The following is a 67619-nucleotide window of genomic DNA, read 5'->3' on the forward strand; positions in this document are numbered from 1 at the left end:
ACTTCCACTTGACGCAGTTCCTGTCTGGTCATGGCTGCTTCAGGAAGTACCTGCATCGGTTCGGACACACAACGTCACCCTTCTGTCCGGAGTGTGGGAATGTGGAAGAATCACCAGAGCACGTGGTTTTCGAATGTCCTAGATTTGATGATGTGCGAGAGGATATGCTCGCCCTTAGCACGGAGAATGTCGTCGAAGAAATGTGTCGAGAGGAGGGCACCTTTAACGCCGTCAGCAGAGCAGTAACGCAGATCATGTCAGCGCTGCAGCGAAAATGGCGGGAAGACCAACTAGAAAGTAGTAATGTGCTCACACAAGTGCGAACTGAAAGCCGAAGCCGGGAGAACTCTCCGTCAGAGTAGGCTGTATCCACCACCAGGGATAACCGAGTAGAACGTGACGCTGGGAGATAAATGGCTCACAAATTGGAGAGACGATCAGCGAACTGGAAGCGCCAATTAGCTGAGGTAAAGTGAGGTGCGTAATGCACGGCCCCCTCCGAAGTAATACGACAAGTGGTTCCGGGGGAAAAGGGCAAGGCGTCTAAGGAGGTTTTAGTGCGGTAAGAATCCCACACACCGTGTCACCGCGACTGTGCGCCCAGTCGTCAAGCGGTGGCACGATGGCCTTTTTGAAGGTTTCCTCCTTGCCAAAAAAAAAAAAAAAAAAAAAAAAAAAAAAAAAAAAAAAAACACACACACACACACACACACACACACACACACACACACACACACACACACATACACACACACACACACACACACACACACAAACGTGTATGTGCCGCTTTAAAAACGAGCAAGGCCGGGCACATTCAGTTAGAATCATATAAGAGCAAATTCTGCTATAATAGGTGCACTAAGCTGTGTACCTATTATAGCAGAATTTGTTCTTATATGATTCTAACTGAATGTGGCCGGCCTTGCTCGTTTTTTTTTATCGTATCGTACGCACACTACGTCACGTACACGTTTGTGTGTGTGTGTGTGTGTGTGTGTGTGTGTGTGTGTGTGTGTGTGTGTGTGTGTGTGTGTGTGTGTGGTAAGCTCCCCGAGGTGTCTGAGAACGATGTACAATAAAGTTGCGATTATATTTAAAAATTATTTTACCCTTAGGGTGGCGATCTTGCCCCGTCCAATACCCATACAATTTGTTCCAAGGAAATTTCGGATAGAGTAATGCTACGTTCTCAATGCTTTCGTCATTATCGTTACATATATATTATTGTGTACACGCAGAGAAAATTCATCAAACATTTTGTTGACTCACTTCTCACAATAATTTATTACTGATTCTTAAATATATCATAATTGTATCGATACTATATATTTTTGATTAAAAAAAAAGTTTGTTTGATTCTACAACCGTTTTGTTGTTCCAACTATTGTATTTGTTGAAATAATCATTACATATTATTGAATTAATGAAATAAAATGTAATAAATCGTAAGTCAACAATATTTTTGTTGAATTTAAAATTCATTTCTAAGCGTGTAGCGTACTGTTTTAAAATACAAATCAGTTTCAAAAAAACCTTTCCTTTCACAATGCCTTCGATCCGGTAAATTACACCGGCTGAATGAGTGCACTGACGAATGCAACCACTGTTTAGTATGCTAGCGTCAAACTTTCCTTTCCTTCTTCACTGTAACTTCATAATATGCTGACTGACCATGTTTGGATAAACTTTTTTACTCGATGTTAATAAAAACCGGTTAGATGTGTATGTATGATTGATTAATTTGCTCAAATGCTGTTTGCTTAGTAAATTTCTTAACGAGTAATTAAGAAGTGATTGGGATAGCCAACGCGTTGAAAATAACATTTTTTTAGCAGGGGACGTTGTATTAGAGTAAGCGAAACTCGTTTTCGTTTACACAGAAAACAATTTAGGCAGGTATAGGCAGGTAAAGAATGAAATTATTATTTTTAAACCAAGATGATTACTTTCCTAATTGTGTTCCAATATGACCTCTGAACTATGTAATAGGACATACATTGATTGCAATATTTATCATCTTAGCTATTTTTTTTCAATTGAATCTGTAAGTAAAAATTAATTGATTTTTGGACTTAAGTTCGGAAAAAAAATTTGGGAAGACCAAGCCAACCTTCGAAACAAAGAAGTATGTGGAAAATCAAGAAATGACTAGCGATAGCATCGAAGACGAAAATGCACGAAATGTTAGTGAACTTTTCCTAGATCGTTATGTATAAAATTGTTTTAACTGTTGGTTCTTAGTTTAGTAAGTTTTTCACGAAATGATATCAATTTTGTTGCATTCATTGCTACTGATAAAAAAATGGTTAAATCTTTTACACGAAGATTTCTACTCATTTTAGCCAAGGCTCTCCACGCAGGTGGTGTTCAGACTCTGTCCTTTGATTAGGGTCTTGAACTGCTCTGGGATGGGTTGTTCAGTCTGGAAGAGCAAAGAATATATTATCCCTTTGATTTCCGATATGCATCTCACTTCTAAATATTATGTACCTACTCATATTTAGGTAAATCAAAAAATACAATAGAATAACACTTACATAATCTCCGCTGTTTCCCTTGGGAATCATAACATTCATTTCGGAGGACTTGGAACTAACAATTTCAACGTCCAGCGAATCCGCAGACAGATACATTTGGCACCCATCAGTTTTGTCAATGGAAATTGTTGGAACTTTGCCAAGAACCTGAAAAAATTAGGAATACACCATACTTATCTATTGAACGTTTTCAAAAGGAAATGCTTTCAAAACACACCTGCATCTGTACACTTTGGCAGTTGACGAACTCAGCGGACGCCACCAGCGCATCGAATACGAGTGAGCACTTCTTGCACGAATCCATCACGACGCTATTGATTTTGCCCTTGATCTGCAGGGTAGAATTCTCACATCTGAACATGTACACCACGTTGTTCATTTCAGCGTCCTCAACCACCAGGTTGCTGTTCCCCTTCTGGTATTCAATCAGCCATTTCTTGCCATCACGGACAAAGGATGGTGCCTTTACAACAGCCGCAGCGGGTGCGCTGACCGATTTGGTGCCGTTTGTAATGCCACATGGTGCTTTATATGGAGCAGGTCCGGATCGGAGGGAAGGATTTTTGTGCGTCTGCATCTCCGAGGTGACCTTCTTGAGTCCTGTCAACGGGAGAAAATAAAAAAGCGATAAAATAAAAGCAACGTCTCATAGCGAAAATCAGCAAGCCGAGAAAACCGTATTTTATGTTGGATTCGTGTTGTTGCTTTTTATGTGATTTTACAACCAATTTGGCTGTCTTTCCAAACTTTTTCAGAACAAAGTTGTTGAGCTCATCCAATATTATGAAATTATGGGTGATTACCCGGAAAAAAATAACCATACAATTACCATAAAATAAAATACAGTTCTATTGTCAACAACCTATCTTATTTTACGTATATTGTACAATAAATTTTAACATATTGTTATTAAAATAGATGTAAAATACGTCCCATATTGTAAGGATTTTCGGTAAATGGCTCAAGTTTGTTCGGAAAAAAGTGATTTTTCGTATGGTTAAGATACATAACAACCCCCTTGTTCTATTGTGGATTTCCCCATTTACCATAGATTCTATTGTGGAAATAATAAATTCTATGGTTATTTTATTGTTGTAGACAGTACGATTTATTGTGAATACAATAAATTCTATTGTATGGTTACAATACATTTCATTGTACCTCTAAGGTACTTTTTTTACGGGTAGCTACCATTTGCATTGAAAAAATAAATTTTACTAAAACGACTATGGGATCGGCTTGCGAAGAACAACAGAACAGATCAGTTGGTATTGAATAACTAATTCGCTATTAATCCTCTCATTTTAGCACAGGTATCGTCAACTTTCCAGTCTGTCTACCATTAAATATTATTCTAATCCATGTGTTCTTGAGAATTCAACTGAGCAACTATTGAAAAACAATTAAAATACCATTGATTTCAAACAAAATCTTTTTTTTACAGATTCGATCTTTTTAGGCTATGTGGAACTTCTTTCGTTCTAGCATTTTTTACTCCCCCCACACTTTGTCATACTTAGATCATTCTCGCCTGGTTAAAAAACACTAATATACTGTTGTGTTCGATAAAATAGCAGCGCATGCCGATTTTCATTGGGTTATCTTTAAGATGGCTACGTTTTATGGGCTCCCGTCAGTTGGGCTGTAGCCCACCTAAATCGAAAAGAAACGTCATTCCCGACCAGTGTTGGAAAAGTTCACCAAAACTGACTATGACTCGCGAACTTTTCCCTTGGTGAACATGGATGCACAAATTGGAAAGTTGCTAAAATATTTCGATGATAATAAGCAATTGGAGTATCCCTCAACAATTTTCAGCTTGACAGCTCAGCCCAACTAACGAAAACCGGATTATGGGGTTAGACCAACGAGCGAAGGTTGACTGATTTAAACGGAAATTACTAATCCTTCTCTCTTTCTTTATACAAGTATTCCACTATACATTCGTAAGGAATCTGAAGACCTCATCACGGCCCTTTACGGCACTGGTCAAATAGTTGCTAGAGAGTTTATCGTAGTAGTAGAAGAAAGCATTGTCTTTATCGTTGGTTGCTTTATGTGTTTGGATTCGCTGCGTCTGAGACAAAGTTGTAGGAAGAAATATAGTCGGGAATCCTTATTCCCGGATGGTTTTTTGACCGTATTCCTTCATCCGGATTCCTAGATGCTTGAGTTTTGGCAGTAAGAATACTGACCGGATATGCTATCCTCGCTCAAACGGCGTCCAAGTATGGGTTTAAGTTTCACTTTTATTGCAGATTACGAATATGCATTTACCTAAATACCCTCAAAGAACCCAATTGATTTTCACGAAAAACATGCACAGTAAAAAAATTAAGTTATTTTGGATAAACCTAAGGGAAGGGAATGGCCAAAATTGCAGAGAAACCGCTTGAACTGGTGGAATATCCGCGTCGAAGAAACGAGAAAACAAACCGAGAGTTTCATCATATATATTATATTAACAATATGATCCACTTTTTCGCTTTGCTGGCTAACCGATTTTTTAGCGATGAAAGCGCCGCTGTGGCCAAAAAGGCTACCAACATAGAGGTAACTCTAAGACCAGAAGGTCCCAAAGAAACATGTTCAGCTCTGGTACTATCTTCGGTCCCAAGCTAATCGATGCACCCCTCGAAACATAGGAAAACCTACGATCCCCTCATTTTATCTGTCAAACTTTCATAGCGAATCAAAACAAACATAGCGTAGTACTAGAATTTTGACTAGAATGGGGCACGTTAATCGATTTGCTTGGGACCAATAGGCTAGTCAAGTAGCGAGCCAATTTTAAATCGTTAGTTGCCATCGGTTGCTACCAATGCATTAGTTTATCTTCACGAGGGGTAAACCCAATGAAAATTTGTATAAAATTTGAAATTAATGTATTTCAGTATATTATTTTATTTGATGACAACAATGGCACGTCAGACAAATTTTAATGTAATATACGAAATGTAATTAATGAAAATCATTTGACTTTTACTTTTGTAATAAATGCCTATATTCGCGCCCCTCGATTGTAATTGGGTTCTTTAAATGTATTGAGGTAAATGCATATTCGTAATCTGCATTAAAAATGGAACCCAAACCCAAAATTTCATCAACTTTGGTACACTGGAACTATTTTAAATAAGTACGATTACATTTGCAAAAATCACCTTATTAGCGCCCCTCGGTGTCACTTTGTATGGGAGCGAGCTGTCAGTTTAGTTTCAAACAGTGAAGTTATTATTTTGCTTTAAATTTTGATTTAAAATCGAGATGAAAGTGTGTGGGTTCGAAAAAATATCGCTCTGCTCTGAAAACGAAGCTCTTTCAGATGATATATAAAAACCGATATATTTTTCAAAATTAAGGTTCTACAAAGGGTCATTATTTTGTTATTTTGTTTGGGTTGATGGCAGCAGTGCACGTAGCCTGTTATACACTTTCCCGCTCAGGGGTGTAAACAAACTTGCATACAGCGCAGTCTGGCAGTGCTTATGTTTTGTCTGCTACATTCTTATCCACTAGATAGTGTGACATCACATTTGCTGTTGTATTGAAACGAAGGAAGAAAAGAGATGGTTAAGTTTTCCTCACCAGACCAGTTGATATTTATGAAAAATTGGCAGTTTTGGCGTGGGGACATGCACTTCCAATGAATTTTACCAATACATTTAGAAAATGATGATCGAAGAATATTTAAAAAAGAAGAAGTAAACAAAATAATGACCCTTTGTAGAACCTTAAAGAACCTAATTGCTATAAGCTAAACCTTTGTCTGTGCAAAAACTTTATTATCACACACAAACAGACATAACGTATTGCACATTTTTCACTATAAAACATCGTCTCTAAAACACTTCCGCCATCTGTTGAGTACACTGTGGTGGGTAGTACCATAGAGGTAACTCTAAGACTAGAAGGTCCCGAAATAACGTGCTCAACTTGTTGACTCAGCTCTGGTACTCTCTTCGGTCCCAAGCTAATCGATTCACCCCTCGAAACATAGGAAAAAACAATAACCCCTCATTTTATCTGGCAAACTTTCATAGCGAATCAAAACAAACATTGCGTAGTACTAGAATTTCGACTAGAATGGGGAACGTTAATCGTTTGCTTGGGACCAATAGGCTAGTCAAGTAGTGAGCCAATTTAAAATCAGTAGTTTCGTATTGATTGTTGGTAGTACGCTGAACAGATGGCAGTAGTGTGTAAACGTCAAACGAAAGGGCATTGAAGAATATGCGCGCCACAAGGGGCGGTACTACCAACCTAAGAGGAACAGAAGATAATACGGGGGCGAAAATTAACCACTTTTCTGTCAAACGCGAATCAGCTCGTGATTGGCCGATTTGAAGTGCGTAAGATAGAGATAGATATAGATAGATATAGATATAAAAGAGTAATAAGCCAGTTGTCTCCTCTTCCTCTTAGCTGCCAACCAAGAAAAAAAATAATAACCCAAATCTAAAATTTTAACTCAATCCCATCTTTGTTTGTGATTTCTCAAAATTCCGCTGAAATAGGGCTTGGGCGCGGGTAAGAACTCCACACTCTGAATGAGCGAAGCTTGCCCACGGTCGTGTAAATTGAGCATCTAGCAACAGGTGTACAATAAATCTGAATGTATAATTTATCGAATTCAATTGCAAAAAACTATTCAGTAAATTGACTACGGGTTCCTTATTTTGAACGTTCGATGTACAATCTCGCGCGTGAACACTTTTTATGAAAAAAAAAATACTTCTACACGAGAGAAGCTTATGAACTTGTTTATATCAAATTAAAATGAAGGGAACTCGCAGCCACACCTTACAGAGTCGCAACTTTACAGATTGATTGACCCTTCTGACCAACTTAAACGTCTTATCCAGTTGCTAAAAGCCAAAACTGTGTTTTTCTTGCACGAAGTCATGTTTGTAACAGTATTAACCCTCTCCTTGCCATGGTAGCACAGGGGATCCACAACTGTTTAGTCCGTTTTTTGTTTGTCAATCGACCATTATACAGTCAGTACTTATTTAAGCTTCTCCGTTTGCTTGTGCATATGTATTCTTGAGAATTCAAGTGTGCAATTATTGAAAAACAATTAAAATACTATTGATTATATTGACTGATGCGATCATTTTAGACTGACTGCATGGGACATCTTTTGTTCTAGAACCTTTTTTTTTTCAAAAATAGCTATTTATGCAACAAGTTGGAAAAAGAAGATTTTTTTCAGCACAAATCTTAGTTTATCCTACGAGGCTTGCCGAGTTAGAAAATTACGAAGAGTTCTGACAAAATCGAATTTTGCAACGAGATGCATACAACATTGTTTGCACTCAAAAGAGTGTCGAAAAGTAGAATAACACAGACAGCGTTGAGCTTGAGTTCCAATTTCTTCAGCGCGCGTTCATTTAACACGTGTGTTGTCTTTCGAACTAAATAATGTGCACTCTGCACATCGAACGTGATACCTCGTACCTGTACGCAAGTGTGAACATCGAGACTTGCTATGTTGAAATGGAAAGGGCAGACGATTGATGGAGTGCACGCGTGAACACAGAGTGAATGCTTATGTAAGTTCAAAAGCCTGCTTGCACATCGGTGCTAGGCTGTACCGTGAAGACTGCTGAAAAGTAGTACTTTTCGACACTGTTTTTTTTTTATTAGGAAAAGTAGGCCATTATGTTATTCAAAACAGTGTCGAAAAGTGATACTATTCAGAACTGAGTGCCAAAAACACATTTTTGCATCTCAAAACAACGAAAAATCTTCTGGGAAGGAAAGGGTTAAGGGGCAAAACAAGAAAAGTTGTACCATTTTTCCAATTTTCTAATCAGCAAGCCACAAAAAAAAAACAAAAGATAGGTTTCTAGGTTAATTTTCGGTAAAGTTGAAGTTAAATTATCAATTTTTATATCATTTTTTGGTGAAACATTTACCTAAGCGTTTTAACATAGGCGCTAAGCGGCAACAATTTTTCACCGTTTTGCATTGTCTCGATTTTGTTTTATTTACGTTTTTCATACATAACGTAGAGAGACTATTTTTGTTGTGTTTCAAAGTTTAAATATGCCCAATTATTATTGTAAAAAAAATATAAGTTTATTAAACTGTTCAGCATACGGAACTGTTAACAATATGATGCACGGTATCTTATAAAGTATCTGGTAAAATTTCTGATTTTAGATCTAGACTCGCAAGAAAATTTAAATATTTAAAATTGGTATGATAAGGTAACTTTATTTATATTTTTGTTAGACAACATCAACAGGCTTGACTGTAGAGAGTGCAGTTGCGAACGTCTTTGGATACGGTTGTGCTTTAAGTTTGTTCTCTGTTTTGTGCGTGCGTTCGCGTTCATAGTTTTCGGCTGCATTTGCCGGATTAGCGCTGGCGCTCTGCCTCCCGGACGTTTATACGTGTGTGATTGGTAGTTTTCTCGCTTTCCGGGAAGTTTTAGAATAGAGAAAGAAAACGTGATTCAACATGTTTGCAAGCATCAGAAGAGATGTCGCAATCTGCGTTATTTGATTTTCTCCCGGACCAGAAATTTGTGGCATCGCGAGTGATAATTTTCAATTTCAGTTTATTTACGCGCTGCAAGGTGCGTGAAAGAGTTCGGCAAAATCGGTGTTGATGTTGGCTCGCTTGCAACTTTTTTTTTGTGTTTTCGAAAGAAATAGATCGAAAGTGTACCAAAAGTGCTTCTGAACGTGTTTCGCAGTTGGGAGTGGTGAAATTCGTAAATTCGCGGTTTATGTTCAGTGAAAATTCCGTATCACAAAATTGCTCACCGAGTTCCTTTTTTTGCCGTTCAACGACGACGGGCATGCGAGAGAAAAATAAGCATCGGGAATGTGCTCCCGGATGTATTGATTTGGTGAGTACGTTCCAGTTGAGGATTGTTCTTATACATATCTCGATTGCATTTTCGAGGGGACGTCCGGAGAGCTGTGAGCTTTAGACGTTGTTGCTTTTGCGGGCAGGCAAGTTGGTCGCCGGTAAGGGCCAGTAAGTGCTGCCAGCATATGAATCAAGAGGTATTCGAAACAAAATTGGTAAGAAATGTCCATTCAAATCGATTTAATACAGTTGAACAAATTTCAAAACTATATACGTGCAAGATTTGGAAATAATATTTTTTGAATCTGGAAGTGTGTTTATGATACCATTATCCATTTGATAAAGGTAGAGTGAACATGCGGGGCTTATTGTAAGTAAAAGTGACCTCGGAGTGGTCGTGAATTACCAGGCATTCTGAAATGGGTCACTGGAGCTGCAATAGATCTAACACCTTCTAACTCCCGGACTAAACCTGCTTTAATTTAAGGGTAATAAAAAGCAGTTTTCTCCCATAATAACACTGCCGGATACCCCCAATGCTGGTTTGGAAAGGCTAATCATCATTGGGGTTGCAATGTTGATATTGACAAACAAATAAATTAATAAATGTACTAGCTGACCCATCTTGCCCCACCTTACCCCACATATATGACGTAGGATTTGAGATGGAAGGGGGTGTTTTAGAAGTTGTGCCTGACTTAAAAGTTACAAAAATCCAACACAGAATCACTTTAAATCCGATTGATGACACTTACCCTTTGTAATATCTGCTCCTTTATTGATATCCGCAAACAGGGCGCTCCGCTCGTCGCCGGTTTCGCTCACATCACCGAGAGGCATCATCGGTGGTGGTGGTGGAAGCCCACATGGGGGTGGTGGAGGTGGAACCCCAGCTCCGGCTGTAACGGGTTTGTTTTTGCCCGCCCAAACCAGTCCGGTAGTGTGATGTTGCTTGATGTATTGCTGCAGTTCAGTCAAGGTTTGAATCCATGCACGAGCCCACTCGACGTGGGTGGTATTCTTCTCCTTCCAGTCTTTGAGTACACGATTCGTGTAGAACTGACCTGCATCGTTCATCTCTTTGACGTATGGGCCAGGCGTTGGCGCCTTGTTTAGGGAAAAGTAGGTAAGAAATTCATTACTGTAACAATCGACTCTGGTTGTCGTTCTAGGTAAGTTGTTAGTGAATGCTACAGTGAAAACATTCATTCTCGGAAAATGGAGGTGAAAGGATTTTGCGAAGATATAAATCATGTACTTACCACACAGACCCATCCGAGAGCAGAGATGCTTTCACTAATCGCCGAAAGATGATTGAAGAATTGTGAAGTACGATGTTTTTCCCGGAAGCTTTGAATGGCGGCAATTTGATCCGATGTTGGCTTGAGTAGATTCTGTAAATCGTTGTTCGACGGAGCACTCGATTCGGAGGCAATCCGCACGAAGGTAAACTGAACGCTATTGAAGAAGAAGCAGACATTTTGATCTGGAAACTGAAGGGGATTTATAGTGCCACTTACTCGAATGCTTTCTTAACCAACTCGGCCTGTGCGTCAACATCTCCACCGATTTTGTTCGACAGAGCTAGGAAGTTGGCAAAGGTGCCCAAAATGATGTCCTCGTACGCGTTCACACTCATACTGTCTGTTGGGGGTGGTTGGCTTGCACTGCAGAATACGTCCGGCGGTGGATAGTCAGCAATTTCTAATACTGAATTTTGCTCTTGATCGTTACTGTTATTACTACTAATTGAATTATCTAATACTACTTGCGAAATTACTGTTGGTAGAGTATCTAACGGTCGATCTACTTGCGGCTGATCCTTGGCAGCGGTTGTTTCGACGGAGTTAAGCTCAGGAAAGAGAGTCGCTTCGAGACTGTCCAGCTGTTGATGCAGATAGGATGCTGAAGGTGGTGGCGTCGAAGGGAGAACCGTAGGAAGATCACTATTCGAATTTGAATCCAATAACTTGTCGTCTTCTTCAGTTCCTGTGTTTTCGTCAGTTACCGATACTACTGCTTTTCCGGCGTCACAAACACCTTTCAATATACGGCGCGTTTCTTCCAATTCACGTGCCGAAACGGTTCGCTCTAAACGGTCTACTATTCGATCGAGGCGATCTATAAGGTGCTCTAATTCGCGGGCTGACGATGGTTTTAGATCTGGGTCACAATCTAGAAAATGAAAATGAAAAGCAAACATTAGATTATCTTCCAGAAAATACCATTTCAGTTAGCATGAAATACAACATTTAAGTTGGGTGTAGGTCTATCCAAACATGTTATTAAAGACCGAAATCGTTTCGGGATCTTCTATAAACGATTTTCCAGTATGAAACAAAAGTTGTCGTACAAAAGTGTAGTGCGAAACAATTTGTACTGGAGCTTCGCAACGGAGCTAAAATCAAAACGAAATCAAATACTTCATCAAGGTGGAAATACTCAGCCTCAATTTACAAAGCCATACTTTCCGGTTTATTCTGCATATTCTAGTGGGAAAAGAGCAAGTATGTAGGTAGTACATTTTTCCGTCTTATTCTATTGCTTCTTCGATATTTAATCATCCTAGTCCAAAGCATAATTTCACCGATACAACTTTTTTTTCACGACGTGAGAAATTCTGTACCAGCGGATTGAAACAACTTCGTCATGATGCTATAGACCATAATGGAAAACGCAAGCACTCATTGGGAAAATTATGCATGAAAATCACTTCAGTGGGTACAACAGGGCACAACTAGGAAGCTACACAATCCGGTATAAATCTATTTAGTATAGAAATATGTTCATTGCTAATTTGAATCAAAAGAAGCACCATTTCTGAGCTCAAACTGATTATCTATCTATGAAAGATTGAATAGACTTGAATGATAAATTTTGAAGTTTCCTTAAAACATATTCTGGAAAATAATCTTGTAAGTTCTTTACGGTTACGGCAAATGTTAGAAAGGCACTAGCAAAATCAAGCTCATTCGTCGAGCAGTTGCAAGCCGGTCACTGGTATCACCACAATCCACACGTCGTGGCCATTTAAAGCCGGCAAGTATGAGTAAACAGATTACATGAACCGCACAAACAGAGGAAGGAAAATATGTTTGTAGTTCTTGTTTTTTTTCCTAGTGCTTCGTAAACCTTTTTTCAGTTCTTCATAATGATCCGAACCATCACCAACAAGAGCGCATTCGATAGCATGTCCAATGTGAAAACGTAAAACACACAACCAATACAAAACTACACAGACTGTAAGACGATATTTGACCATTTTTTCCATCATATTGGTACACACACTGAGAATCTTCGAACGATGGAAATAGCTTTCTACGGATGGATATTTTTCGCTTTTCCTTCTTCATCCATCAGGACCCGGGCACTATCGTCCACTACTTCCGACTGTAAACTAATATATCACCCAAGCGTTAAGATGGGAAATGACACCGATCCGCTTATCACGAATTACCTGGATTGGAACAGTTTTTCACATCATATATGACTAACGTTCGCCCAAAACAGACACTCAGCAAATGACCCATCCGGTGGCCCTCTCGCGTTTCGACACTTGGCTACGACAACACCAAAACGCAAACACACATTCATAGATCAGACGTACGAGATTCTCCCTTTACGGGGTGGGGTTGAAAAAATTTACACTGTTTTTCCGAAAAAGAAATGAAAATTCCCTTCTTGGAGCGACACCTAACATTGCAAAGCGCTGTCGTAGAAATTCATGTGGGCTGTGACTAGCGCGCAGATTTACTACAGTCGCAAAGGAGATTTTTTTGAATGAGTATAATTTATGTTAACTAGAACTGCACCCAACGGCGTCGCACACTATTCTTGGGATGAGCTAAGTATACTCGCAAACTGTGCACACATGCAAAAAATACCCGGAAAGTTTATGTTTGAGTACGTATGGCCCGATTGGTGTGAGATATCAAAATATAGAATATGACTGCTTTCTGGACAACGTTTCCGGCGAGATAGGAACAGACCAAACAAGCAGCCCAGAAATAATAAACATTACAAATAACATAAGTCTGTACAGCAAGTGACAACCAGGCATTAGCATGAATGGAAAGGTAACTACTTTCAGGGTTGTTACAGAAATCCTTATTTTGAATCCGCACGATCCGCGCCACAACATTTGGTCATCTGCGCCAGGATGCCAAATCCACGTCATAAAATAAATATTGCATTTACAACTAAAATACCCACAAACTATTAGGAATACACACAACAAGTTTTAAAACCTTTAAACATTTATTATATCGAACCTCTAAAGCAATGAGTCATTGGCACTGGCACAGAGAAAGTCTACATGTAGTTGACGAAATACGCGTATCAGTCAAAATATAGGTAATTATAACGGAACTAAAAGGTATTTACTCAACTCCAAAATCTTTTCAGTCTGAAACTGTGAGAAGAATTCTGAGATTTTTTTCAAAGTCAGAAATGTGATTTTTTTTTAAGTTGTAGAATTACGAAAATTTTAATGTCCCCCAAATTTATGATAAGTACCAGATCGTGAGCTACAAGTTTGGAATGTTTAAATGTTTTCGTAGAACGGGACAGAATTTTGAAATGTCAGCCTTGGATCCTTAAATTTGTTCCAAGCCTGAGATTGCATCACAATTCTTAATAAGTAGCATTTTTTTTTAAACTTTAAAATAATTGATTTTCGTTTCGTGTAGATGGTATGATCATATCAGGCATAACATTTGATAACGGCACAAAAGCATTTGTAAACAAACTTTCTAAGGCCCTTTACACGCGAACCAAAGTACGCCCACGCAAACCAATACCACTTTCGGAAAGGTGACAGTTGCCCCTATCCGATGATGTTGTTGGTTTGCGTGGAAAGGGCCTTAGAATGTTTGTTTACAAATGCTTTTGTGCCGTTATCAAATGTTATGCCTGATATGTTTAAATTGTAAGATACATGGTAAGAAAAAAGTACCCAAAAGTATGTTCTTTTCACTTACCTCGGTACTATACACGAAACGAAAATCAATTATTTTATTCATGTGTTTCACTTATACATTTTTGCCAAAACATCATCCTTATACATTCCATAAGACAAACCACATAGGTCATATAAGAATGCATAAAAGGTTATGTGTGACCACTTATACATTTCATTTGACACATGATATTCATTAACTTTTTGCAAGGCGTCTGCTTATTAGTTGACTTATACATTTTATGAATAATCAGCAATAGAAATTTGCCAAAAGGTATAAGGAGATTACTATCCGTGTAGAGCAGAAAGTTTAAAGTAGTTAAAGCGGATCAAAGTAGTTTACATGTGTGCAATTCGTATGAAGTTTTCCATTCGCTTTCTACCCAAAAAGCAAGTTAGTTGTACCCAAAAGTAGGTAAATATGATTCTACTCAACGTTGGGTTCCCACACTTTACAACCCCTGTTGGGTGGTTTTGCTCCTCCGTTTTTGACTACATTAGTAGGAGAAAAGTAGACAAACTAGTTAAAAATAGGTAAAAGTGAACTTTTTTCTTACCGTGTACTAGAAGTGGATGCATAGTATATGTTTAACACATAAGATCTACTTTGACTATATGTTTAGTATTACTTCTGCGTGAAGTCAACGATTTACATAGTTGAAGATGCTAATTTCAAATAACAGACTGAAGTGGTAATTTTTATACGCTAGATGAGAAGATGAAAGTATAGAATTGATAGTTCCGTTTGGAGTACGGCAGTGTGAAAATTGCATATAGAGAGTAGAAAGCGAGCTAGACAAATTTTAGGAAGGTACAAGTCAGTTTTATCACCATCCCTCTCCAAAGGGGGAGTTTGGTAAAGAGAAATGATAAAACTGATTTGTACCTTCCTAAAAGTTGTCTAGCTCGCTTTCTACTTTCTATATGCAATTTTTACACTGCCGTACTCTAAACGGAACTATCAATTCTACACTAATAGAATTCCACAAATTTTTATTGACGAATTTCCATGTAAAATTCCACACAATTTTCATGTGACCACACATAACCAGAATCCACCCAGAAACACACATGAAATTTATGAGTCAAATGAATAGTATGTGTGGTTACACATGGCTTTTATGTGTACACATATTAAGTATGTGTCCGACACATAGATATCATTTGTTGATCACATTGCAAAAACTCATGTGTGGGACACATAAAAACAATCTGTAAACAATATAAATATAATATAAACATAAAATCGCTGATTGTTACTTTTAGGATTGACTGGTTTTTAGTGTCAAACATATACTTTGTAAACTTTTCTTGTAACTTACCAGTAAAACATGTGATCATAACATCTTTTGATTTAATTATTCCAAAAAATATTTATGTGAAATGAACATTTGCAATCTTGCTTTTAATGTTGATCTAGAACTTCTATTTATTATATATTCATATCACAATCCCAAATTAATGCTAATATCACAACTATAAGTGATCTCGAACCAATAGTGGAACTCAAGGTCAGCTTGTGGAATTCACGGTAATGCTTCAATTTCGGGTACACCAGAAAACACCAGTAGCTCTGAAGATAACTGAAGATAATCCACGAGAATTATTACTATATTAATCACTACCTAACGTAACATTTGAAGGGCCTATCATCTTGTGTAAACAAAACTTGTATAGCCCTTTTCGTGCTAACCGAAGTAGGACGAATTGCAAACCTTAACTAATTCTAGTTTTTATCACAAGGCTAACTCTTTCGACTGAAGTGTAATGTTTGAACTTCCGAAAACATTTCAAATCTAGAGAAAATTCATGAAGTCTCCTGGGTAGCAAACTTGATTATTGAATTCGACAGTAGCATGCATAAGGGCGAATACGCGATGATCGATTCTCTTCATCGATTTTCTCTTTTGTTAATAACTCGCTAGAATTAACGTTTCTTGGAGCGTTTGCTGTTGCTTTTGATAGACAATACAACCTGTTACAACTCTGCATTGAACAAATTCTAGAAAATTGTTTCGCTTAGCTGTAGCAATGCAAAGATAAAATCGATGAAGAGAATCGATCATCGCCACACTATAAAATAGTGTATTCATGATCACTTGTGGCTGTACTTCTTTAACAGCTATAATGTGAACATAAAATCTATAAAAATCTAAACGCATTTTTTTTTAATTATTTCTAGATAATTACCAAGTAACCACCAAGCCTGTAAATAGCCCGATAAGGGCCTTTTGTGCAATATAAGGCTGATATACGGCTTTAGATTTTTATATTACCCTCATATCAGCATTACATTGCACTTTTTGCATTAGCGGGATTCATGGTTATTTGGGTTAGTTGTTAATTAATAAAAAGTAAAGAGTAAAACGCAGGAAAGATGGACACTTACTGCAATCAATGAAAAAACCTTGATCTTTCAAACGTAATATATTTTACTAAAATCCGTCTACTATGAAAAAGTAACAACATTTATATTTTTCCGTCATCTAAAAAAAAAATCATGATGAATTTATAACATCATTTTGGAATCCGAGATGGTTCCGGTTTTCAAATTAGCTATAAACATACTACAATATACACTACCCGTCATAAGTCTGAAATCGCTTGAAAAAATATTCATCCAACATTCATATTGAATACCTTCCAAAGAGAATGTGAATACGTGGAGTGATGCTAAACTTTTAAAGGTGATGCAATATTCAATATGGACAGCTATGGATACGCAATACTAAAACGATGAAATGCTCCTTAAACCTTGGTCAATTACTCTTTTACTGCGTAGCTACTCAGATTTACCGTCCTACACATGTTTTTTTAGTCAGAGGAGCGGAGCGACCGGCTAGCGTCTAGAATGAGCTTCTAAAAGAAGCTTCTTTTAGAATCTTCTTAAAAATCAACTTCTGGAAGCTTGTATTAGAATATTCTTTAAGAATTTTTGTTCTTTAGAACCTTTTTTAGACGCTTATTATAGACGCTGGCCCGTCGTCCCGCTCCTATGACTAATAAAAACACGGACAGAACAGTAAATCTGAGTAGCTACATAGTGAAAGCGAATTTTTCCAAGGTTTAAGGGGCATTTAATTGCAAAAAAAAAAATTTTCTCATTCAATATGAGTGTTGTAATAATTTTTCAAGCGATTCCATACTTATGACGGATTGTGTACATATTTTCCGCAGGGGGATGACGAGACTGTTGGCCGCTCAACGAAAAACCTCAGCAGCCAAATCACAAAAGTAACCAGTAAATTGTAGATGGCGAAAAAATTCAAACTGTTGTTACTTTTTTCGTCGTTATCAGATTTTAGTAGAGTTTATAAAACAGTGTCAATGACTGCAAATGAGTATCATTTCAGTTAATTTGGTTAATTGTACTTACAAAAATTATCATTTTTAAAAAAGGGTGATAAAGAATCAGCGTTATACTAAAATTGTTCAAACTTCATACAGACTTAACCAATTGAACCCAAAATTATACCATAAATCTTGAACAGTTGATCAACCAGCAGCTAAGATGCACATCCTGAAAAGTTACAGTGTTAATACTATTTCGAAGAGAGAAAAAATACGGGGTGATATTATTTTGTCCGGTACTGTACTTAATTATTCTGAAACTTTATCCCACAAGGTTACAGCCAGGGCTGGCAACTGTCATTTTCAATGAAAGATCTCACGCGATATTTACAGATATACTCATAAATTGTTTGTAATGACAGAACGAGACAGTGTAGTCTCATCGCAATTACTAGCTCATTTATTGATATTATTGTTACTTGGGCCGTATTGTATAAATTCTGAGTAATTAGCGAACATAATAAAACACCCTTACATTATGAGATTCTATTGAATAATACCGGCCTATGTATATTTGATAAAACATTATTTAAAGAAAAATAATGCATTTTCATTTGAAATGCAAATTTTCTTGAAAGTTAACCTTTGCGTCTCTGACGTATTTTGCTGTCCTAAATGTCGTAGGTAGTTAATTTGGCTCTAGTTTTCTCAATTTTTTACCGATTCAAACCAAATACTCTGCACATAATAGAAAAATTACCAGAGTTTCATAAGTCACACTTGTTGGGGTCTGTCCAATGGTGAGACATTTTCATGATATTTTTTTTTATTTCTAATATGAATCTAGCACTTTTCGTTGTCAAATCATAACCGAATCGTATATATGTGACTATGTGGATCATGCGCGACTTATTACTAAAGGGTGATACGGTCAAAATTTGGTCAATATCAACTTGACGTATTTCTTTCAATTTTGCATTTAAAAAACCTGAACACCCCTCATTTTGAAGGTGTGTGTGTGTAGAATGTTGCTCCTATTTTGATTTTGGAATTCACTCTTCAGTTGTCAAAATGCCGTCCAAGTAAGAAGAGCAGCGTATCAAAATTTTGCTCGCGCATCGCGAAAATCCGAGCTACTCGCACGCAAAGTTGGCAAAATCGCTAAAAGTTGCCAAATCAACCGTTACAAATGTAATTAAAGTGTTTGGGGAACGTTTGTCGACAGCCAGGAAGTCTGGATCGGGGGGAAATCGAAAACCGGAAGCCGCTGAGACGACAAAGAGAGTTGCCGGTAGTTTCAAGCGAAACCCTAACCTCTCTCTCCGAGATGCCGCAAATAAGCTGGGTGTATCGTCTACAACCGTGCATCGAGCCAAAAAACGAGCCGGACTATCGACTTACAAGAAGGTAGTGACTCCAAATCGCGATGATAAACAAAATACGACGGCCAAAGCGCGATCCCGGAGGATGTACACGACGATGCTGACGAAGTTTGACTGCGTGGTAATAGACGACGAAACCTACGTCAAAGCCGACTACAAGCAGCTTCCGGGACAGGAGTTTTATACGGCAAAAGGAAGGGGAAAGGTAGCAGATGTTTTCAAGCACATGAAACTGTCAAAGTTCGCAAAGAAATATCTGGTTTGGCAAGCCATCTGTACCTGTGGCTTGAAAAGCAGCATTTTCATAGCTTCCGGGACTGTCAACCAAGAAATTTACGTGAAAGAGTGTTTGAATAAACGTCTGCTGCCTTTCCTGAAGAAACACGGTTGTTCCGTACTGTTTTGGCCGGATTTGGCATCTTGCCATTACGGTAAAAAGGCCATGGAGTGGTACGCCGCCAACAACGTGCAGGTGGTTCCCAAGGACAAGAACCCTCCCAACATGCCAGAGCTCCGCCCAATTGAGAAATACTGGGCTATTGTCAAGCGGAACCTAAAGAAGACCAAAAGGGCGAGCAGCAGTTCAAGGCAAACTGGCTTTCTGCGGCGAAGAAGGTGGACAAGGTGGCTGTACAAAATTTGATGGCAGGGGTCAAGCGTAAGGCCCGGCAATTCGGATTTGGAAAAGCGGAAGCCTAACTGAATATTTTTCCTGAATTTTATACTGATTGAACTTGAAAAAGAAATTTAATTTGATTTTTTAAATAAACGATTTCACCGATTTACACGCGTTTTCCCTTGACCAAATTTTGACCGTATCACCCTTTATGTATACGGGAAATTAAAGGTTTTCCAAATCGTCCTGGAGTTCAGATGATTTGTTTTACTAGATCAACCAAGACTGCAATAATGTCTGTAGTATCGAAAAATGTCCAATCAGATTCAAAGTGTCTATGTGGATCATGCATGATCTATTTTCGAGTAATCCAGATATTCAAGATTCTTCAAATCGTCCTGGAGTTCAGATAATTTGACATACTAGATCAACCGAGATTGGGACAATGTCTTTAGTGTCGAAATATTTCCAGACAGATGCACAGTGCCTATATGGATAATGTATGATTTATTTCCACCTATACCAAATGATCTAGGTTCTCCAAATCGTCCTGCATTTCAGATGATTTGTTTTACTAGATCAACAAAGACTGGGATAATATCTGTAGTATCGAAATATCGATTTGGAAATCCTAGAACATTTGGCATACACATATTTCGATACTAAAGATATTGAATTAGTCTTGGGTGATCTAGTAGAAAAATAATCTGATCTCCAGAATGATTTCAGAACCTATAACACATAGACACTTTGAATCTGTTTGGGCATATTTCGATACTACAGACATTATTACAGTCTTGGTTGATATAGTAGAACCTAGAATATCCGGTATACATGGCAATTACTCGCATATATACGATTCGTGACATGAAACATGAAAATGTCTCACGTTGGACAGACCCCAGGGAATTTCCGTGTAAATCCGGTGTGACTTATGGAATTGATATCATTTCTCGATTTTTTGCAGGGTGCTTGGTTTGAACTGGTAAAAAATTGAGAGCCAAATGAACAACACCATTTGATGACAGCAAAATAATCCGTGACGGGAAGGTTACAATGAATTCCACAATTTTTGTGACAGCGCATCAGTCCCTTCGCGATTTTCGCGAGTGAAAGTTCAAATCCGTGACAAATCCGCGAAAATCGCGAAATCCGAGTCTGTTGTAACAGCCTTGTAACTGCCCTAAATTCATCTAAATCAATTAGAAATTTTGATCTCAAAACCGCATAAGAAATCAAATGATAGGTAGTTTCATCTCTTGATAGTGAGAGGACCTGTTCTCTCATTGTCACATGACGACCGTGATATTTACCAGCTTTGGTTACTGTGCACAATGGATTTTTTTTTTGATAATAAAAAAAAAAAGTAATTTAATGCAATATCTCAAAATACCACTTATGTTTACCCCAAAAGCTATCTTTTAATGTATAAATATCTCATCATATTCTACGGCATTTTGAGATATTGAATTCAATGACTTTTTTGAAGAAAAAGAAAATCCATTGTGGTTCGAACCGCCAAATCCGTAATCTATTTCATTTGCACCATTGATAGTGATTTTGACAAACACGGATGTCTTCCAAAACTTTTTGTAAATAACCCATTGATTGGTGTTAATCTTTAGTTCAGAACTTCACCACAGGCGCCGCTGCAAAATATAACTACTTTAGTTTGGATTGACAGACATGTGATGACTTGGGCAAATTAGTAGGATCTTTTATTACCAAAAGCTAAACCCAAGGCACAGTTATAGTATCTACATTTTTTAGACCGTTAATCGCACGCCCTTTTTGCAATATCAGGTTAATATATGGCTTTCGAACTTTATATTAGTCGCATATCAGCATTATATTGCAAAGAAGGTAATTAGCGGGCTTTCCAGGTTACTTGGGTATAAAAGCATAACGGGCCCATTTTTATTTTTATTCCCTATTCATATGGGCTATATCCAGAACAACATGTGAAAAGGGCATACAAGCTTTTTGTAAACAAACCTTCTTATGCTCTTTTCTCGCCACCCATATGACACCAACGCAAACCTTTAACATCACCGGGTAGGGGACACTTTCCCCTTCCCGATGATATTGCTGGTTTGCGTGGGCGACCCTCGGTTGGTGAGAAAAGGGCCTACAAAGTTTGTTTACAAAAAGCTTGTATGCCCTTTTCACATGTTGTTCTGGATATATTCTTCTTGGGTAGTATAATACGCTGCAGTTTTATAAACATTTTCAAAATACATTTATTGAAGACGTTAGGGAGCTATCGGCGAAAAAATAGTAATAATTGAAGCACCTATAGACTTAAAAGAAGCAATAAAGGGCAGATGTCAAAATATTGCAAATATTACCATTTCTCGATGAACATTTCAAATGGTCCTATCTGCTTTGATCGATTCTCTTCATCGACTTTCTCTTTTCATAACCTTTGCTATGCAAACAGATTTTGCGCTAATTCTATCATATAGTTTGATAAAGGGGGTTCTTATCTAGCGTCCAAAACGTCAAATACAACAGGGAAAGGTTTTGCAACTGAGTTATTGACGAAAGAGAAAGTCGATGAAGATAATCGATCAATGCAGATAGGACCTTTTGAAATGTTTATCTAGATTTGATTAATTTGTCATCTGTAACAAATTGGATCTACGTGAGCTTTGACATGTTTTATGAGCAGCTTTCTTTCCGTCAAATTTGGTTTATTTAGAGTGGATGAGTAAGTAATGGAGAAATTAAAAAAAAAACACATAATCAACGTTCTTGATACAATTTTACAAACATACATATTAAATAGTACACCGTGATTTTTTTGCCTCGTAATGAAATTTCAAAGAGCTCTAACTTTTCAGTGTGAGCATCATAATTCTTGAAACTTTGGCTGCTGGATGATCAAGTATTGAAGGTTTACTTTATGGTAGTTTGAGCTATGTTAGTAAATCGCTTCTTAAATATGATTGTCCCTTTTCAATCTGTTATTTCTTGAAGTAAAATCAACCAAATAAGCTGAAATTTATATCCTTTGTAGCAAAACATTATTCTTCAAACCCACTCAAAACTTACTTAAATCCGACCACGAAAAAAGGTTACAACTGCACAAATAATTTTTTTTTTAAATTTGGTCGGATATGTGCTATTGGACAGACGAATCACGAGCTGCAGTAATATCTTCACACATTTTGGCACATATTCTTTACAAATCGCCCCTCGGGATACGGTATGCTGATGACAGAACACGCAAGAGTATAAATTTATCAACTTTTTTTTTGGCTTTATTGCTATTTATAATGTGTTTGTAGAAATGTACCAACACATTGACACTTACGCTTCTGACATGTGCGCGTTGTGTATGCACGCCTTATTTCATTTGCTCCATTCTTATCTGATGAATGGATTGATAAAAACCGGCTGATAGCAATTAGTGATTAGCAATTCTTGGAAATACAAATGCATAAGCTACGAAAAAGGATTGCAGAAAAAATAACTAAATTGAAAAGCAAGCACAGGAATAATCATCGCGAAGTTTTTTTTTGTTTTTGTTGGAGTTGTAGAATTTTGACCTAGTTTCATGGAAGATGTGTTGAAAAAAACTTAGCCCTAATGACCAAGATGAAAACCGAGTTAGCTAAATATAAAATCTTTTCCTCGCACGAAATTTTTTACTAAACATGTATGCCTCTCTAGCTGAGATGGTTCGATGGTGTGAGGAAAAATGAGAGAATAATAATAATGGAAATTTATTTTTAAATCTGGGTGGATTGGTGGATTGCTTCTACCGTTAGACCATTATGAGGCATTACTCTCACACTTTCGAATAGAACCTTGAAAAGTTGTGATGGGTAGTAGAAATAATACTAGATGACCTTGCACCAGACATATCCATGGAATGATGCATTTATTTTTGTATCCATCTATTCGGAGTGTTAATGGAGATGAACGTAGAATGGTTGAATGAGTAAACGATAGCGCTCAAAGGTTAATCGAATGGGCAGATTGTTATTTGTGATGTGGATACCTCTCTTCCATGTCTGCATGTTGTGGTGAAATGGTGTGTGCATATATAGCTTTCGTATGCTCAATTCTTGCCTGCCATGTTCACTTAGTGCCGGGATAGGGAATTCAGAGCGAACGTTAAACAATTACTGGCACTGGTAATCGATATAATGGATGATATCACATACCAGAATTAAATTTCCCTGTGAACTGTTTTTTTGTTTGTAACAACTTGCAAAACAAAATATAAAAAGCAATAAGTAAAGAGACGACTCAATTGCTTGGTTTGAAACTAATAGTGTGTACATGAAATTTCTGAAAGAAAATTTATATATTTACTAGTCGTTATTATGCAGTGCTTGAGTTAAAATAAACTAAATAACAAGGTAAAACAACGTCAGAAAAAATATGAGCAGAATATTCCCGACACAATTTAACAGAAGAAACATCTAAGGGAAAAAGTTTCACTTCAATGCATCCGAACCTGCGTGCATCTCGTCCTCCTCCTTTGCCACAAAAGGTCCGAGCGGATCGAAGCGCACTCGATGTTCAACTGCGGCGTGGGCCGCATTCAGGAGATCAGAAAAGAACCGATGCCGCCTTAGAGCCAACTCGTCACGACCGATCGGTGTAGTGGGTGGTTCCATGATTCCACCCTCCTCCCTGTGCCATGAGTGGTGAGCGGTGCGTTAAATAGGAAAAACGGGTTCACACAGTTGAATATACAAGTATCATTATATCTCTAGAGTTGGTTGTTGTTCTAATAACATGCACGTGCTTTTACCCGTAAACTGAAATCTGATTATGACGAGTTTATCGACGATGAGAAGACTATGATGGAGCAAAACTGGGATACATGTTATAAGCGAAGTAATGAAGAGATGAACTCTAAACTAAGGATTTGTAATGAGCGTTTAATCGATGCTGTTGGCTGAACAAAAACAAAAAAAAAACACTTTATTACGTATCTTTTGAAATAATAAGGAAAAACACGTAGAAAAACACCAATCTTAGACATGTTCAAATATCTTAACTGTAACTAAATGCAGCTTACTTGTAATAGGACACTATTAAGTACGAAATATTCTAAGCTGTCCAATGGTGGCGATAATTTAATGCTAATTAGCATATTTTTTGAGTTAGAGCCAATTTATGACAAGCATAGCCCAAAACAGAAAAAGTTTAATAACTCAGTAATCTTTGAGATTTGATTATATGCGTAGAACAATGTTTTTCATTAAATATGACATTCTATCACTCCTTAAAATATTTGCACTAAGGAACCGAACACCCGGTATATTCTGGAAAAAACTTGATTGTACGCTACAGTTCATTCTAAGAACTGCCATTACACTTATTACGAACAAAGTGCAGAGGATGTAAGAACTCCACACTTCTATTTGGTGTTCATGCTATTTGTTTTGCGTGTATCTTATACATGAGAAGGAAAGAGTCTCAGCATAGGCTCCATCCGCCTGCTTAAATTACTCACCACACAACTCTAGATAGAGCTGGAATTAGGGCGTAAAAGCCTTTGTAAACAATGACGTCTCTCGTGGATTTCTCGGAATTCAAGGCACGCCTACACAAACCAACATATCCATTGGGTAGAAGAAGTCTTCCTTTACTCGATGGTGATGTCGATTTTCCAGGGAGAGCCATGGCTTCCGAGAAATCATCGAGAGAAGTCATTGTTTACAAAAGCTGTTACACCCTAATTCCAGGTCTATCTAGAACTGCACTACACAGATTGAAAAGGTTGGAAAATGTTGTCAACAGGATATCTTCGTTATGGCGCTATCATTCAACCTTAACCTTGACCCGCATTTCAACTCCTTTTTCAGCCTTTATAATAGACCGATCCATCAGTCACTTCACTGTTCCATGGAAAGCGTTCATCCATGGGATGGCTGATGGAGTAGTTTGCAAGCACATCTCCACGAGCTGAGAAATACGCTCAACTTCGTAATCGAACGGAATACTGAAAAAAGAAAGAAAATAGGAAGGACAACTCCCCTTAAACTAGGTAGATACCGGATAAATTCATTCCACCTTCACAGGTGTAATGTTATTCATCCTTCGTTAATCCATCCTTCTGCGTCCTTTCCGCAGGACAAAATGCGGGATGATGTTTTCCTGCTTCTACGAGAAAGGTCTTCTGAGCACGTGATGCCTTTCCCTAACAATCACTACGATCGAGTGGTTTGCAGTAAATATTTGTGCTTCGTTAGAGGCATCGTACGTTCTGCCTAAGTACCATCGGCAGTAAAGCGTGTTATATTGAAAATCCCACCACCCAGTGCACTGGGTTGAAGTGACATTGTTGGAAATATTATTGTGGATTGTATTAACCAGCGTTGCTAGTTTAGTACACTAGTGAATACGAAGCTTTTATTTCGCTCCTGTTTGCAATTTCAAACTTTTTATACGTCATGAAAAATGTGAAAATGCGAAAAAAGTAGTATGAAGATTTTTGCATTTTTTACATCGCATATTGAGTGGTTTTTCAAATAGCCGTATCAGCTTTTGTAAACAAAGATTCAAACGTCAATTTGTCGAAACTCTTACCATGCCCAAACGACCATCATGTAGGGTAAAGTTTTCTCAATTTTACATGCTTAGAAATTATTACCGACTTCGACAATTTTTAGCGAACTTTCAACAGCTGAACTGTTCGATAAAAATCAGGCATTTTAGACATTGGGCTAAAACATTAAATTGGTTAAACATTTACAAGTAACGTAGCTATTAGGAGTACATTTGGTTATGATCACTCGTATGTATGGCTAAAGATCACGTGTAACTCTTGTTTATCCACATACAAGTGTGTTCAAACTTTTGCTTGCCTGTGGACATTTTTAAAAACGTGTTTTTCTTACTATTTACGGCACTATTAAATCAAACTGGGTTAATATTATCTACACTTTACTCCAGGAGTTCAAGAAACATGTTCTAGTCATCATTTTTTTCTGTATATTCAAGATAGGTATTTGCAGCAATAAACATTTTTGAATTTTCGTCCAATGACACCCCCTAGGCCCAATGTCACTCCGTCGTACGGTATTTTTTATTGACTGATTAATATTTGTTCCCCATAAGGAGCTGCCCAAACTACGTAGAAAGTTTTCGAGAGATTTTAGACCCAACTCCCCCTGCTCTGTATATTTACATTTGTAAATATTTATATGAACTGAGAAAATCGCAAACCCCCAACCCGACTACGAAGTTTTAGGGGTCCACACCTATATAAAGCTAATATGGTATACGCGATAGCATATCCACGAACAGACCTAATAATCGCTTATAGGCCCTATCTTTATGTTTATGAAAATCAACCCATTATTGATAAAGAAAAGTAGCAAGTTCTAGTTTACAACTATTATGGTTGTAAAAGCTACCGTAATCTGGAGGCAAATTGATCACTGAAAATCTCCAAAAAAAAAAAAACGCAATTGACAAACTAATTGTAGTAGCTACGAGAACTCTACCATTCTATATGACTAGCTGAGTGTGCCCGGCCTTGCTCGGGATTAATATTTGCTTGAGTTTATGTGCCAATTAAAAAAAAAAAAGCATGATATATTGTACGTTGCCCCCCCCCCTTCTTATTTAAGGGGCTACCCCCTAGGACCTCCACATGCCAAGTTTGGTTCCATTTGCTTGATTAGTCCTCGAATTATACAGAAATTTCTGTTTCATTTGTATGGGAGCCCCGCTTTACAGAGGAGGGAGGGGTCTCGAACCATCATAAGAACTTTTTCCTGCCCCAAAAACCCCTGCATACAAATTTTAACTCCGAGTCTATAAGGGTCAGACAGACAGAAATTCATTTATATATATATAGATAGATTTGTTATCATGTTGAATGTTTTAATAACTTTGAAATCTCAAATTGAAAACATTGATTTGGGGTGAAATTGATCAATCCCTCAAATTACTTTTCAGTGCGTTTCTAGCAAATTCTAATTTTGAATTTGGGTTCCCTTAATCCGAACCAGATGCAAAAATCCATGAGCGGGGTATAAAATTGTCGGTGATAGATATCAAGCAAAATCTTCAAGCATTTCCTCCCTAGCCTTCAATATTTCTCTTGATGGGTTTCTCATATCAATACAGTATATTTTACTGCTTAAATTTCTATTTTACTTAGCTGACGTCCAATAACATAACATACCCGAGTAGCACACTTTCATCACAATAAGTTACAGCAACTTGTTTATGACTGAAATAAGTCGTATATAAGTTTCTACAATTGATTTGTGACAAGCGTGCTGCTAGGGTATCAGCTTTCAAACAAACGATCATAGGGCAGGGCGGATTGTTGTCATTTGCTTGAAAGAAGCATTTTTAACGCAAAAATGCTTCATCAATCTTTACCAATTTTTGCACAGGTTCATAATTTGGAGTTATGAATCGAGCTGGAGGGTTGCCTATCAGAAATTCATCCCTTTTTCAAAATGAAGCACCCTACTGTAGACTCTTGTGCAAAAAAATAATTGCATAGTAATATTTTTGCACAGGCCAGAAAATTTAAAAGTCGACTAATTTGATAGCAGTAGTAGGTTTAGAAGAGTATTGGCTAGCTAAACTACGACATTGGAACTCTAGAAAACATTAAGAAGTTCAATATTGCAATTTTATGACCAGTGCGAAAATATTACTGTGTATTTATTTTAAGGGGAATAGCCTAATGAGCAGAGAAATCTACAACATCGACTTTACTTTAAGTAAAGTTATAATTTAAAAATAATATTGATAGTTTTATTAACCAAGCTTATTTTGAACAGTTTGGAGATCTTCCAAGGAATAATTTATAATTTTGACGTTCTTTGATCCTTAAATCTCTGAACCTCCAAGAAGTGCCCTAAACTTCCTTGAGAACGCATGAATTTCTATGTGGTTCTCTAAACTTGACAGAGATTCCCTAAAAGCTGAGGTTCCTAGTTTTTTTTTTTTTTTTTTCTAAAATTCACTGAAAATTTTTGAAGTATGCCGAAAATTTCTGAGGTTCCTCGGAATTCGTTATCCTCGAACTTTTTTTTTAAATTTAGGATTTCCAAAGCATCTCTGAAGTATTCATAAACTTATCTGATGCCTTCAAAGCTAAAGTTCTCTAGCACTTCTCAGAATTGTCCTGAACAATTCTGACGTATACTGAACTGCTCAGAGGTTTCCTTTGAGGTATCCCTCTTAACTCTTGAAGGTTATTCAGCTAGTATGTCATGATAAAGACATTTTTGATTCCCTGTTCATCTCGGTCGGCAGTCAAGCAAAATTAGAGTACGTTTCAACAAAACAAATTCTTCTTTTGTTTTTGTTTTTCCTCGTGTTTTGATAATTTGTGGATAGCGAATACTACATTCAGATATTAGAAAGCAGAAATCTAATAATTTTATCCAATTATACGAGACTTGTAGTATCTGCTGCAGACTATGTTTTTAAGTACATGCTACATGAGTTTACTACATATTCATAAAACCCGATTGTGTGGCATTGCAATTCTTTTATCGCCTATGATGATTTAAGATGCACTACGCTCTAGTTGGAAGCTTATTCTATTATTGTCTGAAATTACAATGTTTTCTTGAAAAAATCATCACATAGTCTTCTTCTTCATCACAATAACTATTGGAACTTTACGCCTGCTATCAATTTGGTGTTTTTTTAACACTGCCATAATTGTTTGAATGAACGAACGTTTTTAAACCTGTACCATTTTTTGCATTCGTGATTGTACCTGTCTCATAGCAGTCTTTTGCGAAAACGGGAAGGTTGCCTGTCTTCATGATATGTTGTCTTCGATCGAACCCTTCACCTCCGACGCTTTTTTACTAACGGGAAGGATGCAACGTAGCTGACATTTTTTTAGTAAAAAAAATTCAGGTCAATAAAAAAAATTGGAACATGCAGAAAACGGAAATTAACAAACCTGGTTGATCTGCACAATACTATTTTTGAAAATTCTAAAGATAAGAAAAAATGTTAGTGTCAGAAACTAAAACATCAGAAATCTAGTTTCGTACAACCTGCAATTTTAGATTTGTGCCTAGATCAGTAATGAAAGATTATTCTCATTATACCATTCAGCCAACAGCACGAACCAACTTTGGTGAAAAATGAAAACCAATCAACCAAAACAAAAAAGGGAAACAAAAGCGTTTTAGGTAGGTATGATTTATCTGATATCATTTGATGGAAATCAAAGAAAGCTTTTCTGAAGAAGAAAATGGGAAAGAAAAAAACCATGCCAACAAAAATTCTTATTCTCAATAAGATAACATTATACGAACATCATCAATCGATCCTCGGCGAACCAGTCCGGAAGTGCAACCAGTCCCGGCAGTGAGCCTCGTTTAGTGGCATACGGGGCGCACATATTACCCCTCGGCAGCATGGGAGGTATCGAATCGGAAAACACTTCATCGTCATCGTTGGTGGGTGGGAAATATTCAGGTGGGGGGATAATTTCGGTACTATCGTTATAGGCTACTTTCTTCTTGATTGATGACTTGGACGAGGACCGTCGTGACAAGCAGCTTTCCCGGAGCGACAACTGGGTACGGATGGTCACGTCGTCACTATTGGCCGACTCTTTTCGGCTCGGAGGTTGGCAGTTTTCGTTGGGTTCAGGTTCACTTTCAACATTGTTGTTGAGAATGTTGTTATCCGATACCGAATCACTTGCGCTAGTAGGTTCTTCAGACTCTTTAACAACTTCTTTATCGGGTGCAATTTTAGGCACATGATTGTCATCACTACACATTTCACTGTTATTAAGATCCTTATCACTTTCACCTTTCACTTCATCGGATTGAGAATTTTCCGAGCTTCTATTTTCTTTCGGCAAGTAGCTTTGGATATCAATTGTTTCTTCAATTGTTACCTGACTGTTGCTCGTGTCACTTTGTAAACGGGGGATTCGATCTAGAGTGGGTGGTTCAGTTTCGGGTTCGACCTCTTCATCCATGTTCGGTTGAATTTCCGGGGATTCTTTCTCGGCACCGAGCACAATTTCAATTTCCGATATCTGTTCAAGGTTCTCCGAATTGATATTGTCCGTATCCGACGATTGCGATTCATCTATGGAAAAAAGGATTTCTCTGACGACTTTTGTTTTGATGTTGGTCCGCTATCATCACAATGCTTTTCACATGCTCGAATGTTGTTGAAAACGAAAGGAGGTTATCATGAAACGGTTTGGATTGAATCGAATTTACAGAGATAGATCGATCAAATCAATTTATGAAACCCCCTCTACCTATTGGCGATGCCTTTTGTCAAAATGAGTTTTATGTATACGCTTGTTTCAGTTTTTTTAGACTAATGGTTATTTTTGTTGCGTTTTTAAAGTCACAAGTACAACAGGCTTCAGGAAATTATTAATATTTAGAAAGGCAAGAAATAAAACAAAATGAGCTGGTATAGGTATACTAAAAACTGCTTTAGAACTCGCTGTAAAATTACAGAGCTCAGCATAAATCAAGAGCACCGTCTGCAGGAAAGACCGAAGCATTTAATCCATTGAGAGTACTTTTCACTAACAAAGTAATTAATCTACAGCCGATCCAATTAAAAATTTTAATTGGAATTAGGACGCACAATAAAACCGTGTCGTTTTATTGTATTTGCAATATTCAAAGAAACTAAAACAAACCAAGACCATTCAACACAAATCAATGACACAGAAAAAGCCACAGTGATATTACAGGCGATTGGAATGAAGCATCTTTCCTCGAACTTCAATTGAATTTACGGTTGAGCAGGTTGTGTAATACAATTTTCTGCGAAAAGATTTCACGCAGAGCGCACACAGAAAAATATGCTGAGTGAGGGATGAGTGGGTGGAGATTTCCTTCGACTGTAAGTATAACATTCCCCAGTTGGATACGGCAGGTATGTCACCATGAAGATATTCCAATGTGATGAGATACCTACATCCTACTTCATTTGACAAACGAGAGTTGACACAGTTCTTATTACAACGCGTGAAGACGTGACTATGTCGGTTGGGCTCGGAACGCTGTCAAAGCTCATGGATAATACGACCATTTTCGGTTTAGACGGCAGTCATGATAAACGAATGAAAATAAGGGGTTCTTGGAAAATGCTGTTTCGGATTACTCAAGAAAATCAACCTACGTAGTTTCTGCAGAATGTGACCTTCTGGGTCCAATTTATATTCTGTTGCCTACATTTAAAAAGTTTTCGTGGAAGAAAACAAAAATTAACAAGCTGTATGGTAGAAGAAGAAGCATAATTAAAGCTAGTATGAAGACTTTAATTTCAAATATTTCACGAACATTGTTGCGAGACAAACTTTACAAAAACAACTTTATGTTCGTTAATGCCATTAGAATAACTGAGAGTTATTTATTTGGAAATCCAATAAACAAAAAATAGAAAGTATATCCATAGAAATCAAAGAACGATGCCAGAATATGATATTTCCCGAATTTACAACTACAGTGCGTGTCAGAACAATATAGCAGGCTGAAATCTTATTTCCATGCTAACAATTGTATCTATGTTGTTTGTTAACGGCTTTTATGACATTTTCAGGAATTTTGAACTAGCTAGGACCATCTAGCAAATTTACAATTTTTGCATTAGTATACTTGCGTGGCAAGTATATTCATCCTCTATGCCCAAGGATGTCGATACATTTTTCAACCCGAACAATTAGTAGACCGGACCGGGAATCGAACCCAGCCGCCATCAGCACAGTTTGCGCCTTTACCGACTGAGCTAAAGGGTGATACGGTCAAAATTTGGTCAATATCAACTTGACGTATTTCTTTCAATTTTGCATTTAAAAAACCTGAACACCCCTCATTTTGAAGGTGTGTGTGTGTAGAATGTTGCTCCTATTTTGATTTTGGAATTCACTCTTCAGTTGTCAAAATGCCGTCCAAGTAAGAAGAGCAGCGTATCAAAATTTTGCTCGCGCATCGCGAAAATCCGAGCTACTCGCACGCAAAGTTGGCAAAATCGCTAAAAGTTGCCAAATCAACCGTTACAAATGTAATTAAAGTGTTTGGGGAACGTTTGTCGACAGCCAGGAAGTCTGGATCGGAGGGAAAATGAAAACCGGAAGCCGCTGAGACGACAAAGAGAGTTGCCGGTAGTTTCAAGCGAAACCCTAACCTCTCTCTCCGAGATGCCGCAAATAAGCTGGGTGTATCGTCTACAACCGTGCATCGAGCCAAAAAACGAGCCGGACTATCGACTTACAAGAAGGTAGTGACTCCAAATCGGGATGATAAACAAAATACGACGGCCAAAGCGCGATCCCGGAGGCTGTACACGACGATGCTGACGAAGTTTGACTGCGTGGTAATGGACGACGAAACCTACGTCAAAGCCGACTACAAGCAGCTTCCGGGACAGGAGTTTTATACGGCAAAAGGAAGAGGAAAGGTAGCAGATGTTTTCAAGCACATGAAACTGTCAAAGTTCGCAAAGAAATATCTGGTTTGGCAAGCCATCTGTACCTGTGGCTTGAAAAGCAGCATTTTCATAGCTTCCGGGACTATCAACCAAGAAATTTACGTGAAAGAGTGTTTGAATAAACGTCTGCTGCCTTTCCTGAAGAAACACGGTTGTTCCGTACTGTTTTGGCCGGATTTGGCATCTTGCCATTACGGTAAAAAGGCCATGGAGTGGTACGCCGCCAACAACGTGCAGGTGGTTCCCAAGGACAAGAACCCTCCCAACACGCCAGAGCTCCGCCCAATTGAGAAATACTGGGCTATTGTCAATCGGAACCTAAAGAAGACCAAAAAAAGTGCTAAGGGCGAGCAGCAGTTCAAGGCAAACTGGCTTTCTGCGGCGAAGAAGGTGGACAAGGTGGCTGTACAAAATCTGATGGCAGGGGTCAAGCGTAAGGCCCGGCAATTCGGATTTGGAAAAGCGGAAGCCTAACTGAATATTTTTCCTGAATTTTATACTAATTGAACTTGAAAAAGAAATTTAATTTGATTTTTTAAACAAACGATTTCACCGATTTACACGCGTTTTCCCTTGACCAAATTTTGACCGTATCACCCTTTAAGAAGACCGTGGATCCAACAATTTTTACTATTAATTGAACGACGGAGCTGCAACTTAAAAAGGGGCTTGTTTCGTTAACTACAGATTCTTGCTTGGGAATATAAATATTCTAAGATAGCTAGACAATCTATATGTGAGGTAATCATCAAACGCACACTGAGCACAGGTGATGTTTTTTTTTCTAGTGTTCATGGCGTTGTTAAAGAAGGGATACCATACAGATAATTTTGTTTTGTGTTTCACAGAATTCATTGTATTTTAAAGCAATAAATGTTTTCAATTCGATGCGTAGACTTGCAACAACATTAGCAGAATTGCATTTAACGCGTTAAAACTGTCTTTTGAACAGTTATACAGTGATTTTTTATAATGAATTGACAAATTATGTTTTTTGATATGGATAGCTGTCATAACGACTTTTTATTAATGATTGTAGCACTGCAAAAACTATTTTGTTCGCCACGATGGTGATGATGGGTTTTTGATATTTGAGTTAATTTGAAAAAAAAAGTAGTCTACAAAGGATTGAGCCTCGCGCGCGTATTACGGATATAGAGGACTGATTTTAACATTTGAAAAAAAAAGCAAAACATGGTCTGATTTTAACAATTTAAAAGTATCGTAGTGTGGCGCGCTTTGTCAATTTCCTTGCGTTTGACGTTTACACATTACCACCATCTGTTCAGTGTAGAGCCCACCACAGTGTACTCAACAGATGGCGGTAATGTTTTAGCGACGATGTTTTACAGTGAGAAATATTCAATATGTTAGGTCTGTTTGTCTGTGCTTGAAGCTTATTTGGAAGATACCTATAGTTATAAGTAAGTTTTCTGGCATATGTCGGGGGTTCATGAGCATTCTTGACATTGCTGAAAATTATGATAGCATCAGATTGCGGGGTTGCTAGTGTATTTGAATGCTTTGTTTATTGTTCATTAACTCTTGATCGCTTGCAATACTTATGAATATTTTAGTTAGACAAAAAGGCGAACTAAGAGGTGGACGCCTAAGTTTGTTTACATTTATATCGCTATGAAGCAACTCTAAACTCTAGAGGGAATTTATATCTGTAACTGTAACCCGTTCGATTTTGTTTGCAAACCTGGTTAAAATGTCATATATTTAATTAGCTTTAGGATAAATCATCCAGCTCAAGCTTTTGAAGGTGTAAGGGGCGGGACCATCGTTATCATCATTTATCATCAAACAGTACACGCCCTTTTTTAAGGTCGGAAAATTAATCCGAGCTTCCTATACGTTTCAGAGCAAATTAATTCGACGCAACGGCTGTTAGAATGCTCTTGAAGCTGATAATCTGGCGCCAAATGCTATTTTTTTCTAATTTGGCAATTCTTCAATACACAACATGTAAATATTTACATGATTGGCAAATCTCAGGTAATCATGACATTTTGATCTTTGAAAACAACGCGCATGAGAAAAAGAGACCTACTGCATCAGGATCTGTCATGATTACCTGAAATTTTTCAAAAATCGTAAATATTTACGCTGTGTGCAGTGAAGAATATTACAGTTTTTTTTTTGGGATTCCATGTTGTTCAATTCCCACTGGCAAATATATGTAGTTGGCGTTTCAAAAAGCTCGTATCGTCTGGTTTAGTTATTTTCATACATTTCTTGAAGTAGTCTGCATATAATAAGCTAGGTACTTCAAACAGATTATTTAAGTCGTAGCAACCGTGGGGATGCAGATAAATCCTCAGATAGGTGGTCACTTATGTTAACATTGAGCAATTAGATTAGAGTGGAACCAATACAGGAGAACTCCTTCTAAACCAAATCTTGACAATTTAGCAACAGTGATTCCGTGATTGGTGTTGTAAAGGCAGACGATAAGTCCTTACAAATAGCGTCAGTCTGCAAACTTGTGGCCATTCTGTCAATCAAGGTTGCTGCCATTCATTTGCTATAAATAACTGTTTTTCAGATTTATGAAATTATTGTACTTGTGATGATTCTCTGTACAAGTTACAAGTTATAAGTTACAAGAAGAGATTGTTGGATGCGGCTTGGAAAATCTATTCCGGGTGCAGCAGTTCACCAGAAAAAAACAGCAACTTTTCGAAGAAAAGAGCTGATAGATTTTCAATTCAGTTGATCCTTTCGTATCATTGATACTATAATGATAATTTTTATTTATGAGAAGCAAGAAGAAGTTCTAGAGTTTGTGAATAACATAGGGGAAATGCAGGTAATGTCGGCCTAAGTGTACCTAATTTGGGCCCATACATAAATTCAGGAATCGACTAAATTTCCAATAGCAACCAAAAATATCCATTAGTAACGTCCTAATAACGCGTTCATCTAGATAAAATTGATAAATAGCAGATTTTTAGCGATGGGCCCAATCTTAGATCCATAGGCCAACATTAGAGACATTTTCCCTATAAAATTTGTCAATTTTGCTTTCAGAAGGTTACAACTAGCGATTTTATGATTGCTGATTGCGTGGCATACACACACTTTATCTTATCTTATTGGATCATTTAAATAAGAATTATCATTAATATATCTTATAGGGGAAATGGATGTAATGTCGGCCTAAGTGCCCCTAATTTGGGCCCATACATAAATTCAGAAATTTACTAAATTTTAAATAGCGACCAAAAATATCCATTAATACCTTTCGAATGACGCGTTCATCTAGATAAAATTGATAAATAGCAGATTTTTAGCGATGGGCCCAATCTTAGATCCATAGGTCAACATTAGACCCATTTCCCCTAACTTTAAAAATCCGAAAAATAGCATTTTAGCTGTAATGAACATTTGTAAGCTTGCTTGCCTCTGACAGCGCATGTAATTCCAGAATTATGTCAGGTTTCGTTTTATAAGAGAAGAAAACGAATATGTTAAAGTTACCATTTCATTCATATTTCTGACTCACTTAGAGAAGCCCAGTTAAAGAAAAAAAAATAGACCGACGTCGGCAATCATAGCTCCGCGACGTATCGCCAACAAACAACTGTTGCAAATAGCGCAAATCAAAATTCAAACTAAATACGTCATTTTTGTAAATAGCAGTTCTCATCATCACTAACAACGTTTCCCATTACACCCTATAGGTAAAAGCGACTGAAACCCTTAGTTTTGATTTTTGTCCGGCATCCCTATACATTAGACTGATGCAAAATTGAAATTTTCGCTCCACAGTGTTCAAACGGTTTCAAATCGGGTCCTGATTAGCCTCCGAAAGTTTAAACTCATTTGATAAGAAACTGACTTGGCACAAATTATTTGAATTACTCTGGGAAAACGACACTTTGTGTGCCTTTTTACATATTGGGAATTTTTTTATCGGAAAATCGTTTTTAGCCAAACGTCAAATTAAATAGTTGTTAACTGTTTAAGAGATTGATAATCTTATGGCAAGATTAAGCAACTGTATTATGGGCAACACTGTATTCTGCAGTGTGGACATAGTTGCCATGGTTTTGTCCTCTATTCTACGCGCCATAAACACCAATGTTGCCTGCTGAACAGATGATTGAGCATAATCATAAGACATCAGTTACTTGAATCATTAATCACTTTTGTTCCTTACATTTGATCGAAAACTGGTATTCAACAAAGTTGTAGCTGTGAAAATTTTCAAGAAGCTCAGCTATCATGTTTCTAAAGTAGAGTGAACTGGTGAATTTTGAGATACATATGACTCGAAATTATGATTTCTCCATAGTAATTCCCATATAAACTTCAAATGGTTTGTGCCAAGTCAGTTTCTCACTAAATGAGTTCAAATTTTGGGCCCAATTTGGAACCGTTTGAGCACTGTGGAGCGAAAATTTCAAATTTTGCATCAGTCTACTATACATTCAACGCACTGTGCAACGTGACGATTTCTGAAAAATAGGTATGTCGGCAAAACGAGTCTCGGTGGCGCACATCTCTACTTAACCCCAGCAGCATACACACTTAATTTGTACTCCATTTTTGCTGGGATTTTCATATACAACAAACACATTTTACTGATCCTATATCAACAAAAGTTTCGCTAATGTTTAATGAAATCTGAGTAAAATTAGTCGCCGAGCACTGCGTGGCTCAGAGGTATGCGGTATGAAAACCCTAAATTAGCGAAATATAACGAAATTTTGGCCTCAAGTCTTTAAGAAGAAAAAAAAAAACTATCACAATTTGAATTTTTTGCAGTTTATTGTAAATACGCTGTTTTTTTTTAATTTTTATTTAGTCCGTCCCCCAAAACGTGTAGTTCTGTAAGACCCTATGAACTAAATTGTTTGCCTAATTTACTTCAGAATTGTCCGTCATAATACATTTAGTTCTGACCAATTTTCGTCGAAACGAAACGAAACGAAATTTCCAATTTCCGGAAATATCAGTCAGATACAGCAACTAGGGTAGAGCGCTACTTCGTCGTAATAGCCCATTTCCGTTCTATCGATCAGAAATTATCAATAATATCAATGATTTTACCGTGCACAATAATAGGTTTGTTCCGATGCGTTAGTTCATTAGGTACAACATAAATCCTATTAGAGCGCATTGTTTGAATATTTACGATCATTGTTCTCAGAACAAAAGAAGCGCTCCTAGCGAACCCCCTTTTTCTACGTTTATCCGTAGGACGAAGAAAATCTAATGGCATTTCAATGCGTTAGGACGGAATTGAAACTCGTAAAACGAATTTAGAATCAAGAAGCCTTATTAGATTTTAAACAATATCTCAACAATTTGTGACTCTTTATCATATCCAAAAGGAAAGGTGAATAAATTTAGAAGTCATCTTTGACCGAAATATTTCATTTTTTGTTCAAACCCGTTCAAAAAAGAGATGTAAAGCACGGATTGTGCTTAGTAGGACGGAGATTATATCAAAACCCTATTGCATTTAACTGAGAGGTCTGGTAATTTTCCGCATTTTTAATTTCCATGATGTTCAGATTTTCATAACCAAAACATAAAAGTTTCATTAAATTCCGAGATATTGTTGAACTGGTAAAAACAAAACTAAGTTTGTACAGTATCCAAAGTTTATGTTCCGGAAAGCAAAAATCTATGGGAACAATATTTACGGCAAATCTACCCCGAAAGTGAAAGTTAAAACATGAAAGCAATCATAACAGCGTAAAAGGTGTGAACGCTAAACCCATACTCAGGTAATTATTGTTCAGAATAATAAAGCCCTTCTAAGAATCGAGAGGAACAGCCGGAAAGATCCTATCTTACTTACACAACACAAGTTCACTTTGTGTTGATTCGAGCGCCTTTCAAGCTTAATATATCGTTATTATTTCTCGTTTGAAGAATCAGAGAACCAATTTTATTTTTGTATTTGCTCATTTGTTAAATTTTGGGTAGATAACGCAAATAGCTAGCAGATTGGGCAGGGAAAACCGCGCACTGAAGCACACCGCACTTATTTTCCTTTTGCATTTGAGCATTATGAGTAAGCATTGTGTAGAGAGTAGCGTAGCAGCAGCAAAGTGAACAGCAATCTCGCTCGTTACTGAGCTTGAAAGCTTGCCTTACCATTTCCATTTGGGGGTGATTTTTCCTCCCTTTCTGGTTCATTTTTCGTTGGACTCACGGTGGAATCCTTCGGTTGGTCTGTTATTGCGTCATTCTCTTCATTTTTCAACTCACTTGAGTTACTTTCGTTGGCAGTGATTTCACCCGCTTCTTCCACATCGGCTACGGTAGTGGGTATATCCTGCGGTCCGGGATCCTTAGCACTTTCGAGGCATACAGGTTCGTGTGTGATTGGACAGTCTGCGGTGGTGGATTCTTCCCCAGAGTGTTGTTGATGTTCACTTGACGTTGAGCTTTTATTTGGAGAAGTCTTTGGACTACTGTGGGATTGGTCTTGATTTTCCTCCCCCACCGGGACGACAATCGTTACCGAAGAAGACTCGGCCCCATTCGGAGTTGGTGTTTCTCCATCACATGGTTGCGTTTCAGCTTCTTCTGCTGCTTCCACAGGTTTCTCCTCGGTTTCAATTATTTCCACTTTGATTTCCTCTTCGCTCGATAAGTTATCGTCATGGCAGGGATCTTTGTCGTCCTCCCCACTGGATGCATTGTCTTCATCGCCTTTCTTCTTATACTTTGGTGATTTGGGATTTACGCATCGGCAACAGGAAAACATATTTAACTTTTCTTTCTTTTTTCCAACAGATTTCCAACAACAAACTTAATTTGCGGTAAATGTCAACAGTATACACGTTAAGCGGTGCATTCAATTAACAAATTCGTTCTGTGTTTGATTCGATGCTATTCCTTTATCATAAGTTTCAATTTTGTGTTTATCACATCATGTATGTATAAATCACCAACGCACTACTATCGGAAGGAGAATAAAATAAATGCATGTATTTAACGAAACAACGAATTAACTACTTCACAAATGCGCCTGTAGAGGGTTGCAAATATTGATGGCTTCAGTGATAATATTTGTACATAACACCCACAAATCCCTTCTTCTAACGTTGAGGGTTACACACAGAGCACCCAACCCACCCATGCAAACATCCTTCTGGGAAACAACGCGCCTCACAGTGCAGAAGCAACATTAAATACCTAACAACAACAGGCTAAACACGATATTTTAGTTGTTTTTCTTGCATTCCATGTTAAAATTTAATTCAAAAAATTATAAATATGCCAATACAATGCTACCAGGAAAGCTTTGAGTTTTTTGTTACTCGAAACCGTTAGAAAGGTTTTGACCTTTTTGCCGGCTACTTTCACGACGGGTGGAACACGACTCTGAAGATGAAAGGCTGACCATTTCAATAAAGCATGGTCCACTTAGAATCTGGACGCAAGAAGGCAGCGCTACCTCGGGATTGGTTTGACGTAAGAAGTAGTCTAATCAAAATGTAGCTTTTTGTTGCACTTTTATAAAAAAAAAGTATCCGAAAGTTATTCCATTGGGTTCATGAAAAAAAAAAACAAACTTTTAAACATTGAAATTTCTTCTGGTCAACCTCAGCATGCCTCAGCGGCCACTGCTAGCCAATTTCACAGCTTCCCGAGTGACCTTGTCAGTTTTTTCAACTTTCGCTTGATGATTACCAAACATGTTTTGATTGGGCGGAATCGGAAACGATTGGGTGGATTAATGTCCTTTTCGTTGTCACAATACCACTAATCTGCCCAAAGCTTCACAGGTTCTTTGCGCGTCTCAATAAACGGTTTAATGCGTGTTTCCTTCGAGTCCTTCGTCTTCTTTGTGGCGAAAATTCAAGTTGATGCGGCCACAACAGCAGAACTACTGCCAGATCATCAGCTTCCAGGCGAATTTGTTGGCGAAAGCATACTTAACAAATATTCGCATAAAAACGGGAAAAGCTGGATCAGTTCCATTTTCATATTCATATATGTTTGATGATGGATCGCCCTATAAACCCTCAAAAATCATCATGAAAAGGCCAAAATACACTTTAAAACATCAGAACACACACAAAATTTTCACAATCGCTAAACTAGTCTGTGTGCCAGACTACGTAGAACTCAATGAAGAAAAGGATATTCCCTGCTTTTTTCAGTTATAAAAAAGAAAACCCAGGTACAGTGCCTACCCGTTTATGGTAACACGACCTCATATCAGCTAGTACTTTCTTCAGATATGTGCTAATGATTTTTGGACATTTTGTCATGACATATCACATGGCTCTTTAAGCCATAAAGAGTAGTCCAGTACAATCTCAAATTGAATAAATCTTTCGATACATTTTATAGAATGCAAAAAAAAAGTAATCACGTGTTGCCAAAAACGGGATCATAGTAAGCGCCAGGTAATCCGTTCAAGCAGTAACTGGAATGTAACTATGATTCATAGTGATGTATGAAGGAAACTGCAACCATCTTGATTTAGATGTACAAAAAAGACTTGCTTAATCGCATAAAGTTTTTAGCAAGTTGATGATACGAGAAGAAGTCCTTGGCATGGCAATTTTCTCACCTTAGAAGTTCTTTTCGAACTCAACGCTAGAGGCAGAAATTCACCCCGTTCTCCTACATCTTACATAAGAAACACTTGTCTTTAATCCCATTATATTCATTTTATCCCTTGAGCACATTTTGAGATCCAACTCAGCAAGGATTTTTTTTCCTGATAATACGCTTAACCAAACGCTAATTCGCGACCGGATTCCTCCGGTAGGGTAAAAACAGTGCATTCACCTCCAAAATTATGTACGTTAATTTCTTCTTAATTGCAATAGCAACAATATCACAATACTAAAACTTCATTTAGAAATTTTTTTTTCGAGCTAACCAGGTGTACCTAGTATACTCAATAAAGCCACTTTATAATCTCATGCAAGAGTTTAGGCGCCTATGAGTTTTGCCTAGCAAAATTCAGCGTTGCAATAAATAATCCGGTGATGAGCTTTCAGGACCAAAAGTTTATTTCTTTATATTTTGGCGTTATTAACTGTTGTTACTATTGTTTATGAATCCAGGGTTGAAAAACATCACTACATGCATAGGCATGCTATCAATTGACGTTTAAGTGGGTTTTATGAGCTTAAAGCTGGAATGATTAGGTAATGACAAAACGTCACTAGAACTATTCCACAGCCGCAGGCAGTAACTAATGCTAAACTCACCCTAAACAAAATCAACATGTTCCTAACCAGGCTAACCTCATCCTATCATTACTTCTTTAATGCTGTCGAACTCTTTCTTCCACAAACTTCACATATTTACAAATACCTGATCGAAGATATGACTATCATTTATGATGGCTAATGTAAAAACTTTCGCTACTGCCGGTAACTAGAATAAATTAAATAGGAAGATTTATTCTACACCTTTAAGGGCAATTTGCCTCCCTAAGCGGACCCCCACGTCCTATTTGTTGCATAAGTACAGTCTATAGCTTTAATTTCTCTCGATCTCCTTATTAGACTAACTTTTTCCATTGACTTGATACTTAAATCTTGTTTTCGTCCGTGTTGCCACAACAGCACACCACACCAGGAACCATGAAGCCCGCCATGTTCCAAGTCATGAACGAAAAATTCACCCTATTCGAAAATTAATCAATAAGATTATTTATGATATGATATTTTTGGTTATTCATTCAATGATAATTAATGAATAAATAACAATGAAAGTAGGGGATATGAATGTAATGTCAGCCTAAATACCCCTAATTTGGGCCCATACATAAATTCAGCAATCGACTAAATTTAAAATAGCGACCAAAAATATCTATTAGTACCGTCCCATGACGCGTTATCTAGATAAAATAGATAAACAGCAGATTTTTAGCGATGGCCCAAGCTTCGATCCATAGGCCAACATTAGAGCCATTTCCCCTATGTCACGCAATTGTAAAGTGCTTTTTTGGTCGTTTCCCTTATTTATTTGAGTAAAGTATTTTAAATTGTTACTAGCTTACTTATATAAGAGTGAATTTCGGTAAAACCCACACCTGGTGTCAGTGCCTTTATATAAATGTAGTACGACTTGGAAAATAGATAAAAGAGCATAATATGTCATACTTTTACTACTGGTCAAATTATTGGAATTGGTCTTACATGCACGATTAAATCATGATATTAAGCCCATCCACCTTCGGCAAGATGTCAAAAGTTATCAAGCCGTTGTAGTCAAAAGAGAAAAATGGAGATTCGATCAACAATTCAACAACAATCAGAGTCAATTTACTCATTACTTTTCGCAATTTGCAATTTCAACATCAAAATATTAAGATTATTGTGAAAGTACAGTATCGGGCGAAAGTAGTTAGAAAGTAGAAAGTTAAAAGAGCTGTAATTTTTCCGTATGTACATGAAATGTTCTTAAACCTTGGATGCTGGTTGGTCAAGTATCAAATACTTATCGGTATAATTTTGAGCTTGATTGACTAAATCTGTATAGCAATTTTGGTAAAATGCTTCCTTTTATACTTTTTGAACCCAAAATTTCTTTAAGTTTGTTTCACATGTCACTAAACTCAATATCCTAATAGGGCATTATATGTTCAACAACTTTGTCGAAGACCGGAAGACGATCCGAGTTGATCCTAAAAAGTTATTAGCATTTTATTGAAGCAATGACGACCCATTAAAAAAAAAAAAAAAAAACAAAACAAAGAAAGAATAAAACAATCAGTCAGGCATTCGTATTCGGTATAAAATTTAAAAAAAAAACTATGATTATAGGAGTGCAATCTGTAGTTGTGAGATCAAAATACGTCATTTTAAAAGGATTTCAGAAGAAAATTACAAGGAAATTCCAAGAAGAATTTTTTGACCAATTTTGAAAAGAAAATCAATGTGAATTTTAGAAGAAATAAAAAAATAGTGGAGAATTTAAAGGGAATCCCTACAAAATGGTTTGCTAAGCAAAATTTCAAGGGAATTACTTGAATTTCTTAATAGTTGTGTTTAGATTTCCAAGACCATTCTGGGATGACTTCCAAGGAAATTCTTAGCAATATTTAATTTAGGGTATCTTTTACAGATTATTACGGAGAACATTTTACAGGAACGGTCTGTGCAAATTATTGATAATACTAAGCTAATTGTAGAATAAATTCTAAGAATTTACTAGAGGGAACTCCTAAAGAGATACATATGTAGAGAATTTCTAAGTTTGCTATGGCCGAAAATGTCAAATTAATTCCAGAAGGAATTATAAGATGATTCTGGGGAATGCTAAAACCAACTCTGAGGACATCTTGATGTGATTCTAAGGAATTCTTTAGAAAATTCCATAGATATCCTACGAATAACTGCATCTTACATAAATATCATGAAATAATCTAGGTACCGTAAAACGGGGTATCTTTGATAATGCGGGTAACTTTGATAGTAGAATATAATAATTAAATTTACTCTCAGCGCTTTTTTTCCGAATTGCAAGCAATTGGTTCCAAATTGAAGCTTACGGTATTTCCATTGATATCGTATAAAGTGTTCAAATAGTATGTGTTACTTATTTTACAAACATATTAAAAATCTTTTTTTTTTTGGTTTTTGCCTGTTTGAAAAAGCGCTCAAACCGTCACTTCTTCTTCTTCGCATTTCAAGCTTATTGCATATCGCATATTAGCTTATTGCGTGCCCTCAACTTAGTGTTCTATATGCACTTCCACAGTTATTAATTGAGAGCTTTCGATGCCTGTACCATTTTTGCATTGGTATAATTGTGTGGCAAAGTCTAATCATACTTTTATGCCCAGGGAAGTCGAGAAATTTTCCAACCCGAAAAATTCCTAGACCGGACCGGGAATTGAACCCAGCCACCTCCAGCATGGTCTTGCTTTGTAGCTGCGCCTTTACCGACTGAGCTAAGGGAGGCCCCCACCATCACTTATGAAATGTATTTATGATATAGCCATCACAAATTTAATATTGTATTCTTTTTGCTTATAATGTTTTCTGATTATATACTCATTCAAAGTTTCATATTTCTTGAAGTAAATTCTTTGAGTTTTACGCAGGTTTTTCTACATTCATCGAACATTATCAAAGAAACCCCAAATTAAAATAATGATGTTAGGTCAAAAATGTAATAAATAGTGCAAATGCTTTAATTTCCGTTGAACATATTACTAACGAATAGACGAAAAAGTACTGTTTTAAAAAAATAATTGCTGTAAAAACACGTAGAATATACTTTAAAAAACTATCAATGTTACCCCGTTTTACAGTAATTCAAACATTACAATTTTTGAAGACCCACAGGTGGTGCAAAGTACACAAAACAGAGAAAAAAGGACCAATAAGCATTCCGATTCTCCTGGTTTTCCCTGTTGAGACACCACCCTTAAAATGCGTGTCGATTATGCGAACAAGCTCGCTTCACGCCAGTGAGGCAGCGGTACTGTGTCGCAGCATCGACAAGCATTTTTCAGGTTCAATATTATGACTGTTAACATTAGAACATTCAACATTAGAATCACAGAATGCAAAAGTTCCGCCACTAACAGACCGAGTTATGGCATTAAAATAACACCAGGCTTGGGTAGTGATCCAAGGACCGCGCGGGAAAAATTTCGTAAAGATTCACTGAAATTAATATTTTATACATGAATTCCATGATTCACAGATGGTCAACTGTGTTCCAAGCTGAAATCCAAGCAATTTTAGAGTGTTATATTATATATTTGAGTAGAAACTATAAGAGTTATAAAATATGCCTAATGTCAAGCTGCTCTAAATGCTTTAAAGTCGGCGACATGTACATCAAAACTTGTCTGGGAGCAGTGGTGGCACGAGTCCTGGAGTTTAACATTTTTTCCTTAACATTTGATACTTTTTTGCGATAACCATTGTGACGACACACAAAAACAAACTGGCAAGCGGTAAAAATGTCATGACATTTCTAAACTGTTTTCTGCCAGCGACAGAACATTTTCGCACAACGAAGCAGACAAGACCGGCGGCGCGCGCGACACAAATTTATGTCATGTAGAATTTTGCTGATTTCTGGCTAATTACTGCATTTATTTGATGTTTATTGCATGGAATTAAAAGATAAGAATGAAGACTGACCACTCATAAGCATTGAATTTAAAATTATGCGTAAATAAGGGAGTTGGTAATTTACTGTCACACGCAAGCCTGCAGCTAAAATTTCATTACAATAAACTGTTTGGAAAAATCAGGCTGCGAGATTTTATTTATTCTCTATCTCCGCTGTTCGCTTGGAATGTAGTTATAAACGGCCGCCCGTGTGCTGGCTGTTTTGTTTCGCTCTGGACGATGGTTTTTCAAAAAATGTACTGTTTTCACCTCTGTCTGGGAGTGTGTTCAATCACTTAAAAAATTGCCTTGTCATAATCAAGTCAACTTATATTGGGTTCCTGGTCATTGGGAGATTGACGGAAATGAAAGAGGTGATGCACTAGCAAGACTCGGATTTTCTCATAAGTTCATAGACAACAGAGCCAATAATGTTCAAATGTTTACTGACTAGGCACTATAGGATCACTATTTTACCCAAAAAAATTGGTATTATGAAGGAAAGCGTATATTAAAAAAAAATATCTCAATACGAAGGTATCTGCTGCTGATTGTTTAAAGCGGTGGTGCCTCGTTTGAAGCAAGCCTTAAAATGTAGTGTCAACACCAACGCTTGAAACCAAATGGCTTTCTACATAAAGCAGCAAAATTCCATACAGAGTGGAGCATGTTTTTGTCAATTGTCCTGGAGGATCTGTTGTTGTTGATTTCGCCGGAAGCAACAGTGCCGTTGCGAAGCGGGGCAAATTAGGTCAAGTGAATGTTGATGTCCCAAAGCACATCGCTACAGCTAATATGTAGGTATGTACCTATACATATTACGCAGAGAGGAACTGTTATCCACGAAAAATATTAACAGGGCTCAGTCCCTGAGATACAATTTTCCATAAGTGCCTGTCAATATTTATTCGAACAATTAAGGCTGGGTAACTTTGGCTCAGTGCATGTTAGGGTGTGTTTGTGGATAAGAGAAGCTTGGAAATTTTCAGAAAATGGAGTAACGGATTATGATAATGGCAAATTGTTGCTGTGGTGTTTTGGTGTATTACTTCGCGAACGATGCGTTGGTGGGAGGAATGTAATCGAAGAAGGAGGCTCGCGATTGTTCATTGTGTGTTTTTTTATATTATTCATGGAATGACATTTTTGACTTACTTATTTATATGAAATTTACATGTTTAATTTTGTCTGGATCAGAAAAATGAAAAAAACTCACCTGTAAGGGAAAATGAATAAAATTAAAAATGCACCAATATTACGAATCTATTTCAATTGCTGGTGGCTGGAGGTGATTGATAACGTTATTAGCATCGGTAACGAATTTAATCGTAAATGTTTTTGTTATACTTTTTTTACAAAACAAGTATTTGGTACTAAATGATGTAAAGATGTACTGTTTAGTAGAAGCCAAAACCCGTAGCCAAAAGTGGGTTGCTGTTTCATTTCCAAAGAGCATTGTATCAGATAAGACCCAAATCAAACGATCAAGGAAAACCAAGTGAATAACACATGGAGAAAGTTCATTTTTGTCCCACACCCGAGGAACTGTGTTACACAGTTAAAAAAAAAATCAAAATTTTAACTATCGCGTAAAATGCCCCCTAGTTTAATTTTGAGCTACAGTTGGCATAAACAACGAAATTGTTCACAAGCTTTCATACAATATTACTAATTTGAGCGATATTGCGCTAAAATTTACACGAAATATCGTGTAAATTTACGCCAAATCTAGCGTTAATTTATGTGCGCTATATCTCGCAGAAATTTACATGAATTATTCAAACGGTGTAACAGGGCGCGCCAATCAATTGGAAAATAATTGACAAAATACTTAATGCATTGATTTCATGTATTAATTGAAAGGGCTATGATGTGGAAACTTTTCAGAAGAAAAATACCTACACTTTTTACTTGTTACGTAAATAAAGCAACTGAAAATACCATAGAACCCAAAAAGACAAACAGCCATGAAGCTTGGGCATCCACAGGCTATTTTCTTTACATTATTGTCTTGACGAGAGAGGAATGTGCGGTGTGTTGTTGTGTTCATGGATATTCTTATATCTGCTTCTTTCTATCGGTTGTTTGCGTTAACATCGAATTTGTCGATGTGAATTGAATTTTCCCAGAAGAGAAAAATCGATTGAAATCAGATTAATGGCAGCAGGTAAGTTAGATGGAAAACGTTTCCCGATGGTCTGTAGGCGTTACTGTGCAAACTAAAGGTTGTTGTGAATACTTTCAGGATTAATAATAGATATCACAATAGAGAAAAATCATGTCGGGTGACACGAACATTCTACTGAACTTGCCATCTCCAACAAGCGTTAAAACGAAGAATAACCTCACTGGAAGAGTGGAAGCATTTTCATTGACCTGTGTTGGGATCATGGTCTGTTGTAAGGAACGAACCTAATCATTCTTGGCATGAATTAGCGAAAAGCTGCTTATTAGATTATTCGCAAATATCCGGGAGGTTCATTAAAAACTTTGACGCTCAAAGTTTGGCAAAGGCAACATCACAGCATTTCTGTTTGTAATTGGAAATAACAGAAGATTAACGGGTTTCTTACATTTTCGTGCCATCAGTGACATTGTGCAAAGCAAATATAGGGTATCGTCGTCTGGGGTGAAGTTAAAAGTTACTAAAAAGTGACTTCTGGTTAATGGAAAAAATACCAAAAATAGTTTGTAAATGATGACAAATGTGAGCAATTTTTTTCTATTTCAGGTAATTAGTTCGTAATTTTGAGATAGAATCCATCTCCAATCGATTAACTTCTTCCAGTCCATTTTTGAATGATTTTATAAGTTCCGAAGATGCCTCATACAAACGATGGCAGATTTGATATGAGTTAAAGTATTAAATGCGACAAAACACTGTGGTATACTTTGTATTTGTAGATAAGTTAAGAAACCTCAAGGAAAAGTATCTCACTGAGACTTGTTTGGACGTTCTGGGAGCATCCCTGAGCCATTTCATGAGCTCTAAAAACACGTTCCACGAACCATCATAAACTTTCTTAAGATTCTCAAAATTCCAATGAGGTTTCCTGAACCACTTAAATGTTGATACAACTTTTCTGAGGCTCCATGAATTTCTTGGAATTTCCTCGATTACTTCCACGGCTCGCTCAAAAATATAACAAAGATTTACCAAGATGTTTTGAACTTTTTTGATGTTCTCTTAACTTGTTTGAAAAACATTGATCTTTTTCCAAGGTAAACTTTCTTAAAGTTCGCTTGAATGTATCCGAATAGTCTTTTTGAAGTTCCTCTAAACTTTAACTCCCAAACGTCCCTGATGTTACGTGAAACTGTTTAAGGTTTCCGAATTTAGCCCCTTTAAACATCGTCTTTCGCTTTCCACTTTATCCTAACAACAACAATAAATCTTTTAAATGGAAATTTGCTAACAAAGCAAGCTGTGATTTAATGTGATATTTGAAGGCAAATTGTTTACTCTCAACATTAAACTTAATTTTAGTAAATAGTGACTTTCGGGTGAAAAAAGTTACTGACTTGAAAATAGTGATCTAGCCACTAAAAAGTGACCTGCTGCCCGCCCTGCTACAGTGATTTACAACAGCTGGAAAAGTAATTGATCAGTCCAATGCTTTAGTATTCAAGACGGCTGATCAAGATGAATATAGAACTAGATTAATCAAAACACACAAAAATCAGAATTTTTAACTGTGGAAAGCAGTGGTGGTGTAGTGGTAAGCGTGATTACCTCTCACTCCAGCAGGCCTGGGTTCAATCCCAGTCGGCTCCGCCGGGATGTTCTGAGGCACAACATCTCTGATCACTCCTTCCTTCGGAAGGGAAGTAAAGCCGTTGGTCCCCGGTTCATAAGTTGATGGATCGATAGGTAGGGTCCAGGTGTGGGAGCTGCCTCCCTGGCGTCGGTAGCATTGGTGCTCAGCGCGGAAAACACGATCGACGGAAAACAAATCAAGGGAAAAAACTATGGAAAGCCGTAAATTGTCATTAAACAGTGCCTGTTGTATAAAATTCTTAATATAGGAACTTAGGGGTTCACTTCGGAGGGCCACATTTCAAGAACCTGGAAAGCCTAATAATGCCGAAAGGTAAGTTCAAATTTCATCGTGCAGCATCTATCATGTCCGATTTGAGAGAAAGAACGATACTTATTACTATGAAAAACAACGCTGATGGTGAATTATAAATCCAAAGTGCCAAAATGTGTTTACTTGTGTTTGAAAGAGGGAATTTAACCGGCTCGGGAATTTAACCCACTTTTATCGGCATAGTTTTTCATAACCTATTGCTTCACAATTACAAATTTCAGAAGGGACCTTATTTTTGAAAGCTAGGTTTTTTGTAGTTCTAAGCAGTTTCAAAATATAATTTATTCTTCAGAAAAAAAGGGGTTTTAATTGCAACACTTCGAGCGCAATTTGCCAGCCTGAATGATGAACAAGGTAGAATTCTAGGTAACACATTTCGCATCCGAAAACTATATACTAGCCTTAAAGTGTTTACAGACGTATGATGGTTCACGGTAAACATATCCCCACAAAGTATACATGACCAAGATCAAGCATACAACTTTTCACACATTACCCTCCCCTTTCCAAAGCATAACAGCATGGTATATAATTTAGGTCAATTTACTCAATACAGACTCCCACCGTACCCGTTTATGATGTCAAACCATTTGCAGTTATACCCTCATGAAACTTTTCCAAGCGCATTTGTGAAGTGAATTCTGATGTATTTTAGTTTTATTGGTTCCATATGTAGTTGTCTATCTCAATACCAATGTCGGTTGGAAAATTAAATTTTCCTCAGCATAACGGAGCAGGATAATTTGAGGCGTATCACGTATTCACATAATTCCTATAGCATTCCTCAAGCCACTCGACATGCAATGTACACTGATCCAGATTTTCACAAAATTAACAGGTGTGTAGCTTCTTCTCTATTCAATGGTTGCGCTTTTTCACTTGAAATAAACTTCATCCCCAAAACACTAACACACAACTTTCTGTTGGGCGGGAAACTAGTCAACGATCCGATAAATAATTGATAAACTTAAGTTCTCCCTTCCGCTTAGATTTTCCACTTGTAACACAGCATCTTTTGTGTTGTAATCTTCTGGGTGAGAGGAAAAACTGCTACACAGCCAATACCAGGCTGCTGCCCTGAAACCAGGATCGGTGGATGATGCTGGGAAACCAAAGAAACTAGAACACACGCACACACGAGCACAACGAAAAACGGAGCTTTCGGTGCAAGCTTCCGCTGATGGCGAATATCCAAACTCAACTGGATTCTGCGAGAAGCCGGAGAAGATGTTGAACTCTGTCCGTGCCCGACCGAAGCTGTGTTATCTCCGGGTGTGCTCGGGTCGGAGAATATATATCCCTGCTTCGTGTCTGCGGTCCAGCCGTTTAGTTCTCATTCATGGCTGGCTCGGTTCGGTTAGCAGCTGCTGTCCTCCCCATTTCCTCCAGCCGAACCAAGATACACAAAGCATCCAGAATGAATGGGGCCAAAGTCCTGGTGGCACGGGAGAAATGACTCGACTTTCTCTCTGTCTACGTTAACGGAAGTTATGCGTAACTGTTTTTCGGCTGCAGGGTTACCGGATAAGTACGTTTTATTTGCAGATTGCTAGTTACTATATTTTTATGTAGCATTTGATACATGTTTAAAAAAACAACATCGAGATAGCGTTGCAACATGTGATAACTTTTTACTCGGACTAGTGTTTAATTGGTTTTTAATAGATCATACGACTCCGCTTTTTAGATTTCTCAGATGCTTTCTTACAACAAACCAGAAGGAAGTAAGACTTTTAGAGCTTTGTATAAAAGATATACTTAGGGCGCCCACTGGATCTAAGGAAGTTAATACCCGGATTTTCCCGGTTGTCCAAAATATTTTCCTGCTCTTATAAATGGTTTATAGCTTAATCAGTGGTGTTTCCTTAACCTCAATCAACCTGTGCACAAACTCTCAAAACATAAACAATTATCATAGATAGGAGTAAACTAGAAGATTAGGTGTATTTTTCAACTGATTCGAGTATGAATATGCCATTAAATCTGGTTTTGAAAGTTGGTGCACAGCTAACAAGTGAGGTTACGGGACGCCACTGAGCTTAATACAGCCTGTACCTACAGGCAAGTATCGTTACATGCTAAAACCTTCATTCTCTGAGCCACCTTTCGCTTTCAGCAACGCCAACTTAACTGCATTGAACCCTAGATCTGTCCTTTCTGGTTCACACATTTCATGGTAGTTTGAGCCCTGGAGCAAATGGGCAATCTATGAGATTCCGTCGATAGTTGGTGGCCCTCTGTGAAGATGTGTTCTGCAACCTTTGATTTGAAATCATATGTTAGGCCTTTTTCCTCTTGCTTTTTGGCCTTATTAACCTCTGCTATATACCGTGCCGATTCAAATTTCGGACACTTAAACTCGAATTTCGGACACTTTTAAAAGTTGATTATCTCGGTCGAATATGATCCACATGTCTTGTAAATTTTAAATTTTTTTGACTAGTGCCCTCCACGATCATCTAACATTATTACTTTGTTTCTAACTGGATGTAATATTTAATTAAAAATGAAAGTGTCCGAAATTTGAATCGAAACGGTAGTTGAAGATGCTAATTTCAAATAACAGACTAAAGTGGTAATTTTTATACGATAGATGAAGAGATGAAAGTATACAATTGATAGTTCTGTTAGAGTACGGCAGTGTGAAATTTGCGTATAGAGAGTAGACAGCGAGCTAGGACAACTTTTAAGGAAGGTACAAATCGGTTTTATCATCTCTCCTTTACCAAACTCCCTCTTTGGAAAGGGATGGTGAGGGGTGTCCCCCTCCGCCACCACTGGCAAAAAGAGATGATCGCCGACCGCTCAAGTACCAACGATGTGTTTGAAACAGTTTTACCTATTTTTACCGCACTCCAGTTATTATTTGAAGGCAGGCATCCAGTCTTAGGTTTGGAAATTGCAGCTATATGTTCTTAAAATCTAGTTACTAAAGTTCTGTTGGTTTGTCCTACGTATACTTTGTTACAATGATTACAGCTTATTTTATATACACCTGCTTTACCTAAAACATTAACTGGGTCTATAGAGGATCCTAACAATGATTTTAACGGGTTATGTCTACTGGTGAAAATTAAATCTAATCCGAATTGTTTTAACTGTGGTCTTAGCTTACAAGTAATATCTTGATCAAATGGAACGGACGCTCGTTCCAAGGGTTCAGGTGAGGGTTGTAAATATTCTCCTTTGTAGAATTCTCGTCTTCATCTAGACAAAATACGCGTATCTGTCAAGGATAAGCAAATAAGGTAGTGGAATTAAATGGAAATTACTAATCCTTCTCTCTCTCTCTTTATACAGGTATTCCACTGTCTTAGGGCGTCTTGCCCATATTCATTACGTTTCTTTCCATTATTATATGAACCATTAAATGCTGGGTACGGGAGGCTCAACCAGGGCACCCAATTGAAGCGAAATGGATGCGGAGAACGGAAAATGTGGAAATTTCAACTCCCTATATTTAACATTTCATGAATAAAGGGCGAGTTCTTCTCTCCACTCATTGGGACATACTCTTGTTGGATGGCTTGTTTCTTGATCGATTGTATGATCATGTTGTTGGAAGGCGATTCTCAACTATCCCGTGCATGCACGTGGGTGATGTTGCCCACGGATTTACTCAACTCGTTTTTGGCCCTTCATACAATGGCAGGTTGACTACAATTAGAGGTTATTTGATTCAGTTGAACAGCGAGGACAGTCCACAGTCTACTGACATTTGTCTTGCTACAGTGAGTGGTAGTTCCAATTTATCATCAAATCATGGAGCAAATGGGCAGTCTATACAACATTCATCTATACTGGGACGCAGTGATGTCAGAATATTGTAAGCCACCAATCCTCTCAATCGTTCAACAATCGTCCCGGTCTTGTGTGTGGATTAGATAACCAACCAACCTGGCGAAACAGACAAGGGCTATTCTTTCATAACCAGATCAACTTCCGATTCGTTCACCAGTTTCAGTACTACATCAATTAGTCGTCAATTTCCACTTATATCAACACAAAATGCTTCTACTCTGGGACGCAGCAATGTTGATTTTTTGGAAGCCACCGATCCTCTCAGTAGGGTCTCTGCAGCCGTAGTACTACACCAGTCCCAGCCCTGTATGTGACCTTGGAGGCAAACACAGCAGGTAAGTTCGATCATTTTATGACCAGATCAACTCTTAACTCGTTCACCGGTTTCAGTGCTACAACGATCAACCATAATTCTGATACGCGGAGGGATGTTATTAAAACTATTTACTGCTTGATGGGTTGTTCATCAAAAGTTACAAAGAGAACATTGTTATGAATAGCTACAGGAAAAACTATTATGTATCGGCAGTAAATAGATAAAAATAGCCACAAATGGATGGAAAATGGAAAGACTATTGGTTGCAAGAAAAACCATGATAGATCAAAACTAGAGAGGGTCTAGTATATGAGAGGAGTGGATTCAAAACAAACTGCCTTGGCAACCTATGCCTGGTTTCTAGCAACACTGCCAGTGCAATCAAGATTGGCGGTGCTCGATTAGCTCTGGTTTCGACAGTTGGTTTGGCTCATTTTCTAATTCCGTCGAACTGAGTTGATTGGTTATGACGCTCGACCCTCCGGACCATTGATTGAAAAAGTGTTTTTCAAGTGATATTATAGCCTTTAGGTGTATGAGAAAGGCAAAAAGGCGGATTTGGCGTTAAGTCACACTTTGTTTAAGCGTCACATTGTCATTTTATTATTATTTAATGATCATTACGGTGTTTGCCATTGTGCGATGTGTAGGTTTTTTTTTGGCTATTGCGGCGGTTCAACATAATATTTGCAAGTATGTACACTGCATTACCGAGAAGATTGGCACCACGGTTTTTTCAGCGAAATCCAGGCGTACGATTGCTAGATATAATACATTTTCTCCTCCATCCGTACGAACATTGCCCGTAAACACGACGAATTTGCACGACTGTGTGGCATTGCTCGGAGATGCTGGCGTTTGCACGTCGCACGTGTACCACATTCGGAAGAGCGAAATCGATAAGGGCGTGAAGCCGCGATGTAAATAAGAATGGGAAAATAAGAATACTAAATTTGTTACGCTGCTATTATATTTTCTAAAAATAGCAAACGTTAATAGTTTCGAAATTTGGAACTATTTTTTGGGATGAATCATATAACTAAATGTGTTGGTTAAGCAGAAACAAACGTGAGAAAAACCGATAAAATACAACAATAAATTGCATTGCGGTCTCCGACTACTTTTTTTTATTGGAAAGCGCCGACGCAGTAGCTTCTAGCGCGAAATACTCACAGGAGGTGATGTATGTGAATGACTGCCTGCTGAATGATTCAATGAAAACAGACCCGAGCGAAACTGAAAAATGCATTAATGTTACACAAATGATAATTTACGGAGACGAACACAGTTTATAGACCAAACATGTTTATGAATAAAACATGTGAGTATACCGAAACAACATTGCTGTATATCGAAATATAGGTAACAGTTATTTAATATTTTCACTTTATATCCAGAAAAAATTAAGGGATGCTATGAGCTAATTTTTCAACTGTAACTGTTGCGAAAATAGATGATGATCATTCCATTTATTCTTGATTAAACCATTTCCAAATAAACTATCGAGCGACTAAGGTACGAGAAACCAAAGTGAGTAGACTGAAGGAGGCAGATACACTTTAGATGCCTGTCTCATTAAACTAGTTTCTAATTTGTTGCTTACTATCAGGATTACAAAGCGAATTTGTTTATTATCCAGGGTGGAACTAGTTTCAACCCGTGGGAACCCGAGCTTATTGTCAGTACAAATCTTAACCCGAGCCAGCGTTCACACTGACGTTTGACAGAAAACAAGCAGACCCAATCTTGATACCCGATCCAGGTCGGAACTGAATCAAAAGGAAATTCGCTTTTAGTAATAGGAATAATTCCATACGGCGCCGGTGGTGTAGTGGTAAGCGTGATTACCTCTCATCCCAGCAGGCCAGGGTTCAATCCCAGTCGGCGGCGGCCGGGATGTTCTGAGGCATAACATCTCTGATCACGCCTTCCTTCGGATGGGAAGTAAAGCCGTTGGTCCCCGGTTCATGAGTTGATGGGTCGATAGGTAGGGTCCAGGTGTGGGAGCTGCCTTCCTGGCACGTCGGTAGCATTGGTGCTCAGCACGGAAAACAAGATCGACGGAAAAAACAAACCAAAGAAATAAAAATAAGAATAGTTTTGACAGTATGGCCAGCGTAAACATAGTTTCACGCAGTCAAGTATTTTAAGAGCGTTTAGTGTAAAATTTAAGTTAAACATCGCAATTATCGTTAATTCTGAAACTATGCCGGCTGGAAACTTTTTTTTTAAATAAAATATGAGAATGCTACTCTTTTCAAATTCGAGAAATACGAGTATGATACGAAAGTATCAGCACGATTCTTTATTTCTTGAAACACGGTTCTTTATTTTTTGAAACATACTGAAAATTATGGCAACATTTATCCAAAACCCATCAATGAGAAGCTGACAAAGCCATTATAAAAAAGGATTACCAATGTTTCATCAAATTCAACGAAATCTCACAAGCAAATCAAAAGTGAGCTAGATCTAAACGTATCTCGAGTGGAGTATAATTTTCACCAAATATTGAGTGTGAGTAGTGCTAGTCTCAGTACTGGTTTACTACATTAAATTTTTGGCTCTAATGTTGGCCTATGGATCTAAGATTAGGCCCAGCGCTACTAATGGATATTTTTGGTCGCCATTGAAAATTTAGTCGATTGCTGAATTTATGTATGGGCCCAAATTAGGGGCACTTAGGCCGACTTTACATCCATTTCCCCTATTAGTGCTTTCTGGACATTTTTCATGAAATAACACATGGGCATCTAACACCAATTTCAAATTGAATAAAGCGTTCGATATATTTTATAGAAAAGACAGAAATCGCGTGTTGCCAAAAAAGGGAAGGAACCGCATTTCTTTAAATTCGTACAATAAATTCAAATGTGGTAAACGCCAGGTATGAGTCCAAGGAGTAACCGGGATGTTACTATGATTGAAGGCGGTGTGTGAAGGAAACTGCAACCATCTGGATATAAATCAACAAAAAAAGCTTGCTTAATCGCTTAAAGTTTTTGGTAACTTCATGACTAACGGTAGTCACAGCGGGTCGTGTTTGATTTTGGGGTTTGGTGTTTTTGGCGACGAAATATGAAGGAGAAGACAGTTGTTTTGGAACGCAATGGAGTTCAGTCGAGATGGCTTGGAGGATGTGCAGTATGTGTACGCTGGTAAAATCAGCAAACGTGAAGAAAGGGGCACGGTGGCCCAGGGATGTGTAAGTTTTGTGAATTCTGTTCCCGTCTTGCGTGGGGACCGGATCGAAGCAACGAACGTCGCGTGAGAGTAGAGTTTAATGAAGGCAAACATAGATGCTTTTTCGTAGCTTTTTTGTCTCTAGGTTTAGGGGATCATCGGTGGTAGAGGCTTATCCTTGTGTGGGGGGCACCACCGTGGCGTATGAGATTGAATAGGTCCCGGGTCCTGTTATATTGTTATTATATATTCAATGATAAATATTTAAAACAGGATCGAAGCACAACTGGAAGAAGCGGCGTAGCATCGGTTGATTTTCTCTAATGTATGTTTGTATGACGGGGCAATTAACCATTTTATTTTTTCCAAAACATCATTTGTGGCTGGATTTGGTTTTGCCAATAATAAATAACTATTTGAAATTTCTCATGAAAGTCATCTTCTAGAGACTTTTAAAGCTCTTTAAGATGCACGTTTTATAGCAAAAGTTGTGGCCTGTATCTCTTCTAATAAAAAAGATATACCCAAATATAGTAAAAAATATGAATAAATTCAAATTGGTTTTACACGAGTTTAAAAATAACATACCTTCAATTTTTCATATTATTGAGAATAACATACGCCCTTTCAAATGCCGTAAAAAAACTTTTTTTTTGTCCCAACCATAGATATAAACATTTGAAAAGTGGCATATTTTTAGTAGAAAAACGTCAATAACGGCGAAAGATATTGACAAGCTTTGTGCAACAAAAATGTTCGCCTTCTAAAGATTTAAAAGTTAGTTCAAGACACCTTTGCTGAGAAATTTGATATAAGAAAACTAGAGGAAAACAACTGTTGTTTTAGATACACCCTAACTCAATTCAAGAAAAAAGCTCAAAATCAACAAAAAAGTTTTTTATACAAAGTTGCTTGAAATTAGCTCAGCTATAATTTTGCCTAAGATTGTACATCTTAATTTATTCAAACAAAAAAGTTAGATTTTTTGATTTTAATGATAATAAGAACCACCCTAGAATTCATTATCATAAAAATGAGAGCCTAATTATGAGGAACAACTTTGTAGAAGAAACTTTAAGTCTAAAGTTTCAATTGCAGACTCAAAACATATCATTCCACCTAAATCTGCATTCTGGACCACTGTGAACTGATCTTGATTTTCACGCGACGTGTGTAGTTCGGTTATTGCGATTAGATGCGTATGTTGAGTTTGAAATTTCGAAAAGAGTGTATTCGTGCCCAACCCTCGTTACATTACTGAGTTGATCTATCCAGGCCTCTATTGAAAAAATCCTGGAGGAGCCGGACAAAGGTGTTACATCCTAGACAAATGGTAAGTTACAAATTCGCTGTTGTCGTCGTCGTAGGCGCCGTCGTAGTCAGTACCGATAGTATATTTAAAATTAACCATCAGCCGCTGAAACTATATGAACTATTGCGTATCTCTGTTGTTCATTACATACCAAGTGAAAACTTAATCATATTTTGTCGTGGAGTGTTGTGGTTTTGAGATGCTCGATAATCCTGGAGGGATCGGTTTTGCTTAATGAGCAGAATATCATGGGTTTAATCCCAAGCTCTCACAGCAGAATAAACCACCATCGTTGGGTTCCGAGAGCAAAGTTCGAAGTCTCCGGCGAGATTACTAATAAAAATAACCATAAACGAACGATAACCCAAATAATAGAACTATTCCACAAATAACCTTGACGTTAAACAAAATAACCATAACAATTTTATTAGGGTTGTCTTCAAATGTTGCTTTAAATTATATTGTCCTCTAGATTCTTCTGGAAATTGCATGGAATTCTCATTAAAATTCTCTAGAAATTACATTCGAAATGCGTTTGGAATTATCCTCGGAATTTCCTCATAGGTCTTCGCAGAATTATTTTGGAATTGTACTCTCTAAATTCGCTTATCTTGGTATTTTTCACGAATCATGAAATCCTCTTCACTCTTGGGGGTTCTAGTAAAAACTCTGTTAGAGATTTTCCTGAAGCTCCCTAAAAATATTCTCTGGAACACCTTGGTGTTATCTCTAGAATTCATTCTAAAATCTGCTCAAATCTGTTTTGGAAATCAATTCTAACATTCTCTTAATAGTTCATCGAAATGACTAAAACGACGATCTTCTTCGAAAATCTAGTCCAGTCCAAGGGTCTTGAAATCTTATTGTTTTCGAAGAGAGGATGAAGTATATGTTTCCAGAATTGTCATCTTTCAGTTTTTTCCCGGTGACTTCAAATTTCCAGATTTGTAAAAACAGCGTTTGCACCTCCAAATTATGTAAGTTAATTCCATATAAATTGCAATATCAGCAACATTACAATACTAAAACTTCACGAAGCTAATTTTACGTGCTAACCAGGTTTCCAATGAATACCTAGAATACTCAATAAAGCCACTCAGGAGACGAACCAGCCACTCTATGTGGTCAAGGTAATGCTTGTCTACGTATATTTGAATCATTATTCAATCATAAAAGTGCTACCCCAAGCAATAAAAAAAAACCTCCCAAGCAAGTCCATTTTCCTAAATTCATATTTAGTTAGTTCTCTGAGCTTATGAAGCTTTTAAGAACACAATAAGGAAAAATAACTAGAAGTATTCATAAAAAAATCACCATCTTCTCTTAAAGCTGGGATTAGACAAGACAAGACAATCGATCAACTCAGTTGAAACCATGCCATTCAACTGACTTGATCAACTCACTCGAATTGAAAAAAACTTGAAACAGGCTCAACTCTTCAAGCCAATAAAATTCAACTGAGTCGATCAATGACTTGCCTTTTCTAAACCCTGCTTAACTCTTTACCATTCTTGCATTTACGCAAAGGCACTCCAATGCACTCAAGGGATTGATTTGTGTTGGACACAGCTGGATCGAGCAGACGCACCAATCTACTGCAATCTTCGTAGTCGTCGTAATCGTCAAAGATATGTGCCATATCTACACCACACAACCCACACCACAGTATCTCGAGGAAGCGCAGAAATACAGTGTTCAAGTTGGTCCGCGTGTTTGAAATTAATTTTAATACTTGAATGCCCTTTTTGTCCGCAAAGCCCCTCCAAAGCCCTTCGCGCTGCTGAGGCTAAAAACTCTTAAATTGAAAAAAAAAAACATCTAGGAAGTTATGGTCTTAGACAGAGACGAACCACCCCACGGCTGAAAGTCTCTTTAATAAAGAAATCAATCAATTATTGTCTTTGGATAATTTGTTCAGGTGATTGAACCCTTTTGGATGGGAGACAGATTAGTTCACAATTTTCTCACAACACGGCACTAACCAACTTTGCCGATGATGGCAACTTTCTAGATGGTCAGGCTTACTGAAACCACCTGACGACCTGATAGCTCAAAGAAGCTACTTTCAAAATCTTGGCCAATATCAAGATGCCATATTTAAAATACGTTAAACACTACCGCCATCTACTCATCCGATCGCGACATATCATGAGCAAGGACACGAACACACGTTAAATTTATATTGACTTGGTTTACGTCCCACCTCGTTTGACAGACCTGATCGCCTGTTGGACAGATCAAATTGCTCATTTGACAAATCGAATTGCGGACAAACGAAATGCTCCAGTGTCATGTCGGTTCGTCGGTGCTGAAACTTCACATTCATACTTGCGCCACGTAGTGAGAAAACTGTGAACTAATTAGCGTACCGTAGAAAAAGGGTGGATCACTTGAACAAGTTTACCCAAAACAGTAACTTCCTAGATAGTCAGGATATGAAGATAAAGCTTATAATTACAGGAAGTTCACATGTACCACAGTGTCTCTGTTAGGATAATATTACTATAAAAATATCAGTATCGCTGAAACACCCACTGCCCCTCATTCGTTTGAGGCTAGTTTCAAAATTTTCTATCGGGGATAATGTTTCTCTACATTTTTGAATGAATGGTCGAGAGAGTTTGTTGGACGTGATTTACACTGAAAAATACGAAAAAATAAATAAAAATTGTTCTAGACCCCCCTAGAACAATTCCATACTAGTCTCATATGAAAGGGGTGACCCTAAGGTCCGTTTGGTGCGAGGGGGGCGACACATCTAAATCTCAATTCTAGATGCTTATAAAATCTCACACTAGCGAATAAATCTTCGAAAAATCTTTTTTCATTCCTCGCATCTACTTGCATCGGGCATCATCTTTTTGCAGGAAATCTTCAAAATCGTGATAAATCTTCTTTCTATCTACTCAGCGTACGAGCAGCTAGCCACAGCAAAACACAATATTTCCTGCATCGTAGATAGAGTCGTCCCCCTCGGTTTGGTGGGTGTTTCAGCGATACTGCTTATTTTTAAAGGTTTTCTTCCAGAGGCAGCGTGGTACACTAGCGCCGCGTAGTGAGAGAATTCCAAATTTATCTGTTCACCATCACCAAACTTATTAGAAAGCCTGACCCTAGTTTCATTAATTGACCACTTTACGGATATTCCGGATCTCCCGGGACACCCGTGTTCCGAATTCATTGTGATAACAGATTGACAAATATTTTCTACAAAGCCTGATGTGTTTAAGAAACGAAATGTTGTTATTTAATGTATCCAACCTTGAGCAATAACACATTCCATCCAAGTGGCCGTCTTACCCCGATACAAGTCCAGCTGTAACAGCTTCTGTAATACCACCTTATTATTTAAAGAAAACTTTATACTCTTCTCTGAAGGTACATCAAACAGAGTTGTGTTTTTTTGACAGTATCATTACTTTGATTTTTACCGATTCCTTTTGAACGATACCTTTCCTTTTGGAAATGCTGAAGAGTTGACTACTCCTTAACAATATGAGCAGTTCTTTGGTAGATAAAAGCTACTGAACAATCCAACTGAAAATACTCGAACAACTTTTTCTAACTCTTGGAGATGACTCGTTCGTCATGACATAAACACTTCTTTGATAGATAAAGATAAACTAATCAATGCCTATCAATACAATTTGATTTTATGATTAACTAGCTGAGTGTATAGGGGCTACCCCCACATGCCAAATTTGGTTCCATTTGCTTGATTAGTTCTCGAGTTATGCAGAAATATGTTTCATTTGTATGGGAGCCCCCCCCCCTTACAGAAGGGGGAGGGGTCTCAAACCACCATATGAACCTTTCCCGGCCCCAAAAACCCCTGCAGGAAGAATAATCAGGATACATGGCATCGTTGATTATGAATCAAACTAGAGGGTGGCCTATAATAAATCTAACACTTTTGTTAAAGTTAAGCACTCTAACCCACACACTTCTTCACAATAGAGTTCTCTATCACGGTTAGTATTAGTGAGCAGTTTCACTAATACAAGCGTTTTACTGGTTGAAAATAAAAAACAAACCGCTGTCAGGTCGAACACTTTGACAGCTGATTTCGTGGTTGAAAATAATAAACAAATCGATTTTACACGGCTACACTAGCAACGTTGTATTGGTGAAATCCTGCGACAAGAAGTCAATAGATCAAAGTCTTGGTGATATTATGCCACCGACAAACCGACATGAATGATTTTACAAATTACAAAGAAATTTCTGATCAAAGCTCAAAACTGACATCTGCCGCCGTGTTCGCGGAAAATATTTATCCTAGCCAAATATTTACGCGTCTAAAATTTATGAGTTGGTTCTTGTCTAATCTATTTCGGACAAATTATTTTTATCTAGATAAAACATTTCTATGGTTTTGACAGATGGGATCGCTGCACATTTGAATCGGCTGTTATGGATCCTCGATCAAGAGTTAAGTTTAAGTTTCATATCGGTTTGTAGGTGATTATGTCCCCACCACAGGGAAAAAACTACACACATAATTTTATTGCCGAGCTTGGCACCACCGACTAGCTATAGGCATTTTATTTTGTTGTGTCTCAGTAAAAAACAATCCGAAATTCAGCTAACAAACGAAAATTTTGCTGAGATCTTAGCTAACAAAACGAAATTTTGCTGAGATCTCAGAAAAAATGAATACCGCGCTAATCGGCGGCGCCAGTGCACTACACTTGGACATTCAGAGATCTCTATAAGCGGTTTTTGTAATACAAGAACAATTGTGATACATTATCACGGAAAAAGCTTATACAGGGTGTCTACTCAATCCAAGGAATCAAATTCCCTGAGTTTTCCAGGTTTTTCCAGGTCGGATTAAAAAAAAAATCCAGGTGCATACAAATTATACACATTATTATTTTATCTATTTATCCATCTGGAATCACTTTTATGTACCTACTTATTGATTTATGTTATTTTCGATTGTTCAAACTTGGGCGTTGGTACTTATAAGTCGGCACAGCAAAAAAGTTATTGAATATTACAGCAGAACAGATGCACATAGGTTGTTTAATATTAATTTGTACAATTTATGTTTAGTAAATGCACCAATAGTGGAGGTACGTTAGTACAATGTGCTTCTATAGCGGCTTAGGGAGACTCTATAAGCCACCATAGGAACACATTGCACTAAAGTACCTTCACTATTGGTGCATTTATTCTACACATAATTTGCGAAAAGAAATTATATCCATGGGTGTAATATTGTATTAGGTTTTTGCAATCACATTAGTTATTCGTACAGTAGCATGCATTAAGTCAATCAATATTACATTCTTTTTTGGTATTTGTGTAGTATTTTTTTAATTCAAGAATATTAATACAAGTAAGAAACCTGTCTATACTATTTCGATATATCAAAATTGCGCTTATAGTTTTACAAATTGATTTGAAATTATTTTTGCTTGCTTGAAGTTTTGAAAATTTCTTTGAACATTTATCTGAAGATTTACGACCTCTCTTGTGATTTTGTTTTTATGAATTTCTGTTAATAACTTTTAATTTGTTTTTAGTTCTGTTCTCAAGATCTACGAACTACCCTGAAGCTCAACAAATTTCTCAGTAGATCTCCGACCCTCTCTGAAGCTCAAAAAAAATTCTATGTAGGCTCTCAGACCTGCTGTCTGGCATGCTCATTCTTATACAATACATGCTTCGTATGCTTCCTTTTGACGGTTGCCAGTCTCTCTTTTTCGGCTGTTTCCTTTTTACGACGATTTTGATCCTCCACATACAAATCAGCGAAGAGCGAGCGTGACAAGACTCTCTGAATGAACTTGTCTCGTTCGCACACGTTGTCTTAGCTGTCAGATGCTTGTCAAGTTCAGTGTCCTTAAGAAACGTTTCGAGAAACTGAACGAAACACTTCTTTTGAATTACGAATGAAGTGATAATTGGAAAATTCCCTGAGTGGAACCAAAATTCCCTGTAAATTCCCGGTTTTCCAGGTTTTTTCAGGTAGTAGACACCCTGTTATAACACGTTATAACTTCGTTGTTAAAACTACATAACTGGCATTAAATGAGCATTTTTAAGAGATGTTTGAACATTTCGAATGAATTCACATTATTTTAGGCCAGGATATTCAGTACAACTTTATGGGGACGATTATCATTTTATCACGTCTTTAAACACTGTCTATTCTCTCTCACATATGTACATTCAATCTTGCAGTTCGTATGGCTTATACCTACGTGAAAGATAATAAGCATCAGCTCAACTTCATGCATTAAGCTGTCTACATTGGTATTGGTAATAAATTCATTATCCATAAAAGGAAAAACTTTTTCGTTTCTTCTTCTATAAGGCTCCGTACTTGAGTTTGAGGTGACGACTAGATGCATCAGTGACACACATTGTAGCCTTCTTGTCCATTTAACGGCTTACTGCCAGGTCTTTTTATGGAGCGAAACGAAACGAGACAGTGGTACTTACTCACCTACTACCTTCGAGCATGTTTTTGATCGTTTATATTATTGCGTAAAGTTCGTCGAAATGATTATTTTCCCTAATCACCACCGTACGACGATGGTGATTGATATCGATAGGAAGAACCTCTGCGGGAGTTGGAATAATAATTTGTTTTTATAATTCCGAACTTCCGACTGGGGTCGGTTTTCTCATATATTATTCATGGATTGATGAAACTTGTTATGGTTATTGTTTTGTTCATCCAACAGTGAGTCAAGAAACGCTAGTCAAGTGCATTCCCGTTCCGTTTTCTAACATAATGTTGCGTGCGTATCGCAGGTGTAGGACGGCTCAGAAGTTTTTGAACCAATTATTACTTGTCTATATGCTTTGCTTTTGGTTTCGTTTCCTACAGGTTGGAGTGTAGTGTACGTTGGTATATTGCATACTTGTTAGTCGGCACATAATTCGTGGAATAAGAGAAAAGTTATGTTTTCTAATATGGGGTGATGCATAGATTATGTCATGCTCTAAGGGGGATGGGGGGGATGTAAGTTTTTGTGAGAATCAATGCATTAGGTATAGGAAAAACGTTTTGAAAGGGGGAAGGGGGGGTTTATTTTCCCTCAATTTAGCTTGACATAATTAATGTATGGTCCCTAGGAATTGAATTGATTGGTATGAAACTCGTTCTTATTTTAAATTTTAACATTGTGTTACGGATAGTGTCTCAAACCGAAACACGCTAATATAGGCAAGAAAAGTACTTGAATAGCTACCCGTAAAAAAAACCAATTACAATGATAATATAATATTTACTGTCAAAACATTGGACATTTTTGTTGATTACCATAAAATCACAAAGAAATTCTTGTTCACAACAATGAAAATCGTGGTATGTGAGAAATTTACAGTTAAAAAAAGGGGGGGGGGTTGTAAGCATCTTTTAATTTTCATTGTTTGAGCATTGTATCGTTAAAAATCGATATTTATTTTTTCTTCCATACATCCATTTAAAAATAAATTTTATTGTACTCGTAATTCGACAGTAAAAATCATTGCATTTTCGTTGTTTTATTATAATTTTTTTTTTCGGTAAGCGGTTTATTTTTTGTATAATAAATAATATAATGCTGATGTTTTGCATCGTTACGATTTCATGGAACAAGTGCTAACCAGCCTCTGATCGAATGTAAAGCCAAATGCCGTGCTAATGATAGCGAAAAGTATGAAAAGAAGGAAGATAAAAATAAAAGAAACTCATAAAACTCCGATAAGAATAAGAATGAAAAGTTCAGTGAAGCTAATCGTCCGATGTTTTACATTGTTTGATTGGGAGTGGCACCTTGCTCCTAGTTGCTCAAAATACTGTTCTATCTTCAAAATAGGGGCTTACCATTTTCTTATGCTTTCGTATCTATCTACTATTCTGAACTTGTTAAGCGTCCCGAAAAATAGCGCAACTGAATATGTTCTATTTCGGTAAAGGTCGTTCTCTAACCGAAAGCACTCATTTCCGTGATTTCAAACTGATGAAATCAATCCTCATTGAGTTAGCTGATTGGGATGGTATAAAGGTACTACTGCAACAATGATGAGTCAAACCCATACCTGTTTTGATTGTTAATGATTATTCACGACAGTAGGGAGTGTGCACATCCAATGTTACCGGAAATCATTCTCGAAATGAGTCAAAACTCAAACGATATTGTTGATGGGTGGTAAAATTAGAGACTGCAGTTCAATAACTGTTGTCGAAAATCATTCTCGGAGGATGATTTCTATTCATATTGACATCAGTGGGTGATTCATTCATACCCCGTTGAATCACCGTCGAAAATTTCTTTATCAGTATTGCTCAATGTAATATACTCTACCATCTTGGCTTTCAAGACCCACCCAATACTGGCTTAAAGGAATACCGTAATAGGCGACTAGTAGTTCCTTGCCAGAAACCGGCCGTCAAAACAAAACGTACACACAAAGGGATGGATGGTGTAGTGGATGACGGAAGGTGACGAACGAGATCAAACGATATTATATTGATACAGTGCATAGCAGTGGCATAACGCCAACGAAACACCTCCAGCAATGAGCAAAATATAAAGGAAAAATGTTTTTTACTCGATGCACTTACCGCTTGGATAAACTCCCGGCTGTGAATTTCCTCACTGAATGTACTCTTTTTAAAAGCGGAATTTTACCGAATGATGTTCTCTTTTGGAGATGAAAATCACAATTTCACTACACGAATGGACACAAACTGCAAACACTTTTGATTATCAAGGAAAAACCACTTCCTTCTTGCACAAAAATATAGCCGACAAAAGTTACTGCTTCTGCTCTGCTGCTGGATGGACTCTCGCCGATGATGAATA

General features: G+C 37.4%; 1 protein-coding gene across 5 annotated transcripts; it reads right to left on the bottom strand.

Moving 5' to 3' along the window:
- Window positions 1-1198: 1198 nt before the first annotated feature.
- On the bottom strand, window positions 1199-39787 carry capt (adenylyl cyclase-associated protein 1). Of its 5 annotated transcripts, XM_065217682.1 has the most exons (9): window positions 39157-39787; window positions 29883-30672; window positions 24077-24255; window positions 10883-11537; window positions 10625-10820; window positions 10118-10469; window positions 2758-3140; window positions 2541-2687; window positions 1199-2425 (listed from the first exon to the last, which is right to left on the bottom strand). In XM_065217682.1, exons 1-9 carry the CDS (start codon window positions 39770-39772, stop codon window positions 2342-2344), a joined length of 3402 nt encoding a protein of 1133 aa, XP_065073754.1. In that variant the 5' UTR covers window positions 39773-39787; the 3' UTR covers window positions 1199-2341. The 5 variants fall into 5 exon arrangements, with proteins under 5 accessions (XP_065073754.1, XP_065073755.1, XP_065073756.1 ...); XM_065217683.1 differs by lacking the exons at window positions 24077-24255; window positions 29883-30672; window positions 39157-39787 and adding an exon at window positions 12820-12985; XM_065217684.1 differs by lacking the exons at window positions 24077-24255; window positions 29883-30672; window positions 39157-39787 and adding an exon at window positions 12649-12735.
- Between the last annotated feature and the right edge of the window lie 27832 nt (window positions 39788-67619).

This window comes from Ochlerotatus camptorhynchus, unplaced genomic scaffold, assembly GCF_037179485.1.
Source record: "Ochlerotatus camptorhynchus isolate MF236.1 unplaced genomic scaffold, CSIRO-AGI_Acam_v1.1 ptg000078l, whole genome shotgun sequence".
Taxonomy (NCBI): domain Eukaryota; kingdom Metazoa; phylum Arthropoda; class Insecta; order Diptera; family Culicidae; genus Ochlerotatus; species Ochlerotatus camptorhynchus.

What these genes read in the sequence shown, in the direction of transcription:
- capt (XM_065217682.1), bottom strand. Translation starts at nt 39,772, where the DNA reads ATGTTTTCCTGTTGCCGATGCGTAAATCCCAAATCACCAAAGTATAAG. An exon ending in CTCTCGGATGGGTCTGTGTG is followed by an intron (nt 10,470 to 10,624) that starts GTAAGTACATGA and finishes TCCCTAAACAAG; the next exon opens with GCGCCAACGCCTGGCCCATA. An exon ending in AGGGAAACAGCGGAGATTAT is followed by an intron (nt 2,426 to 2,540) that starts GTAAGTGTTATT and finishes TTGCTCTTCCAG; the next exon opens with ACTGAACAACCCATCCCAGA.